The sequence below is a fragment of the Neltuma alba genome, unplaced genomic scaffold (assembly GCF_004799145.2).
Source record: "Neltuma alba isolate B1F8T4 unplaced genomic scaffold, ASM479914v2 tig00011593_pilon, whole genome shotgun sequence".
Lineage (NCBI taxonomy): Eukaryota > Viridiplantae > Streptophyta > Magnoliopsida > Fabales > Fabaceae > Neltuma > Neltuma alba.
The window spans coordinates 20,729-91,908 of NW_021636245.1; the positions used below are offsets into that span (position 1 = coordinate 20,729).

Sequence of the window (71,180 nt, forward strand, 5' to 3'; positions counted from 1 at the left end):
GGAGAATGGAGGGAGATAATATATTTATTTGAACTGAAATAACTTAATTGACGTCATGGGGATGCTGAGATAGTTTTACAATTCTAATTCAAGAAATGTAGTTCTCTTGCTTGAAAAGAAATTGCAAAACGTCCTGTATAAATTAAGAGTTTTCAATTTGAACTGTGTACCAGAACTATATTTCAAAAATTTAAAAAAAGGGCCGAGAGATTTGATCATTTGAGGGAGGACCGGTGCATCACAGATGAAGCCGCCTGATAATCTGCGTCACCACAGAAGAAAATAACGACCACAGCTGACAGCTCTTTATTTAATATATTTCCATATTTCGTTGGTAAAAAATATTTTCCATATTTCTCTCGCTAATTTCACAGTTTTTCTCACTTTATTTGTTTTCATATTTAATACCCTCATTAGAAAGAGGCATTTAAAAAGTGATAAGAAAATATTTATACCCAATATTTTATATTTATTATATTAAGTTCTCCGATTACATATGAACTCTGATTAGATAACTTGACATAAGAAAATGACGCATAATGTGATCAATTTTCAAGCTCCAAATATTTGAGAAGAAAAAACAAACAGCGGGAGGATGCCGTTACGTTGTCCCAGGCAAATAAGGATGACGTTTTGAATTAACGAGGAGCACAGGTTGTCGATGTCTCTCATTTTCATAATCTCTCAAATTCTCAAGTAATCGGAATTCAACCGTTTTAGTAATGTTTTGTCTTCTGGTCAATACCGCAGCTTCAGCAATTTCGTATTCACCACCGTACCGCAATGGCCGCCCCAGAAATTATTTTATTTTATAAGCTATGTATAGTTAATATAATATTAGATTATTACCCCCTATACTCTTCAGTACTATTTATAAGTTTCAAATTTAAAAATAAGTGTGATCCATTTTGTGAGCTTCACTTTGAATTTGTTTTAATATTTAATGCATTTTTTTATATTGCTTTTAATTATTTATCTCTTATTATATTTTTCATGCATTTTCTTTTATTTTTTTCTCATTTATGATAAGAGCATATTTGAAAGCAAAAATATTGTTAACCTGTTATCATTTTTAACTAATTTTAACTAATTATTTATTATTTGTAAATTACTTATTTGAAATTTTTAATAAAGACATAGAGAGAGTATATAGCTGTAAGAGTAATTCAGCTAGAAGCTTGTTCGGAAAATTCTTACATGCGCATGTGTGGACATACATGCTGGCAAAAAAAAGTGTGACCATATACATGTGTGAGCCTTTTTTTAATGGATTAAGGTACATCTAGTATCCTGAAGTATTTTTTCAGTTGCAACCAATACCCTAAAGTATTTTTAGGAGCGCTCAGCATCCTAAAGTATTTTTTAAGGGCGCCCGGCACTGTGAAATATTTTTTTTGCCTAGGTGCTGAATGCACCAAAAAATATTTTTGGATGCTGGACACACCTAAAAAAAATGCTTTGAGATGTTGGATGCACAAAAAAAATACTTTACGGTACTAAATGCACATAAAAAAATATTTCAGGATACTAGATGCACTACAAAATATTTTAGGGTGTTAGATACACCTGAAAAAATACTTCGAGTGCTGAATGCACCTTAACCTTTTTAATTTATAATTTACTTTTATCAATTCGTTATTCTTCTCACATTATCATTGTATATCATCCCCCCCCCCCAAAAAAAATCTGGTGGGAACAACAGCCTTCGTCCTGTTTATATTTATAGTCTGCAAATGAATTAACAAGGTTTGTGACGAATTAATTTTGTTTGTTTGTGGTGCTTCACTTGGACATTAAGGTTTTATTAATCTTGTTCTAACGGTGAGTAATAGAACATGTGCAGCACATTTTGTTTTAAAAAAATAATTCGCGATAATAAAAATTTTTGGGTATTCTAATTGGCTTAGACATAATGATCTAATATTTATAGGAAAAATTAAGTCAAGATATTTTCATTATAATGAAGGACTTATGCATCATTTACATTGGGATGTTCCCACTTAATTGTGGAATATAAGCCGCGGAGAAAAATAATGACTTTTCAGAAACACTCATTGAAAAATTAAAGTTGAATTAAGCTAGAGATCGCTATTCTTGGAATTCCTCTATATCTTCAGGACGTTCGATACTTAGACTATCTGTTTATTTAAAATACGGACTTTTGAATACTAAGCAAACACAATCAAAATAAAAATAAAAAGTTAACCAACTTTACAAAAATTAATAATGTCCTTGATTCTGAAAAATATAAGGCAGTGTTAGTGTATATGTATATTGCAGGATTTTTAGAGCAAGCAATCATCTATATATATATATATATATATATGGAGTGTGTGTGCGTGTGTCCGTATATATATACATCTGATAAAACTTAAAACAAACCGCAATCATTATATGATATGAATAGTACAATTTGTTCATCAAATTTTTTGTCCAATTATTCATCAACTTCATGCAATATACTATACAAAAGAAGAATGCGCTTAGTTGGACTTCCAAATGTTAGTGGCAGTATCACCCAAGAGGGGGTGAATTGGGTGAGTTAAAAAAAATTGCAGAATTAAAAGTAAATACTATTGAAAACAGAGAGTGTAAGTTTAGGAAGATTTCACCGTAGAGAGACAAACACAAGGTTTATACTGGTTCGGTCTTAATCACTTGACCTACGTCCAGTCCTCAGAACACCTCTAAGTATTTCATTATCTTCCAAGATTGATCGGGCTCTTAGCACCTCAGTAGAGTAATTGATTCACTCAATCACTCCCCTTTACTTTCCGTAAGGTTACAAGCCCACTCTTGAGTATCACTCAGATGTGATTAATGAAAGATAGATATTGACTCTCTTACAGAGTAGAATAAGTGATGAACACTGACGCTCAGTAATAACGAAGAAATAGAGTATTGAATGTAACAGTAAATGATTACAGACGGTAGCTCGGGTATTCAATTCTGTTCATTAATGCTTCTTCGCGCCTTTTATAGTTGAGGTTGTTAAGTAATCGTTGCGGAGGAGCTTCTAGCCGTTGTGACTCCGTTTGCGTGTTTTCCCAGTTACAACAGTTCTGCCATTAATGCTTCTGGGCTTCTGACACAGTCGATTACAGGCTACGTAATCAATCGTTGAAGAGCCGTTGTGATTTCTCTTTGTAATCTGCAACAATACTTTTAACTTCAATAAGTTAATCTTTGCAATGTAGACCTTAAGGTAGAACTGAACAGATGATAGAATAATTATTCATTGTATTCGGGTGGAATCAAAGGAGACTGTTAAATATGCAGAATAACAATCTGGACATTCTTGATCGAAGTGCTTATCGATCACTGGTTGATCGATCCGGTTATCGATAATCAGAGTGAAAGCTTTTTGAATCAGTTGAATAAGATTATTGATCAAGTGATGGATCATTGATTTATCGATCAAGTAATCGATAAAATGTAGCTGAGACACTTATGCTGATATATGAACTAGAGAAAGATCAGAGTCATTTTGATTATAAATCACTTAGTAAAATGGCCAAAATGATCATGCATGCTAAAAATAGTTTGGAAGAAAAAGGAGAGTTGAATTTGAGAACCATCATAGCTAATTGAGATAAAACTGGAAAAGTAACGTGATCGAACAGTTTATCGAATACTCATTGATCGATCAGATAATCGATAATTCAAGTGTTACTGAAATGAAACTTCAGTTAATGTTGATCGATCACATTATCGATAAATTTATTATCGATAATGTTATCGATAAATACCATGTGGAAATCGCTCAGTGAAGAGTAAGGATAAATTGGGTTTATCGAATAGGTGATCGATCAGTAAGTTTAATCAGGTTATCGATAAACTTTGAAATGAAGATTTTGTTCTAAGCTATTTATCGATCATGTTATATGAAAAGGTACTATTTAGAAAGATTAGATTATCGATAATGTTATCGATAACTTGGTTAGGTTATCGATCATGTGATCGATAACTTGGTGATCGATAATGTTATCAATCAGCTGCTATGATGAGTACCTGCATTCAGAGAGTCAGTGAGCAATGTTTGATCATATTATCGATAATGTAGTCGATAAATGGTGACAAAATCAATGTACAGAACGAGTATAGTGTATTACCATTTATCGGACTCTTCATCGATAACTGATTTATCGATCATGTAATCGATAAATGCACTCTGGCTTTGGTTCTGTTTATCTGTTACTTGTTCGATTATCTTATGTTATCGATCAAGTGATCAATAATTAACTGTAAACTTGTATAACTTCTTTGTTAGCGATAATCGATCATTTTATCGATCAACGGATTATTGAACAACTTTATCGATCAAAATCTTATTTAAGTTACTGGTTTGCACTGACATTTTATCTGATAGCTTATCGATAAATACTTGATCGATTAACATACTGAACTACTTAATTCTAACTTTGTTATCATCAAAACCATAATCCTAACACCAAAATACAATAATAATGACTGAAGGCACAAAGTCTTGTACTACCTCCAGTCTTTAATATGAGACCTTATTTGATTTTTATTTTGATCATAATTATAAGACCCCAATCTATTTTATCTCTTATATTTATATATATTTTTCCAAGATAACCCCTCTAATAATAGTAGTTCTAGCCAATAAATTTGATTAGTAAGGATATTTTAGAAAAAACAACACTTATTTATTACAAATAATTAACTTAATTTATTTTCTTAATCTCCTCAAATTAGTCAACTAATTCTTATAATTAGGACCGGAGGTAATAGGTAACAAACACATGGATAATTTTATAGGTTAAGTTGATTTCTTTTTATCCATTGACGGCAGTTTTCAATTTTTTTCTTTTGTATTTTTTTTCTTGGTATGAAGTGGATAGTAAATATCGTCTTTCATCCCCAGATTTTTTTTTTGCAAAACATTATAGTATATATAATTTTCAATCTCAATCTCTTTAAAATAATAGAATTCTAGCCACACCCACCACCAATAGGTTTGTGAAGTTCATAAATATTTGGCCTATAACCTATAGATTGTAAGTTCAAGTTGTGCTATGATCCATAAATATTTTTATAAATGCTTTTTGAGTCAGAGGCAAATCCTGATCTTAGTAAATATTTAGGATTCAACTTATCTAAACTATTTTTGTTTGAAAAAACAGAGAAATTCTGGATCCCCCCCTGTTTCTTTATATGAAGTGAAAAAAATGATGGCCAAGTCAAATTCATGAGGTCATTAACAAAATATATCTTCCAAAGGTTGCTTGAAGACAAAGTTTCTTGTCTAGAAGATCTCATGATGTGTTCATATGGATCGAGGAACAATGGCATAAACTACGATTTTTAAATTCGTGAATATATATATTAGTTCAAAACATTAATCTCTTCATTACCCATAATTGACCTAGTCTTTCTTGCCCATTCATCATTTAAATTATGAGGGGAAAATTGTGAATAATGTATATAGTACATACATTTGTTCACATGATTACTATTTCTTCACATTTTCTTAATTACTATTATTATGTTTTTTCTAGATGGTTAGTTGTTAATGAAATTGGTCTGAAGTTAAATTCTGACTTTGTTACTTGCCATTAACTTGACCAACATTACAACAATTCGTTTTCAGGCTACGCGCTCCCACCAGTTCCCTTGCAATTATAAACTTAATTAATAAATTTAAAAATGGATCAGATGATGAATACATTTAAAAGTCAAAATATGTTTTAATCGTGAGAATGAATTTTTCTTAAAAAAAAGTCCGTAAATTCAAATTATCTTTAAAAAAAAAAGTGGTACTAATGATGCTGCCTTCTCAGACCTCATTTACGTTCTTTACAATTAATATTTAGTAAACACTTTTCAAAAATACACTGAGATTTTCTTACACAAATCTGTATTATTGCTCTGTTAGTTAAGAACTTAAGATTCAAATTTTTTCTCTTCCCAAGGGACATGACTGATACAGTGAATCAAGCACCGCTCCTTAAAACAAATGATGAATCATTTTTTAATTGTGAAGTGGAAAGATATATTATTTTATTTGAATTTTTAATTAAAACAAAAAACAAAATAGGCAAGATGATTTTTCCAGGAAGCCGGAACCAAGTTGGTGCGGCCGTTCATGTTTGAACGAGTAACTCCAGAGACCCACAACACAGCACAACTTGACGGAAATACTCCTCCGGTCCTTATTATAAGACCTAATTTGACTTTTTATTTGGTCCTAATTATAAGACCCAATCCATTTTGTCTCTTATATTTATGCATTTTTTTCCAAGATAATCCTTCTAATAATGATAGTTTTAGCCAATATACTTAATTAGCAAGGATATTTTAGGAATGACAACACTTATTTATTATAAATAACCAACTTAACTTACTTCCTTAATCTCCTCAAATAAGTCAATTGGGTCTTATAATTAAGACCGGAGGAGTAGCTTTTTATTTTTTTAATTAATTTTTTAATATTATTTTTGTTCTTCACTTTTCATTAAAGCTTCATATTTTGAACCAAGTATTGTGACCATTTTGCCACCTAACCCAGTCCCCCGATTTTGGCGGCCCCTCTGTCCTCATCTTCGCTTGTATATATATAAACACCATTTCATAAACAAGGGACTAAACTCAGTTTCCTTTCTCTTCTTCTTCTTCTTCTTCATTTCCAAGTCTCTCTCAGTGGAAAATAGTACTACAACCAGAAGAAAATTCAGAGAGAGAGACAGAGACAGAGAACAAGTTTCTTTTTAGTTTCTGGGGTTGTTAAGCTCTTTTTTTCTGTTCTGCTAACCAAGAAAGCGACTGAGTTTGGTATAGGTTAAGATCAAGTAAGTATGCGCAGTCCACTTTGATTTGTCTGTTTGGTTGCATGGAAACCACAAACAACAGAGAACGACTTCTTCTTCTTCACTTCTTCTCCTGCTTAATTGTTTGTTTCATTGACGTCTGAAATATTGTGCAGAAGAAGGAGGTGAGTGACAATGGAGGGTAATAATTTAACGAGGAACATAAGTAAGAGCTTTAGCAGGTCGAGTTGGAGAATGGAAGAGGTGTTTACGAGTGGCCGGTATTCTCGCCGGAGCAGTCGGATCGACGAAGACGAAGAGGCTCTCAAGTGGGCCGCCATAGAGAAACTTCCCACCTACGACAGGCTAAGAACAAGCATCTTCCAAACTTATGGCGACCAAGATCAAGGTGGTGGTCAAGTGACACACAAGGAAGTCGATGTTCGAAAGCTCGACATGAACGAGAGACAACAAATCATCGACAGAATCTTCAGAGTCGCCGAGGAAGACAACGAGAAGTACCTCCGAAAGTTCAGAAACAGAATTGAGAAGTCAGTTCCATGTTCCTCCGAATCTCCACCTTCTTACATATCATCATATTATTATCAATGTTTCTGGTTTTAACTCAAAATTTGATCTTCCTAACGGTTTTGTTTTTCTGTGGAAAATTGCAGGGTGGGAATCAGACTTCCAACTGTGGAAGTGAGGTTTCAGAATCTGACAGTGGAGGCTGATTCATACGTTGGAAGCAGGGCTCTTCCAACGTTGCCAAATGTCGCAATGAATCTTCTTGAGTCTGCTCTTGGCGTGTGTGGGATTAGTACAGCTAAGAGGACAAAGCTGACCATTCTTAAAAACGCCTCTGGTATTATTAAACCTTCAAGGTATACTCAATCACGTGCAATCATCAAAGTTCTTGTCTTTCAAATGAAATTTAACTCATAAAAAAAGGGTCTCAAGGTGTAATCTCCAAGCAAGTTGACATTTTGATGCATGAACTTGCTTTATTTTAAATAACAAGTGATCTTGTTGGTTTGTGTAGGATGGTCCTTTTGTTAGGTCCCCCATCTTCCGGGAAAACGACTCTCTTGTTGGCTTTAGCTGGAAAATTGGACCCGAACTTGAAGGTAGCTAGATCAGATTCCATCGTAAATCCCAAGCGGGGGAAAAAAAAAATTTGAAATACAGAATTAAGTCACAGGAAACAGAGTACTAAGAAATTTTTGGATGAAACAGGTGAAAGGAGAAATTACTTACAATGGCTACAAGCTTAATGAGTTTGTCCCCAGAAAGACATCGGCTTACATTAGTCAAAATGATGTTCATGTTGGAGAAATGACTGTGAAAGAAACCTTGGATTTTTCTGCCAGATGTCAAGGAGTTGGGACTAGATATGGTAATTAAGCTAACAATTTTACCTTAAACAGGAATTAATATTCAGTCATATATATGAATCAGTAGTGATTAACAAAAAAAATTTTAATTTCCTTTAGACCTTTTGACTGAGCTTGCTAGAAGAGAAAAAGAAGGCGGCATATTACCTGAGGCTGAACTTGACCTTTTCATGAAGGTATTTTCACAGAATAATTAACTCTAAATATCTCAATTATTGTTCAAATCACTCAATTATTTTCTTTTTTAACTTTTCAGGCTACTGCAATGGAAGGAACAGAAAGCAGTCTCATTACTGATTATACTCTTAAGGTAATTTAATTTGAGGGCTTATTTACTTCAACATGCATGATAAAGAATCTGACAATACACCAACCCCATATCTCCAAGATTTTCTTGCCACATAACTTTACCGTCAAAAATTTCTCCTCACCTACTCTATCTCTCTCTAGTCATTTTCAGTTTTGGCAGCTAAATGGTCCTAGCACAGAAAAATAACCAAGAAACATGAATTTATTGGAGAACAACTTGTTCTGATTGCATTATTATTATATATATTATTGCCCTTTTAAGTTGCTGATATTTACCAAACTGCGCTAAGGCTATTGACTGATGATATTTACATATGAAACAGATATTAGGGTTGGACATATGTAAAGACACCATTGTGGGTGATGAAATGCATCGAGGTGTCTCAGGAGGCCAAAAGAAACGGGTAACGACAGGTTAGGAATTACAGACAATAATCTTGTACTTGGTCGTCTTTAATTACTTGGTCTTCTTTTTAAGAATTATTTGGTCATCTTCACTTGCATCATTACCCATGCTCTTGATCAACAACCTTTATTTTATCTGTTCTCTTATCTTATTTTTATTTTAAACTAAAGTGGCCAAAACATACCAAGTCAAAGTGTCTCGAAATATCAAAAATTAAAATAAAATGACCAGAACATGCGGTAGCCGGCCAAACTCTATTTACTTTGGACTTGGTCCTTCACCTTCACGGATTCACCAACCCACTATGACAAAATTCATAGTTTCACATGTTACTTTCTACACTAAGTCTATTCAGATACTTTCTCCGACACCTTTTTTTTTTTTTTTAATTTCATTATTTTTACTATTTTTAAATCAAAATAAACCCAACGCGCATGTTAGTGTTCATTAACAAAACTAGCTAGTGGTTATGTGGACTGTTATGTGAAGTTTGAATAAATGAAATGAACTCTTTTTTTTTTGGTGTACAGGGGAGATGATTGTGGGACCGACAAAGACACTGTTCATGGATGAGATATCGACGGGTCTTGATAGTTCAACGACATATCAAATAGTGAAGTGTTTGCAGCAGATTGTACACCTCACTGAAGCAACCATCTTCATGTCCCTCCTCCAACCTGCTCCTGAGACGTTCGATCTCTTTGATGACATCATTCTCATATCCGAGGGTCAGATTGTCTACCAGGGCCCACGAGAACACATCCTTGAGTTCTTTCAGTCAATGGGATTCCGCTGTCCTGAAAGAAAAGGAACCGCTGATTTCTTACAAGAGGTATATAACTATATATCGTCATTGTTTCACTGCATTGTTCCTCGTAATTTTTCTAGTATTGGAACTAAGTCTTATAAATAACAAGGGAGCTGAACATGGGTTGACTTGTAAAATGTGTTCAGGTGACCTCAAGGAAAGACCAAGAACAATATTGGGCAGACAGAAGCAAGCCGTACAGATATGTGACAGTGCCCGAGTTTGCAAACCGATTCAAGAGTTTCCACGTGGGAATGAGGCTTGAGAATGAGCTCTCAGTCCCATTTGACAGGTCCAGGGGACACAAAGCTGCTCTTGTTTTCAAGAGATACTCAGTGCCCAAAATGGAGCTTTTAAAAGTATGCTTTGACAAGGAATGGTTACTGATCAAGAGGAACTCTTTTGTCTACATATTTAAGACAGTCCAGATTAGTCTTATTGCCATAATTGCTGCTACTGTCTTCTTGAGGACCAAGATGCACCAGAACACTATAGATGATGGGGCACTTTATGTTGGGGCAATTCTGTTCTCCATGATCCAGAACATGTTCAATGGTTTTGCTGAGTTATCCCTCACAATTGCGAGGCTTCCTGTGTTTTACAAGCATAGAGACCTTTTGTTCCATCCCGCTTGGACTTACACACTCCCCAATTTCCTTCTTCGTATTCCAATTTCCATATTTGAGTCTGTTGTGTGGATGGTTGTCACCTACTACACAATAGGATTTGCACCTGAAGCTAGCAGGTTGGTTTAGTTCAATGTGTTTCACTTTGAAGAATACGTATATTTGTAATATAGACCAAATGAGAATATTTGCCTTTGATCTCATTTTCAGGTTCTTCAAACAGCTGTTGTTGGTCTTTCTGATTCAGCAAATGGCAGCTGGGATGTTTAGGTTCATTTCTGGAGTTTGCAGGACGATGATTATTGCCAACACTGGAGGATCCCTCATGCTCCTTCTTGTTTTCCTACTCGGAGGTTTCATCCTACCAAAACGTGAGTGAGGGATTTAAAGTTTGAAACATGTCTTCAAAATGATACCTTGTACCTATTAGAGGAATCAATGTCCTAACACAAATGCTTCATGATAACAGGTGACATTCCAAATTGGTGGGTATGGGGCTACTGGGTTTCACCACTGTCTTATTCCTTCAATGGCCTTGCTGTGAATGAAATGCTTGCACCAAGGTGGATGAACAAAAGGGTGAGTAATATAAGCTCCATTTGTTTAGCCTGTCTAAGGTGAATAATTCATCAGAATACTTAAACTTCAAAAGGAACATTCTGTTGAGTTGAACTTTACTTTTAAATGCAGGCTCCAGATGGACGTCAATTGGGTCTAGCTGTGTTGGAGACCTTCGATGTTTTCCCTGAGAAAAAATGGTATTGGATAGCTGCAGGAGCGCTTGTGGGCTTCACAATTCTTTACAACGTTCTATTTACCTTTGCACTTATGTACCTTAATCGTAAGGACTCATTGATCTCGATCAATCTTCCAAAAGCAGTTTATTACTTGTATCATTTGTCATTTGATCTTAACAAAATGTGTCTTTTATCTTGTTTGATGATCTAGCAATTGGAGGGAAGCAAGCGATTATAACTGAAGAATCAGCAAGTGAAATGGAAGGTTTAGGAGATTCAAGAGACGAACCTAGACTCAGAAGGCCTATGTCAACTAGAGATGGAAACAACACAAGAGAAGTGGCAATGCAGAGAATGGGCAGCAGAACAAACCCTACTCAAATGAGACATGTTAATTCAAACACAGAGTCAGCCAATGGAGTTGCTCCTAAGAAAGGAATGGTTTTACCATTTCAACCACTCGCAATGTCGTTTGATAGTGTCAATTACTTTGTGGACATGCCCCCTGTAAGAACTCCATCCTCTTGTTCTATCTTTGTTTTGCCATTAATACTTTATGGTACCTAAACATAATTGAATTTTGACAGGAAATGAAAGATCAAGGTGTGACAGAAAATAGGTTACAACTTCTTAAGGAAGTAACTGGTGCCTTCAGACCTGGTGTTCTAACTGCACTTATGGGAGTCAGTGGAGCTGGTAAGACAACTTTAATGGATGTTTTAGCAGGAAGAAAGACTGGTGGCTACATTGAAGGCGATATTAGAATTTCTGGATTCCCAAAGAAGCAAGAAACCTTTGCAAGAATTTCAGGATACTGTGAACAAACTGATATTCATTCACCACAAGTTACAATCAAGGAATCTTTGATTTACTCTGCCTTCCTTCGGTTACCTAAAGAAGTCAGCAAAGCAGAAAAGATGGTAAGCTAAAAACGCTATATTTTCTGTTTTTTTATCATAATATTTGGACGAAGGTGAAATTAATTTTTTTTAAATTGTTTGTCATCTCAGCAATTTGTGGATCAAGTAATGGAATTGGTGGAGCTAGATAATCTTAAGGATGCCATAGTAGGACTTCCAGGAGTGACAGGGTTATCAACAGAACAAAGAAAGAGATTGACAATTGCCGTTGAGCTTGTGGCTAATCCTTCAATCATTTTCATGGATGAACCCACTTCAGGTCTAGATGCTAGAGCAGCCGCTATTGTCATGAGGACTGTGAGAAACACTGTTGACACAGGAAGAACAGTTGTCTGCACAATTCACCAACCCAGCATTGACATTTTTGAAGCCTTCGATGAGGTAACCTATGATCTTGTCAACAATGTGTCTTTATGGGATTTTGTCTCATTGTTGCTTAATAAATTTCTCTTCTTTCTTGTAATAGCTTCTATTGATGAAAAGAGGAGGGCAAGTGATTTACGCAGGGCCACTGGGTCGGAATTCTCACAAGATTGTAGAATTCTTTGAGGTACTACAACTACTTGATATTATTTGGTAGTTTTTTTTTTTTTTTTTAAACAAGCTTCCAACATTTGACTCCATCTTTATTCCACTATAACAGGATATTCCAGGAGTCCCAAAAATTAAGGATAAGTACAACCCAGCGACATGGATGCTTGAAGTGAGCTCCATAGCAGCTGAAGTTCGTCTTGGAATTGACTTTGCTGAACACTACAAATCATCATCTCTGTTCCAGTAAGTCCATAAACAACACCATTGTCTAATGTTGTTAGTGTGCTTTTGTTAGTTGAACTTACACATGTTTCTATGAGCAGGAGAAACAAAGCTCTGGTAAAGGAATTAAGTACACCTCCACCTGGTGCAAAAGATCTGTATTTCCCAACTCAATACTCTCAGTCCACATGGGGACAGTTTAAATCTTGTCTATGGAAGCAGTGGTGGACTTACTGGAGGAGTCCAGATTATAACCTTGTCCGGTTTTTCTTCACCTTAGCTGCTGGTCTAATGGTGGGGACAATATTTTGGAAAATTGGAGAGAAAAGGTTAGGACTTTGAACTATTTTCTATTTTCTACTATGAAGTCCAGTCAAATTAACCTACCATTATTCAAGGATTCTAGCTAAACTCTCTCTGATTATCTCTTCTACAGAGATAACTCAACAGACCTGACCATGATCATAGGAGCAATGTACTCTTCTGTTCTGTTCATTGGAATCAACAATTGCTCAACTGTCCAACCTATTGTGGCCATTGAAAGAACAGTTTTCTATAGAGAAAGGGCTGCTGGAATGTACTCAGCATTGCCTTATGCCATTGGACAGGTTAGAGGATACAAATTTGAACCATTTTTTTCTGTGGGAATTTATCTATACTCTTATGATGCCGTAGCTTGAAAGTCACCTAATCCCTTTGCCACATAACTTTTGCAGGTTGTCACAGAGATTCCTTATGTCCTCTTTCAAGCTGTGTATTACTCATTGTTGGTGTATGCTATGGTGAGCTTCCAGTGGGCAGCGGACAAGTTCTTTTGGTTTTTGTTTGTCTGTTTCTTCTCCTTCCTATATTTCACGTACTATGGGATGATGACTGTGTCCATCACGCCAAACCACCAAGTGGCTGCAATTTTTGCAGCAGCATTCTATGGACTTTTCAACATCTTTTCTGGCTTCTTTATCCCCAGACCCGTAAGTATTATATACCCATTCTAGTTGCAATTTGGTTTTGAAAATGCGAGTTGTTCTTGCAGATTTATCATCTTCAACACTAACACAACATTTCTATGTGGAATTCATTTCAGAAAATTCCAAAGTGGTGGGTCTGGTATTACTGGATTTGCCCAGTTGCCTGGACAGTATATGGATTGATTGTCTCACAATATAGAGATGTAACCACGGCGATTTCTGCACCTGGGTATGGAGACAATGGTGCTCCAGGTCCAGTCGCCATCAACCAGTACATTCAAGACCATTTCGGCTATCAAACAGACTTCATGGGGCCAGTTGCAGGAGTTTTGATTGCTTTCACTGTGTTCTTTGCCTTCATGTTTGCCTACTGCATTAAGACACTAAACTTCCAGATGAGATAAGTCTATATAGAGCCATTGGTGAGGAACTTCTGTTCTGCTCCACAAAATATCTCCTGCAAGCCTTAAATGACTTTTGTATGTATATAATTACAGATAGCAAAACAGTAGATGATGGCGATAATTTCATCTCTGCAAGTTTTGAGGTCTGCTTAATCAGTAATTGTAAAGTAAATTATCATGTTTTGGTCACATCATTGTTGAATCCTTTGTCCCATAGGAGGAATTTAGTTTATACATATATATGAGGTCAAATTCTTGTACAATAGTACTTGTTTCGAAATGATATTGAATTACTTACGCCTTCCCAATCTTCCTTTCAGTATTCGTCAACTTGAAACAATGTTTATGGTTCAGTGATTAAAGTTAAACAGCAGTTTAATGGGGATAAAACAAGCGATTCATGGATTCAATCTCTCTCTCTCTTTTTTTTTTTTTTGGGCTTTACAATCTTGTTTGTGTGCTCTTTGGGGTTTCAGTATCTTTCAGAATGGCCTCTCACATTTGAAACAGTACATATACGACGTGAATAGAAGTAATTTAAGGGCGAATGGCTCTTACAAGCACATTAGTCAGACTCTTCTTTTCATTATCATGTTCATCTGTAGCGGCCTATAATGAAAGGCTTGGTTAAAATGCATAACTTCTAAGGATTATAACTACTAAAATTTTAGAGACTTGTTACTAAATTTTCAAAAAAGTTACAGATTAAGGGGTGTTTGGTTTACAATAAAAGCATCTTTTAAAAGTGTTTTCACACAAGATGAAACAGAACTCTTTTCACATACTTACTTCGTATACCGTAAAATTATTTTTAAAATTATAATTTGGTTTCCACCAAAACATCCTCTAAGTGCTGATTTTGGGTGAAAACAGTTAGTTATACTAACAAGAAAATATAGATGTTAGCATTTAGCAGTGAACTTTTTGGAAATCTAAGTTTATTAGAGCAAATATGGAAATTAAAATGCGAAAGGAAACTTTTTTGGAGTAGCAATTAGCAAATGCAAAAGAAATATCAATAACTAAAAATTACTCCTCTGGTTCTTAATATAAGACCCATTTAACTAATTTGATTAGATTAAGAAAGTTAGGTAAGTTAGTTTATTATAAGGAAAGTGACATATTTTTTCTAAAACACCAAAATCATCTTTCTTAATACTCCCTCTCCCTCTTCTATTTGATTATGGCTGAGGAAGTATCCATAAGGATAATTTAGAGAAAATTGATAAATATGAGAAACATATCTTATATTTAAGATTAAAACTAACTCAAAAATTAGATTCTGTATTAAGAACCCGACGAGTATTAGGATTTAGAATGAGAAATTAGATGAGATTAGCCGGGAAATACTCTTAAACAATGGGTTCTGGGCCGAACATGTTTTGGGCCGGACCAAGGCAAAGAATGATTTTGACAATAATACGCTGGAAAAGCAGATTTTTATTGATATGGAATGTCGTATATTTATGCCGATAAACAAGCTCCTAAGCGGGCGAGTAAGATTTTTAGCCCGCCTTCGGCAAAGGAATGAAGGGAATACTATGAATCATAGGAACTGTCCCACGTGGATGCACTCATCCGCTGTTGGAGTCTTTTTCCCTAGGATGATGCGAGGGTCTGGTTCTCTTTCTTCACTGGTAATAATGATAATTCCACTAATAATAATATTACATTTGTGATCATTTCTAATTAATAATTTCTTTGGGAACTCCGCAAAAAAAAATAAAGAAAGGGTATCATTATCTTTTCACCGAAAAAATTTAGTTTCATTTTAGTCCAATAGGTTGCAGTGAAATTTAAGAATTTTTTTGGCAGCTATTAGACATTACTCCTCTAATTCTATTTATAAAACACTTTCAGTATATTGCACAAAGACTAAGAAAAATTTTAAAATTAACTCTTCATTAAAACATGACAACTTTTTAACTTTACCTCTCTTTAATATATATACACTTTTTAAAAAAGGATAATTATCTATATTATAATAAGTGAATGACGAAATAGTACATTTATGTTAAAAAGTTAATGAAGTGAGTTATAAATAAGACTAAAGATTCTCTTCTCTCACTCTGTCCCATAAATAGGACCAGAGAAGTAAATTGCTACGATGGGGACTATTTGAAATTTTTCTTACAACTTATTTGGGGTAGTATTTGCGCCACTCCAAACTTGGTTTCAGCTCTTTCCCTTGTTTGGAACTTGGATGGAGGAAAAGGTCCAAACAAAAAAAAAACAAGAAGAAGAGGTGAAAGAATAGTGAAAAGGGAATATTTAAAAAAAAAATCGTAAAAAAATCTACTATTTTGGAATTTTTTCCATCTAATATATTTATTTTCTAATTTTTCCCCATCCAAACAAACAAGAGGTCACCCTCGGTTGTGAATGGCAATAATGGAGGTGATGTCATTGATTTATAAGGATGAGAGGTTGGGAGGAAGAGGACGAGGAGCTGAGAGCGCATTGAGTTTGGTGGGGTAACACAAATTATGAGGCGATTTGGAAATACGCGGTGAGAATGAATGAGGACGATGGTCGTGCTTTTTAAGATAATTGATCTCACAAAATGTTACTCCTCCGGTCCTTATTATAAGACCTCATTTGACTTTTTATTTGGTTCTAATTATAAGACCCTAATATATTTTATCTCTTATATTTATGCATTTTTCCAAGATAATCCTTCTAATAATGATAGTTTTAGTCAATATACTTAATTAGCAAGGATATTTTAGGAATGACAACACTTATTTATTATAAATAACCAACTTAACTTACTTCCTTAATCTCCTCAAATAAGTCAATTGGGTCTTATAATTAGGACCGGAGGAGTATAACCATTAGATGTGTTGGACCTGGGATTGGATTGTTCATTCAGGCTTGGCACATGAAAGCTGCCTCTTTGTTTTGGATCCACTCATTGTGACTTTTGGATGTTCAATTTCAACTTCCTTTACTTCCTAATTCTCGTTCATGTGCTTGTTATAAACTTAAAATAATTAATTCGCAATAATAAATAATTAGTTAAAATTATCTCAAAATAATAAATAGATTAGAAATATACTTTTGTTTCCAAACATGCCATTATAATAAATGAGGAAAAAAGATAAAAGAGAATATATAGAAAAATATGATAAGAGAAAAATAATTAAAGATAACATAAAAAAATGCATTAAATATTGAGACAAATCCAAATTGAAACTTATAAAATAAACTACAATCATTTTTAAATTTGAAACTTATAAATAGAATTAAGAAATACTTATTGGCTCCAAACCCACCTACCATCATGGCTCCTCTCTTTCATTTTGTTGTTCAAATGAAAAGTTAGATAACATTACTCAAAACAGCAAAAGATCACAACTAAACTCCCTCATCATTCTCCACCTAACACACATATAGAGGTTGATCAAGGATACAAAAGTTAATAACAATAATGTCACATGATTAAAACTTAAATGTATAATTTTACTCTTTATTTCTTATTGTAATGACTTTGTTTGTACAGAATATAATGTTTATTAAATATGGATAGTGAGAAAATTATTAAATTTTAAGGCAAGATTAATAAAATTTAATTTAACTTTTTTAACTTATGCGCACATACTAAGAATGGCTCATAGAACAAGACGAGTACATGCACTAGAATGATGACATCTAAAATCATGGTCTGGAAGGCAAAACTATAGTTTGGATAAGATGACATCATAAAAGCCTTAATTTCTTTTGAAACCTTGGTTACAGATGAAACCATGGTTTTGAAGGCTGAAACCATGGTTTGGTGAGAATTGAAAAATCGTTGCTTCTGGGGAGTGAAAGCTGAGTCATTGGAATGATAATGAGGAGTCAGATGGGAGCAACGGTCTATTTTGACCAAAAACACCCAAATTAATAATTTTCAAGGAAAATTAATAATTTTTTGTTCACAACAAAATAATTCACCTTCTCCAAAAATATTTTACTCTTATATTTTATAAATATATATACACATATTAATTATTTATTAATTACATTATCTTATATATTATTAATTATGTTGGTAAAAATATATTATTAACAATTTTATTCCTTCAAATTAAAATATATTATAAAATTTATCTTTTATGTAATTATCATATTAACTTATATCATTTTAGTAATTTATACATATAAAAATTGTTTCTGTTAAAAATTATTCAAACACTCTCATTTTATCAGAATCACTTTTTCGTAAAATTTATTTTTTATAAAATCTATTTTTCAGAAGTTATTTTCTAAATTATAGTTTGATTTTACGCGAACGCTCATTCAATATCCTTACATCTTTAATGACCCACCGAGGAAAAAATAGTTAGTTGGCTAACGCATATTGGGCCTCACCGGCCACAAACCCGGTGCACAACCGTCAACGCCTTTGGATAAGAACAATCCAACTTTGCGGTCCCTAATTAATACTCTCGCATTTTCTCTGAGATGTTATTACTATAGTATATTTCTCCAATGGGTTTTTTTAATAAACTTATTAGAATTTCACCTTATTTGTAGTCAGGCTTGCATAGTTTTTTTTTTTTCACTAGATGCTCATAGTTTCGACTTTCAATTGATTTTTAATCAGCTCCAAAATAAGGATTGCTAACAAAAATAATAGGAATCTGATTTAAAATCTAGTAATAGTATAAGAACTTGACATAAAAATATAAAAACCTGATTAACTAAAAATCATGGCAAGTTATAGAGATTTGCAAATTAATTTTTCTTAAAATAAGATCCTGTTAAGCATGTCGGCCCAATATCATGATGGCAGCAACCAGCAACTAGCGGCGGACCTTTTTTTTCAAAAAAAGAAAATAAATAAATAAAATCAGCGAGGTGGGGTCATTTGGTGGAACCCACAAAAGGAAAGGAAAAGGGCGTGTGGTGCGCACTTGCGATATTGACGTTGTTTCCTATGAAGCTGCCATTGTTTCAACGTGGTCGTTCTCCGCCCACTTCACACATAGAACCCCTGATTTTATTCATATTTTATATTGAAACCCCAACCATCAAACTAATATTCCACGTCAGATCAAAAAAAAAACTAATATTCCACTTTGATCCGCCTTCTTATTGTTCCCTTTTGTTTCTATCTTCTAAATTATTATTATTCAAATTAAATCTTGTCTCTAGCTTCTGATGCAGCCCAACTATAAGTTTTCTTTTCCTTTGCTTGCCAGTGTTTTTTATGCTAAAATTTGAGCTTGACGATCTTTTTCACAAGCTAAAGATTGTTACAATGTTTTTCTTTTCTCAGATTATTACAAGATTTTTATGCTCCATTATGGCTGTCCATATCTTTTAATATATATTTTTTTTGTCATGATGTAATATTTTTTCTTTTTTCTTAAGGGTTGATATATATAAAAGATAGTACTCCTCCGGTCCTAATTATAAGACCCAATTGACTTATTTGAGGAGATTAAGGAAGTAAGTTAAGTTGGTTATTTATAATAAATAAGTGTTGTTATTCCTAAAATATCCTTGCTAATTAAGTATATTGGCTAAAACTATCATTATTAGAAGGATTATCTTGGAAAAAAATACATAAATATAAGAGAGAAAATGGATTGGATCTTATAATTAGGACCAAATAAAAAGTCAAATTGGGTCTTATAATAAGGACCGGAGGAGTATTACATATCAAATACCAACTCGCTAAAAAAGTTAAGAAGGCAGAACTTACCAACTATAAAGACTAACATTGTAACTATTTGATGCCAAATTAAGATTACCAACAAACTAAAGCATAAAAGCATATCAAGGTCAACTTCTAGCAGCATGAGGAAGACCAAGGCTAACAACCAAAGCTAGGAGGTATGCTATAGGTGCAAATCCAAGGAGGACAAAGACTAGCATTTTGCTGAACAACTTTGACTGGATTTAAATGGAGCACTATAACAATAGTGACAATACTCTAAATGTAACATGTGCAAAGCTACCAACGGGAGTTGGATCTAACAAAAAGGACTAGTCTCTTATAACATGGCAAACCAAGATTTGAATCCCTACAGGGAAAGGTGTCCACATTTAATGTCTAACAGTGTCTCGAATAGGATTGCCTCGAATAGGAGGATACCTATACTTTAACAAAAAAACACGTGCAAAGTCAAATGCCATCTATGATATCCCATTACGCCCCAGTCCATATACTTGATGAAGAACCCTCAAAACGATTCAATAACATTACAAACATGGATCGTGAACTTCAAAGATGTTCATACTCTGCATAGCGAGACACAAATGTAAAAAATACAAGGTTTTGGATTGAATTGTGTTGATATGATTGTGATTTGTGACAAAATAAAATGTCATGTTTATTAAGAGTTTAGATTTTTAATTTGCACAGACATCTAACTTTCATTACAAAAAAATATCATAATAATTTCAGTCCTAATTATAAGACCTTATTTGTAGACTACAAACAAGATCTTATAATTAAGACCGGAGATAGTAATATAATTTTGGATGTTTATAACTCATTACAGCATACTTTATGAGCATTTTTACTCCTAAATTGAAACATGTATTTGTGCGTGCGTTACCTGTGTGTGATCACAGTTGAGATGGGTGATAAAATAACATTATACTGCATAACAAAGAATAAGATGATTTGATCCGGCCAAAGAAAAAGAAAGAGTAATATAAACTTTGAATATGAATTCATCACCCTTATGAAACCAATTGCATATTATACATTCAAAAATGGATAGAGAAAAGAGGATGTATGAGTATTATTAAGAAAATCACGGATAATTAAACTTTTATATTATTTTTTTGAAATGTTCAACAGATATATAGATTATTAAAGAAGATTGATACATGCCTAATTGGAAGGGACAAAGTGGCAAAGTGGGTTGTGGAAGGTAAGGAGAAGACGAAGTCAAATTCAAGGGGAGGGCCACATGCAATTACGAGCGTTTGGAACTTGGAATGCTGATGGCGAAATCACTATTTGAAACGGACCAAAATACTGAGACTAATAATACTAATAATATTCAAGGACTTCAAAATATTGACATGTCAATTAGAGACCATGGTCCTCCTCCGCATTAACAATTTTGGGTAAAAAAAATCAATTAGCATAAATGTCTCTAAATTGAAAACCTTATAATTTTCTTTTTCAAGAATAAAGGGGCATGTGAAAACGTCTAAAGACTAGTTTGGTTAGAAGAAGTCCACATATATAATATTTTAAGCGAGTAACTCTATTTCATAGGAAGAATATTAATGATAACACTTTCAATATCAATTTTAAAATTCAAAAATAAATATTACTCCTCCGGTCCTTAATATAGGACTCAATTATTGAGTTGGTTTTGGTTATAAATATAAGACCCGTTTATCATATTTATCAATTTTCTCTAAATTACCCTTATGGATACTCACTCAACTATAATCAAGTAGAAAAAAAAGATGGGTATTAAGAAAGATGACTATGATATTTTAGAAAAAACGTGTCATATTTCTTATAATTAACTAACTTACCTAACTTCTTTAATTTAATCAAATTAATTAAATAGGTATTATATTAAGGACAGGAAGAGTATCAAAAAATGTTTAAATGTAACCTGGAACTTGATTTCCAACCACTAGTATCAAAACAGCGCCTTTATAGTCAATTCACCCCTGAACCCCAAGACTGAAATGACATTTTAAGATGGTAGTAAGTTTTAAAGCGTGATTATTTATTTAATTTGGGTCAAAAGCGTCAATTTCGGCAGGATAATTTAATGAAGCCAGTTGTGAAGAACAGACACCGTTTGGGTAAAAAGGTGGGTGGGCTTTCCCAGGAATTAATTATTAAAGTGGGAATGACCTGCCACTGGAATTTTCAGTCTCACGCAGGCGATAAAGCAACCAGAAAGAGCCTTCCCCAGATACACACCGGAAAATAATAAAAATATCTTACTGAGCTCGTAGATTATCTAGCAGCGTAATTATGCATTAATTGTTAATTTAATTAAACTATGTAAAGGGCAAATTGGGCATTTGATGTGGAGATGATAATGAATGCGTCTTGACATTTGAGGCCCCTAAATGGCCTGTGGTTTTAGGTTGGGAGTTAAAGAGGTTTCTATCATTATGCGCCAAAATTAAGTTTGCAATTTAATGGCCTCCCATCTTCGTATCCATTTCACGTTGTGTGGTTCCCACTTTCTAGTCCTCCTCTCATACGAGTACTCTTCTCGTTTTATCCCATTTATAAAATATTTCTAATATATTTTACATAAATTAAAAAAAAACTTTAAAATATATTAATTCTCTATTAAAATATAATAATTTTTTAATTTTATCCATATTTAATATATAGACCTTTTAAAAGAGATAACTACTTACATTATAATAGATGAAGGACAAAATAGTATGTTCACACTGAAAATTTAATAAAGTGGCTTATAACTAGAAAAAAAAAATCTTCTCTCTCTGCTTTATACCGGTAAATAGGACCATAGGAGTATGTAACACATACCAATACTAAAAATGAAAGGAAAAAACAAAAATTGTCCTAATTTTTGTGCATGATTTCAATGTTGCTTCTTAATTGAAAACATACTAATATGATCGTACTCTTTCCTCTGGCCAAATATATAGGAGTACTCTTTCTGTTTTTAAAATATATAAGTTTATTTTTTTAAATTTAAACACGCATATCCAGTCTGACACTTTAGCCAATTTTTCAATTAGGATGGAATAATTATTAAGATGTTAATTATATTGTCAAATTTATCCCTAATTATTGTGTTGAATATGCCAAAATGGGCATTGCATTGCTAAGATTTTTGTTTTGTTTTTGCCAAGGAATAAAGATATTTATGTATAAGGGAGAATCTTACAAAAAGAAGTTAGAAATAACTAAATTTCAAATTTTAATAGGTTTTGACAACACTAAACTTGTAAACAATAATATATTTTTGTAAAAAAAATTTTATTTGTGATTTTTTTTTTAGATTTTCCTTGTGCATAAATATTACTAGGAACTAAATTTAAGCATATATTTAGTGAGAGAGAGAAATTGAACGTCTTCCAACTTCCGAAGCATGTGATAATTCAAAAATATAAGAAATATTTATACATAGATCCAAATAGACAAAATATTGGAGGCATATAAGAGCACTAACTCAATACGAAGAAGGGTTGCCATTATTAGTAATTTTTAATGTCTTAATCTTAATTTAAGGGTCAATGATGGTCGCACACACTATGTGCTTTGTCATATCTGACTATGCTCCCTTTTAATTTAATTGTGTTACAACTCAAATCCAGTCAATTACTTAGACCATCAAGAAACCACAACCCAAACTCCCTGAATTTTTAATTCATTTCTAATTACAATTAAAAAGAATAATAAAAATTATTCATAAGGTTCAAGTTGCTTTAGGTAAGAAAATTAAATAAAAATAAATCCTAAAATTTTCATATTTATGGGTTATATTTGCATATTTATAAGCAAACTGAATTGCCTCAATTCTGATTCCAATTCTATTTTTTGTGTTGGTTTCGGTAAACAATTCCAATTCCAAATCAATAAAATAGGAAAAGAGTGAGATGAAAGAAACTTATACGCATAAATCGAGGTGACCTAATTTAGCTAACCATTGTAATTACCCACACTCCAGGCCCTAGCTTTGTGCTTCTCTTCCATCCTTTTTTTTTAGATGCAATTTTTTTTTTAGATGCAATTCTCTTCCATCCTTCACCTACCCCTTCCCTCATTTTCTCAGTCCCTTCCCTAATTTTTTTCGTAAATTATGAACATTATAATTTATTCTAAATTTCATATTTTATATTAATACATTTATTATCTTATCTGTTTTTATGCAATTTCTCACTCGGTCTAAATAATATATAAATAAATTTTTCTTTGCTAAGCACAGGTTATTAAATTTGGGTATCTCTCCAAACGACGATTCAAATTTTAGTTCATCACATTGTAAGGGACTAACATGTTTTATTAGAGTAGACTAGACTCTTCCACACTGTTGTGAATAAATTACCTTGATCATGCCTAAGGCGTGCTTATTGTGAAACATTTTCTTGCTTCTACAATTCTTTTGTATAATAATTTAGTAAAAGAAAATGTAATTTAAAAAAAAATGGCATGCATCTATTTCGTTTTCTTTTTGGTTCATTCTCCGTTTTCTGTTCTAAAATACTTTACGTACTAAATATTGCCTTACGTTTTGTTGTAGTTGTAGTTAGTTGCATTTATAAATATAGTATGCTTTTTAATTTTTTTGCAAGATATGTAGCATGCAAGTTGAAATGCAGAATTTTTATTTTCCGGCCAACGAGTTGAAATGTAGATTGTAGATGATAAAAGAAATTTTTTAAACAGAATAACATATTATGTCGCTTTAGGAGATTTTAATTTACGTCTCTCTTAAATTTTCCCCACTAAATAGGGCCGCCGAAAGAAAATAGCCAGAAAAAGTGAAGAACATAAATCACACCTGCCTTCAAATTTTCTAAATTTTAATACATGTAATAAAAAGAGGTTTTTTTTGGGGCCAACAACAAAATCAAAATTGATTTAAGAAAACAAAAAAAGGGTAAAAATTTCTAATAAGATACTACTTCCGATCCTAATTATAAGAACTAGTTGACTAATTTAAAGAAATTAAGAAAAAAAATTAAGTTAGTTATTTGTAATAAATATCTGTTGTTTTTCCTAAAATATCCTTGCTAATCAAGTGTATTGGCTAAAACTACTATTGTTAGAAAGACTACTTTGAAAAAAAAAATATAAATATAAGAGACAAAATAGATTGGGATCTTATATTTAGGATTAAAATAAAATTTAAATAAGGTCTTATATTAAGTAACGGAGGTAGTATGTTTGATTGATTTTAACAAACAAAACGATGAAAGCTTCTTCACCATACTCAAATAATATAAAAATTGATTTGGCCATATATTAGGATTAAAGTTGAATTTTGTTCTTTGTGTCGTCAAACTTCTTCTTATTTTTGAAGTGCCCAAAAAATGGTCCCAAATATTCACATGAACTTTAAGATAATGTGTGTGTACATATATATAGTTCAGATATAAATGACAAAGGGTAATTTCCCAAAATGTTCAACAGAAATATTTACCCAAAATTAATAAAAAAATTTAAAATACTTTTTTTGTCAGGGCCTCTATATTGGAAAAAAATGAAATTATTCTGATAAAAAATAAATTTTAATTCATATATGTTGTTAAATTTTTAATGCTAAATTGTCAATTAATTATTTTTTAATAATTTATTAAATAATATAGGGATAATAGTTAGAGAAATGCCAGGAATGAAATGCAGGAAAATACAAAGACGGTGGACCGAGGATTACTTGTCAAGTGGATGCGAGTCTCTCCCAATAGTCAATACTCAGACTCATTAATTTCATGACACTTGGATCGGATCCAGACATCACCCTCTTTGTAAATCACGAAGCTACTGCCAAACATTGATCCAACGATCAAAAATACGGTCACACACATCTAACCATGAGCCTCCCAACATACTATCATTCCCTCCATTACGTTGGGCACATGTCAATATATAATGGTTACCACACTTGGCTGAACATCCCCGACGTAATGAATCATTGAATACAAAAAAAGAAAAACAAAAAACTTTTACGATAGGTGAATTCTTTGTTGGGAAAATGACAATAAAATACCACCTGAATTTCAAAAAGACAAATAAGGCACCTGAATAAGCAAAATGACATATAGGGGACTGGGTACCAATCTGGAATTCAGATTTTTGGCCAAAAGACCAAAATGCCCTGTCTGAAGTGAGAGGAAGGAGAGAGGAAGACACTGATGAAATACGGGAAGGAGAGAGAAGGAAGACACTGATGAAATCGGGAAGAGAGGAAGGAGAGAGGAAGACGCTGATTTTCGATGGGTTCCCACAGCTTAAAATTTGGTTCTGTCTCTGTTCTTCGCATAAAACCATTTTCAGAGAATGTGAAGCTGTGGAAAAGATGAACCTGTGGGAAAGATGAAGCGAAAATCAGAAAACAATGGCAAGCAATTACGTAACGTAACTGCTGTCATATGCCTGCTGGTTTTTGGTAAATCTCATTACGTGAATGGTAAATTTCACTATACATGTAGTTAATTATGAATTTTACAAAATACATATTGTGATTTACAACTTTTGTAGTGAAAGTGACTACTTTGTTAATGGGTTTTGCAACCTGTTTTCAAGAGATAAACAACTTGTTTGTAAAAACTAATAAAATTTCACGCTAAATTTGACAAAACGTATAGTGGGATTTACAACTTCCATAGTAAAAATGACCACTTATTCAATGGGTTTTGCAACTTGTTTTCAGGGGATGGGTAACTTGTTTCTAAAAAACTAATAAATTTCATACTAAATTTGACAAAACACATAGTGAGATTTACAACTTTCGTAGTGAAAATGATCACTTCTTCAATAGGTTTTGTAACATGTTTTCAAGGGATTGGCAACTTGTTTCTAAAAACCAATAAAATTCTATGCTGAATTTTACAAAACATAGAGTAATATTTACAACTTTTGTAATGAAAATTACCACTTCTTAAATGAATTTTGCAACTTCTTTTCAGGGGATGAGCAACTTGTTTATAAAAATCAATAAAATTTCACGCTGAATTTGACAAAACACATAGTGAGATTTACAACTTTCATAGTGAAAATGATCACTTCTTCAATGGGTTTTGCAACATGTTTTCAAGGGATTGGCAACTTGTTTATAAAAACCAATAAAATTATATGCTGAATTTTACAAAACATGTAGTGAGATTTACAACTTTCTTAGTGAAAATGATCACTTCTTAAATGGGTTTTGCAACCTCTTTTCAGGGGATGAGCAACTTGTTTCTAAAAACCAATAAAATTTCACACTGAATTTTACAAAACACACAGTGAGATTTACAACTTTTATAGTGAAAGTGACCACTTCTTCAATGGGTTTTGTAAACCTGTTTTCACCGGAAGAGCAACTTGTAAGCATAAATAAATCATTCAGTGAACGTGCACCTGAAGTACATCACAATAAACATTGAACTATTAAGTTTCATAATTAACTACATGTATATTAAAATTTACCATTCACGGAATGGGATTTACCATTCACGGAATGGGATTTACCAAAAACCAGCAAACATATGACAGCAATTACATTACGTAATTGCTTGCGACTATTTTCTGATTTCTGCTTCATCATTCACCAAATACTGAATACGAACCCTCAAATGCAATAATCCTGTTCCTATTTCACCATGAAACAGCCACAAAAATGAATAATCCAAATCCCGCCATCAACTTCTACTCACTCATGAATAATTCAAATACTTCAGCGACCTCTTCGACGACGACAATTTCAGGGGGTACAAGTTATTTCAGACAGGGCAATGTATTTCAGCGATGGTAACCAAATTCAACGATGGCAATCTACTCCTACGACGACGGCAACGTGATTTCGAAAAATCCTTTTTGGTGACTGCAGGAACTTGGATTTAGTTTCGTAGAAGGAAATCAGTTTCTCCCTTTCTCTATCGCACGAATACACTGCTCAATGTTCAGAGACAATCAGAGCAATTTGGTCTTTTGGCCGAAAATCTATATTCCAAATTGGTACCCAGTACCCTATTTGTCATTTTGCTTATTCAGGTCCCTTATTTGTCTTTTTGGAATTCAGGTGGTATTTTATTGTCATTTTCCCTTCTTTGTTTGTGTTGCCTGTTACTTCACTTATACGAGGGAAATCATTTAGTATTTATGGTTTTTCATCATTTTTAATTTGGTATATGTATATTTTTTTAATTAAATATTGTAATTTTAACTTTTACACATGATTAACAATATTAACAAAATAAAATTACAGTATTTAATTAAAAATAAAATGTATATAATTATCAAACTAAAAATTAAGAAAAAATTATAGATACTTGTAAAATGATTTTTCTGACTATTTATTATCTTTGATTTTCTATATATAATTTATTTTTATACTATAAATTGTATTACATTTATATTAAAAATAAGATGCAATATAAGTTCTGAATAAGATGACTTTCAAGTCTTATCATCTACTTTTTATGTCAATTTTTTAAAATCTGTTTCTAAAAGATTAATGTATATCATATTTTGACTCATATATTTAATAATGATTCCAACGTTTAAAATGAAATGGATTTGTTCATATTTACTTCTCAATTTTCTATTCGATTGCTTAATGTTAAAAAATTGCCCAGGGAAAAAAGTAAGAAAACGGCGTAATTTTTTTAATTAATTATTAGGAATAAATAAATAAATTATCTTGCAACTGTATTAAAGAGGGCCCCACAGATTTTGACGTCCATGGCACTTTGGTAATAAGAGGGGGAAAGGACGCAAACTGGCACCCTTTTTATTGTTGGGAGAGAGGCGAGAAGGAACCACCATTCTCATCTTTTCCCATTTCTGATCTCTCCTGTCTCTCCAGGAAGCTTCAATCACAAAGCAAGGCAAAGAAGGAGAGAGAGGAAGGGAGAGACAGAAAAACAAAGGGTGAAGAGAATTCTGCGAGCTTATAAAGGCCCTGTCTTTGCTCATTCTCTTGTATTTTAGTCTCCTCTCGGTTCTTCTTTCTCTCTGTACTATAGCAGCGTTCATAAGTACGACTCACATTTCTTCAGCGGCCATCATGATCTCTTCTAATAGCAGCAGCTTCCTGGTAAGTTGAACTGAGGATTTTGAAACATATTTCGTCTCTTTGATCTGAAGCTCAAGACTATTTGCTATCTTGCATTTCTGGGATTTGGCATTTCCTGTTGATTAATCAGAAATTGATTGTCTTCTCTTCTACTTTTAATATAACAAGAACCTAAAGTCGGTAAATGAAACCAATGTTTCTGGGTCCTCTCTTCAGCGATCAAGAACTAATTTTTGTCCTTTTTTATTTATATTAAGTGATTTGTCTATCTGTGTACTGAGAATTTGTCCTGTCACTGAGCAATTTCGATGCAGAGCAACACAGGAGTAGGTGGGTCTTGCAGTAACTTCTCTGATGCCCAGAGAAGATGTTCAGGTGCTCCGAGGATAGTATGTATGGCTCAAAGCAGCCGGTCAAATGACCGAAATGCCAGCGTGGCTGTGGAGACCAAGTTGAATGGAATTAAAGATGATTCTGTGGTGGTCGACGTGAACGGCAAACCTACCGTTGGCGGCGGCGTTCAGGACACGTATGGCGAAGATAGAGCCACAGAGGACCAGTTCGTTACGCCTTGGAGTCTCTCTGTTGCTAGGTCTCATATTGACTCATTTTGATAAATACCTATTATAGAACTCAATATATATGAATTTAGATAAAATCTAGACGAGTATGTGGTCGCTTCTGAATTCGGGTAATGGGTATTTGATTGAAAGGTCTTGATCTAACGAAAAGGGGGAAAAAACGATTTCTTTTTGGGTATAATTTTCTAGCAACTTGATTATTTTAATTTCTTCGAACTCAGTGATCTGTATATTCTGCTTTTTGTTTTGTCCATTATCTTATTTACATTTCGGGGTTCTGTTTCATGTTCTTTGATTGAAAGGTTTCATTGTTTTTTTATTTTAGTTCATTTGACAGGCATGCATCTCTACTGTACGACTTTATATCAAGCAGTTTTCTTATTTGGCCCCTCCTTTTCTGTTTGAGTGTTTGGATTGGTTTCTTTCTTTTGAGGCTGTTTCCTGTGATTTGTGTTGGTTGAACATGATGTCCTAGATATGATACCCTATGCTTAGTAGTGTCTTTTTTTTATTGGGCAGTGGATATACTTTGTTGCGAGATCCACACCACAACAAAGGGCTTGCCTTTACCGAGAAAGAGAGGGATGCCCACTACTTGCGTGGTCTTCTGCCTCCAACAACTATTTCTCAAGATACGCAGGTGATCAATGCATGGAAATACTTCTGAATGACTTCTGTTTATGTTTTCTTTATGACATCAGTTCAAACTGACTGTCATTTTATTGTTCAGGTGAAGAAAATGATCCGACATATACGTCAATATCAGGTTCCGTTGCAGAAGTACATGGCAATGATGGATCTTCAGGTGCACTTGTAAAAATAATTTAATAAAGCAATATTTTTGTCTGCTTCTGCACGTAAAAGTTTGTTCTTGTATCATCAGAAGGATTTTAATTTTTCTGTGAACTGCAATCTGACAAAATATGTAATTATGGATTTTGATGATAACTCCTGAAATCTCGCACTGAAACTTTAAATGGCTTTTGGCTGCGAGGACTGTTTTGCATATTGTGAGGAAAGTGTCTGCACATTAGATTTGTTATGGAATTGCGATCAAAGCTTCATATTTTATATTTGTTTCAGGAGCGAAATGAAAGGCTGTTTTACAAACTTCTTATTGACCATGTTGAGGAGTTACTTCCAGTTGTCTATACTCCAACTGTAGGAGAAGCTTGCCAGAAGTATGGTAGCATCTTTATGCGTCCTCAAGGCCTTTATATCAGTCTCAAAGAAAAGTAAGTTTGACTTAGATTACTTTTTTCCTGCTTAAGCGCTCTTTGTCAGCAATGTCCTGAGGAAAGTGTTTGCATAGTTAGAATACTTTCTCATTTGTTCCTGACGATAACTATTCCTTCTTTTGGGCCGTTAAAGGGGGAGGGTTCTTGAAGTTCTAAGGAATTGGCCTCAGAGGGACATTCAAGTGATTGTTGTAACTGATGGAGAGCGGATCTTGGGTCTCGGAGATCTTGGTTGTCAGGTAACTTCTACGATAGTAATTTACATATATAATTTATGATATAGGGAAGCATAAAATCTAATAACGTAACCTCTCTCAGGGAATGGGAATACCAGTGGGGAAACTTTCTTTATATACGGCACTTGGAGGAGTCCGTCCCTCCGCTGTAAGTATTTCATGTCCACTTGACTTGTTCGGTATTGATGAGGAATATATTGGTGAACTTGATTTGTCACGATTTATATTATTTGCTTGGGCAGCTTAAATTCGCGAGTGTTTATTATGATCCCAAGAGTGTCAGCATTTAATTGAGCTTTTCTTCTTGAGCTTATTTATACACACATATATATTTGTTATACATTTATTTTAATAACTATGATACCATCTTGTGTTCTGTTTGCCTCAGTGCCTGCCCATTACCATTGATGTGGGTACGAACAATGAAACCTTGTTAAATGACGAGTTATATATTGGGCTTAAGCAAAGACGAGCAACTGGACAGGTTCGTGATTCATTTATTCATTTTTAATCCAGAGCATTTAGGTTATCCATTTTTTTTCTTAGTATTCATATTGCTTCAACTTTTCTGCTTGCAGGAATATGCTGAACTTATCCATGAATTTATGACAGCTGTCAAGCAAAATTATGGGGAAAAGGTCCTCATCCAGGTACTAGGCCATGACCGAAGACATTATTTCTGTGGTCTCTTGGACTTCAAAACTTACTAAAAATTTCCTGAAACTGTTGTGCCTTTTGTTTCAGTTTGAAGACTTTGCAAACCACAATGCATTTGATCTACTTGAAAAATACAGTTCAACTCATCTTGTATTTAATGACGATATTCAGGTAAGAAATTCTTGTCTTGAGTAATGAATTTGGGCACTTCGATGATAATATCTCTTAATATATGATCTTTAATTCACTCCAGGGGACAGCATCAGTGGTCCTTGCTGGATTAGTTGCTTCTCTGAAAGTAGTTGGAGGAAATTTAGCTGACCACAGATTCTTATTCCTTGGTGCTGGAGAGGTATGTCCACATGATTATAAGATCATTTTTCTTTCTTATTTGGTTCTCAGAGATGGAAAGACAAGTTTAATAATTTTCCTGATCTCGAGGAGAAATTAAAGAGTATCATGTCTTCATGGCTGAGTTATATTGGCTGGTGATTGCAGGCTGGCACTGGAATAGCTGAACTCATAGCACTTGAAATTTCTAAACAGGTTGATGGTCACTTTTAGAATGCTGCCGTGGTTTGAGCATTGCATGTATTAATTTAGATTTGTTGAGCAATTGCCATTGATTATGCAGACAAATGCCCCACTTGAGGAAGTGCGCAAGAACATTTGGTTGGTTGACTCAAAGGTTGTTTATAACCCTCTCTGCAGCTTTGCCCCGTAAAGCTTAATTTTCATCTTCCGGCTGAATAATGTTCTGTTATACTGTTTCAGGGATTGATTGTTAGTTCCAGAAAAGATTCGCTCCAACATTTTAAGAAACCGTGGGCTCATGACCATGAGCCTGTTAAAAATCTATTAGATGCTGTGAATGTACGCCCAGCAATTCTTTCTCTACTCTTTCACTTGCTCACGCACGTGCTTGTGCACGCCTGAAAATGTACAGGAAGAAGGTTTGAATTCTTACATTTCCAATCTTATTGTCTCAGCAAATTAAGCCAACAGTGTTGATTGGAACATCTGGACGAGGGAAAACCTTCACGAAAGAGGTTGTTGAAGCTATGGCCACCATTAATAAGGTGTAGTTTCTTAATCAGTCCATTAATCTATTTTTTAGGGGTTTTTATTTCCGCTTAAGCTGGCTAACAATGTGCTTTGTATGATAATGATTGCAGAGACCCATTATATTTTCTCTTTCCAATCCAACATCTCAGTCAGAATGTACTGCTGAAGAAGCATATAAATGGAGCAAGGTAATTTGAAGATGCAGTTAGTATCTTTTCAGAAGAACCTTTTCTTCTTCTTATCAATTCGTATAATTAAAGGGAAAGACTTGAGTGAATTTCCTCGAACGTTTATTATTTGGTTCTCCTGTAAACAAAAAAGGTGGATGACGTCTCTTCAGCAATGCAATCATGTTATACTGTACAGTAAAAAAGATAACGACATTTGTCTATTAAAGATCTAAAACAAACACCATACTTCACCTTAAGTTTTTTTCTCATAATGACCATTATTGACTGCTCTTTTTTGGGTTCCTTATCCATGTGCTGTCAGGGGCGTGCTGTATTTGCTAGCGGGAGCCCATTTCCTCCTGTTGAGTACGAGGGAAAAGTGTTTGTGCCTGGCCAGGTCCTAAACTCTAGCCCTATCCTCTAGAGTATTTATTCGTGTACTACGTACTAAACATTGGCACAAGAAATTAGGACTAATTTGTGATCCTCCCTCCTCCATGTGTATCAGGCCAATAACGCTTACATCTTTCCTGGATTTGGTCTGGGCTTAATAATGTCTGGGACAATCCGAGTGCATGAAGACCTGCTCCTGGCAGCCTGTAAGTGCACAGGAAACTTGAACTGCCACAACTGATCCATAGCTTTAAGCATTCTAATTTTGAAACTCACAAGAATTCTTCCTCTATTTTAATCTCTCCTAGTCCTCGTTATGACTTTTGATTGTTTTCTGAAATGTAATATTTGCACCAACATTTTAATTGAAGAAACTCCATGAAAGTCTAAGTCAAATTCGAAAGCTGCTGACAGCTTTTTTCTCTTGCTTTTTGACAATTAAACTTGATTCTTTGGAATTCTCCTTAATTTTAGTTTGTTTGGTGAAACAAATTTAATGATTTACAATTTGCATTTGTTTCAACAGCGGAAGCCTTAGCTGCGCAAGTGACCCAAGAGAACTTTGACAAAGGGCTCATATTCCCACCCTTCTCTGACATCAGAAAGATTTCAGCACACATAGCTGCTAATGTTGCTGCCAAGGCTTATGAGCTCGGTGAGCCTCTTTTTTCTTCCCCAATTTTTCATTGCTAATTTGGAACTAACATCTCATGGCTCATGAAGCCTTCCTGTATTTAGATAATTAGATAATCGGTAATTGAATTTTCGTTTGTGTCAGGCCTGGCCACCCGCCTTCCTCAACCCAAAGATTTGGTGAAGCATGCTGAGAGCTGTATGTATTCCCCGCTATATCGTGGCTATCGGTAAAGCCACAACACATTAGGACTTCCTCATTTCTTGGTTTGATCATGAAATCATTATACTGTCATTTTTTGGTTTTTTTTTTTTTTTTTCCTTTTTTGACTCAGAAAATGCCCTAATTCATGTTCTGTTGGTACAAGTAATTGGGTGAGTCTTGGGTAAGTAACTAGTTGGGTGCTGGTAGTTGTAATTGGACTACAGTGAATTAGTCATAGCCTAAAAAATGTTGTGTAGTTGTACCATTACGTGTTCAAATTTGCAAAAATGAAGCACATCTCAAAGAGCCTTTTTAAGTATTTGTGTGATCATCCATTTGCAAGCCAGTCTGGTGTATAGCTTGATGGAGAAAACACCAAAGCCTGAATTTGGTTTGTATGAATAGTGAAGAGAAAGGGAGGAATACTAAAATCAGGAAGATTGTCATTTTGCGTTTTAATCGGAAGGCTAAGAACGCTAACAAGTCTTGTAACAGACTATCGATGACAAAGACTTGAGCATAAGCTGCATCTCTGTCTGCAAGATGCTACCTTGGGGGCCTGGGGGCTTCACGTTAATAATCAGCGGAAATATTTATATGATAAAAGAAGGATAATGGACAATACTGATAGTTATGTTAAGTTCCCAGTGTTTATTATGTCAAGGCTTTGAAGGACATGTTTTATTTTTAAGATATTATTAAATTATAAACTCATAAAAAAAAAAACTACACATGACGTAATAAATGTGAATGCGGGAATTGAGCTAAGTATTTTCCTTTATCAATTTCTTCTATCTTATTGAATGATTTTGAAGGAACCAAGCCTGAAATTTCTAAATAACTGAGTGTAAATTTAACCAGCATTGTTTATGAGAAGCTCCGCTCCATATCTGTTAGTTTTAACATTATTCCTCAGTTTTTATAGTTTTCAAAGAGAATTTTCTGAATCAAGCCAAAGAAGTACTAACTCCAGTTCTAATTATAAGGTCTTGATTATATCTTATAATTAGGACTGGAGGTAGTATTTTTTATATAAAAAGAAGTCTACTTAGTTCACTTACTGACTCATCTTCACTTGTAATTTTTAATCATGCTTCGAGAAAGGCTTTTAGAGGCTTTTTTTTTTTTTTTTTACCTAAATGCTACATATAGTTAAAAAAAAAACCAAAATGCTATAATTTCAAAAGTATTTACTGTTGTGCTATATTTAAAATTGTTCTTTAGGTGAACAGTTTTCAAAGTCGGTTTTCTGGTAAACGATTTTTTTTAGAATCAAGCATTAATGTATGTGAAGTAATCGTCCTTCTGGTGAATAATTTCAAAATTTCACCTGAAGAATGACTTATCACCTTCTCTCCAAATAAATAAAAATAGAATGATTAGTATAATGATTTAACAATCATTTGAAAGAAAAATCATGACTAAATAATTAAAGGAAAGTATTGATAATTACATAATAATATTAAAAATATTTGCTCTGGGTCCAGGTTCTCCAATGAAAATATGGAAGAGAGAGAAGCATGGGGGATCAATTAGTAGTGAAAAAATCAGACTCAACAGTGTGGAAGGAAATGGGCAAGATGTGGGAGCAGTTTACAGAAAACATAGAGATAGGAAGAACACGAAGTCAATGAGTAGAGGAGGAATACAGATGGAAAGTTACGAGTAATGGGAAATTTTCGACAACAAGTGCTTATAAATGGTTAAAAGGCATAAGGTCGAGTGGAGGAAGAAACCAATGGAGCCAGATATGGAAACTAAAAATACCAGAGAGGGTAAGAGTATTTATGTGGCGAGTCCTACATAAAAGAATACAAATGAAAGAGCTTACGGCCAAGTGGGACAGAGATCAAGGGTGGTGTCCAATTTGCAATAGGGGGATATAGACTACATTGCATACATTGAGAGACTGTCCTTATACAACCTTTATTTGGAAGCTATTAGTGCCTATTCAAGAAAGAATCAACTTCTTTGGAAATAATTGGACGAGATGGGTGCAGAAAAACATCCACCGTAAGGAGAACTTCACTGAGAAGATATTATGGGCTGCGTTATTCGCAGTGGGATGTTGGCAAATTTGGAAATGGAGAAACCAATGGGTACACAGTCAAAACTTCGAGCTACCCATCAAGCCGGAGAAGGTGATCAAAGGCTACCTGGAGAACTACCTTCACATATGGGGGGATGGTTTATGGGGAAAAAACGAGGCAAAGGACAAGGGAGTTAAATGGAGTTAACCAAAATTGGATGATGTAAACTTAACGCAGATGGTACTGGAACTACAAATGGCGACAATGGATATGGAGGAGAAATAAGGGAAGACTGCGGTGAATGGCTAGGAGGCTTCTCCTTACGACCAGAATGTAGTGCATTGAGGGACAAGCGAGAGGTATATTGGAAGGATTGGAAGTTTGCCGGCAAATGGGATTCAAGAAAATCGAAGTGGAATGTGATGCAGAAATGTTTGTGGAGGCAATCAAGAATAATAGAAATATTGAGGGAAACTACCACACCTTTTCTAGAATCCAGCAAATGCTATGCTTAGAGTGGCAAGTATAAATAACCCATGTTTACCGAGAAGGTAATCACTGCGCTGATAAAATGGCCTTGATGAGTTTGAATCAGAATGAAATAAAGATGAAATGGCAGTCACCTCCAGATGGAATGCTCCAGACACTGAAAGAAGACCTTGATGGTTTAGTAAGTTTTACAGTTAAGTTGTTCTAGTCGGTAGTAGTTTGTTTATTTTCTTTGTTCACCAAGAAAGAAAAAAACAAAAGAACAATGAAAGTGGATCAAATAAACCACAGAGAGGAAGAAGAAGAAAAGTGAACTTCTTCTCATTTTATGGCCACATCCATCCATGCAAATCAACAACGATTGCTCCCCGCGGACACATTTTCCTCCGTTCGTCCACTTTCAGCCAGCAATTTGCGGGTGCAGTGACCTGCGAGGTTGAGTTGAGGGGTCTGGCCATCCCCAAAGCTCGAAAGGAAGCTAAATAGTACGCAAGAGTATCTTCCAGTTGCACATGTCTCCGTAAGATTGCCTTCGTCAATAGTCTGCCCCCAGGAAACGGCAATGTCATCGGATGTGGAAGAGGAAATTAGGATGAGAAGTAGGAAAGGAAGGAGTAGAAGAAAAATCATGGTCATCTTGCTCGGGTCACTGGCCATAAGAGGAAGCAAAAAACTAAAGTTGAAGAAGTAGAATATATAAAAACAAGTACCTTTACTGTAGCTTCACGGGTTTGCATGGGGAGGATGAGTTGAGTTGACAAATAAGAGAAGTGAATATTTGCATTGGGAAGGAAATCGTAAAGGGATTCATATGTGGGAATATTGCACTCAAAAAATGAAATCATTCAGGTAAAGAATGATTTCACTTTTTATCAGATAACATATAAATCGTTCTTGACAAAAACAACTGTATGCAATTTGAAAATCGTTCTTATCAAGAACAATTTTAAGTATAACATACTGATAAATATTTTAAAATTATAGTATTTTGGTTTTTTTTATTGTGTATAACACATCAATTAAAAAAAAAAAAACCCCCTTTTAGATCTTGTAGTTGTAGGATCCAAAGTCGGACATGTGCGAGACATAAATTCCCATGATCCAAAGCTCTCTTCCTCTCTTGTTAGGATGGAGGAGAGGATATTATTGATTTGCTTCGGTTCTGTTATTCTTTAGTGAAAGAATATAAAATTAAAAACTAAAAATGAAGTGAATACAAATATTTTGTCCCAATGTGATGCCTGTGTAAAAACTTATTTACATCGATAATATATGTTAAAAAAAGTTAAAGTGTAAATTTATTTTAAAAGTTTTCACCCAAAAGTATAGAGTTTTTTTCAGAGCAAAATTTACACTAAAAACTTGTACCAAATTTTTTTTTAAATACCCAACACTCTTAAATGAAAACTTTTAAAGTAAATTTATACTTTAACCCTCTTCAAAAACTGATGTACAAATTCGAATGAAAAACAGTCCAAAAATAAGGGTAAATCACCATAAGATATTGACTTTAAAAACCTTTACAAATTTTCCTTAATTTTCTGTATTTGTCTACCTTATTTCTCGGTTTACTTTATGGGATTGTTAGGTACACACAATCATTTTCCGACAAGGCATTTATGTGTTGTCGTGGGCATTGACTAATGCTATTCCAAACACAAGATCGCCATTCTCTACATTCAGACAAAAGACCACAAACATCTGAAAAGAGTTTTAAAATGAGAAATCCATTTTTTCCTATACAAAAATGAGGCAGATTCTACAGTAGTTGAATATATATATATATATATATATATTTCAAGACAACCTCGGATGAAGCGACAATTACATTATGGAGCCTCCAGCAAACAGGTGCGTGAGAAGCACTGAATTTGCACGAGGGAGAACTTGAGACCGAATGAAAACACAGTAGTAGTCTTCCGAAGCAAAGATATAGAATGAAGCTCTAATTGCCATCTAGTGTTGTTAGGGCCTCATTAAGAAGTCTCCGTGCTTCCTCTCTCCGTCTGAAATAAATAGATACGATACATTTAAAAATTGTATTAGCAAAGATTAATGACATTAGTATACTTAGAAAACCGCTATAAGCAAGTACCTGCCAAGGTAAAACAAAGTTACTAGTCTATTAACCAACCCGTCTGCCTCCCCAGTAACAACAACAAAACCAAAAACCAGTTCTCTTAACTATAACGTGTTATTGACACACCCCCGCTCACCCCAAAAAAAAAAAAAAGAAGCTAATAATAACATGCTAGTGTACATCTTACGAGAATTGGACTAGGCCATGGGCCTCATATAGTTGAACCATATTCTGATAGCTAGAATAAGTTGACGACTATATATCTAGATGTATCAGTTCAGTTTAATCTCTAGTGAATATTCAGATCAGTCCGATATTTCGTATGCGCACGCACAGCATTTAAGGTGATCTATTTGCGAGTCAAGTCACAAGGGAGAGTAGCCTGCTTTTGGAAGAGCTTCCTCACATAGGAGAACGAAACAGATTATCCAGAATCCAGAATAAGCACCACAAGAACTACTGTTACGGGCTATCATTCTAATGCTAGCTTTAGTTGTCTCCTTAAGAAACGAAAAAAAAAAAAGTGTTGTTTTGGGACAGGAACAAGGAAATAAGCAGATGTCAAGACGCTTGTTTTAAAAATAATTCAAATCAAACTTACAGACTAAACAAATATCAATCTGCTATAGCACAATATTAAATATGATAAAACAAGAAAGCAAACTTCCTTAGGTTCATATGCAATTAAAAGCTTATAGAACATATATACCTCTTTATGTCCTCCACTGCTTGTTTACGGCGTTGTATTTGAAGTTCTAAAATGTGAATCAATGTTGCTCTTGCCTATAGATTGAAATACAAAAATATAATTAACAATATTCCCAAAATATCAGTAAACCATCAACAGCATGTCTGGAGGCAACTATATGTACATATGTAGAAAATTATATTTAGAACCTGATGGGGGCGCAGTGAATTTAGAAGGTGATGCAAGTTCTTGAATACGAGAGATATTTCTTCTACTCTTCTCGCATATTGTGATGGTCTCTCAATGAGAATATCAGCAAGCTCCAAAATGTGAAGCTGCAAGTCTCCGTTAAGTGATCTCAGCTCCTTCTTATAATCTACAGAATGTGATTAACTTCTATTAGGTAGAAAACTACAGTTTCTAACAAGTAAACAGCAAAACAGGAACCATAAAAGCCCATCAAAACCAATCTCTTTCTCATACTGGTTCAAATCTCACATCATTTCCTAATCTAAAATTAGTACTCCCTCCGGTCCTTAATATAAAAGTTAAATAACTAATTTACAAATATTAAAAAAATTAGTTAAATTAGTTATTTGTAATAAATAGATATTATCTTTTCTAAAATACCCTTATTAACATATGCGTTTGAATTATTCTTTGATAGTAACTGCTTAATATGTGCAGTCACTATAGAGATTATTAGAGTGCAAAATGGATAAATATTGAAGACAAAGTGAATTGGGGTTTTATATTTAGGACCAAATTGAATTTCCAATTAACTCTTATATTATGAACCGGAGGTAGTAGTAATTTTTGGAGAAGATCAATTCACTTAAGTTAGTACCATAGAATTACTCATGACACTTGGACATCATAAATTCTTGACAATTGATGACTGTCCCATACAAACATACTATATGGTGGGTAAGGTAAACATATTATTATACAACTGAATCTATTTCTAATAATCTCTATGGTGGTTTGGTAACATAGTCAAACTGAATAAAAGTGAGGCAGAATATAGCCTACCAACATGAGGGCCCTTAGGATAGAGTTGGCGCACTCCCTGCTCTTCCAAACTTGGTAGAGTGTCATCAGTCTACAAAAATTATTGAAGAAATTAATGTGAGATGTTACCATTCCAATAAGATTCACGCACAGAAATGCAAAAGAAAACAAATGGAATATATCAAAAACTGTATTCCAACTGTAGCAAAAGCTTTAGATCCCCCAAAAAAAATCGTAGTGAAAGCAAGTAGAAATAAGGAAGGTTTCCAAGAATGCAGTTCAACTTTAAAAGCCTTCAAAATAAGCAGATAAATACTCCCTCCATTAACAAATATAAGGAACAAGCATACTGATACAAACATATCAATAAACATGATTAAAAGCAGTTGGGTGCCTGAAATATTTTTCTCCCTTGTTTTGCCCACCATTAAAGCAGCTGAGTTGTAGTCTACAGTTACATGGGAAAATAAAGAGTATTCCAGGGCATTTTTGGAAAAAGAGCATTAAATATTCATTGACCTCTGCAATATTCCTTTTATTTGATAAGAAGGAATATTAGCAAATTATTTCTTATATTTGGTAGCAGCGGGAGTATAAGACAATTTAACATCCCACCACAACTTGAAGAGTTAAAATGCCAACTATATTTGTGGAGGCAGAAAAAGACTTTCCAAGAATCAAAATCGCACAAAGAGCAGGAATTCTTACAGTGTAATTGCCTCCGAAACAAACATAAGTCCCTTCTATAGGAGGGGGAGGTTCTGGAGCTGATTTAGGGTCTCGTAAATAATCTTTGTAGAGTCTGTAATAGGGTGGCGGTGGCGGGTATGTTGCTGTTGCCATAGCAAGGTCTTCCTAATAGAACCCTGAGCACTGAAAATGTAAATATAACCAAATTTAGTCAAGCATAATAACAGTTTTGCTCTCTGAATCAAATCATGGAAGAGACAGAGGAGTGAAATGGCAACAAGAAATTCACAGCCCAAAGCGGGAGCTTGAGGGTAGGAGCAAACTCCCATGAGCATTATTATCAGAATCACCAGTCTGATAGGTTGTGTAACCGAAATAAGATGTTCAGACAAGCAAACCAGAAAGCAACAGACTATTCTAAAACAAATACATTATACTCAGATTATAATCAGATACTCATATTGCTCTAAAACAATTACTCAGATTATTCACAGCAAACTAGCAAACCAGTAGTAGTCACAGAGCGCGAAAATTAAACACCCAGAGCTCATGGATGCCAGTCAAGGGCCAAATCTCAAGCACCAATCACAAAACAAATATCAGAAAGTGAAATCAAACTTAGAGGAGAGGCGAACCTGGGGGCTGGAGCCAAAATAACACGAACTCACGAACTCAGGTTGAGATCTGAGATGCTCGACGGCGAACCCGGAGCCCAGGAGAAGGACGGAGAACAACGAGAGGCAGAGATGCAGACCCAGTCACACGGGCGCCAATTTGTTCCTTTTTGTAGTGGGCCCTGATAGGCCCAATTTCATCTGATACGGTCCTTGGGATCCATAAGAGCTGTTACCTCTGTTCCATTTATACAAGTGAGGCCCTTTAGTCAAACAGACTCCCCTATTTTTATATTCCGCCGAATATGGTCCACCTCTATTAGCCCAAACTTGATCCTGTGTTTTTACTCATAATTTCCATTTTAAAATTTGTTTGATTTTTTTGTTTTGACCCTTTAATTGATAAAATTAAATAAATTACCTTAAATTATTTATATTTATCATGTTTCTCTAAGCTAATTTGTAGAGTTATAAATTGATATATAATTTAATAATATACATAAATTCCGGGAGATTTATAGCAAATTCCATAGTGACTTTGTCAAGTTAGAACTGGATAGTTCGGTCTTATCTAATAGAGACAGTGGATGTGGGGAGACTGTTAGGGACAAAAATGACAATTGGATAAGTGGCTTCAAATGCAAACTTACTAAGGTTCCACCAGCTGTAACAAAATTAATTGGAATCATACATAACCTAAATCTTTGTTGGGCCAAAGTGTATAGGAACATTATTTTGTTTTCCAACTATATAGAGGCTTTGAACATATTTACCAGAGGCTGTGTTAGTTTTCATCCTTTTAGAGACATAGTCGAAGATGCTAGATTATTGTTATATAGAGATTGGCATGTTTTGATTAATCATACCTCTAGAGAGCATTTAGGTTTTGCTAATTTTCTAACCAAGTCTTCACACATGATAGCAGGAAATTTTTGTACCCTCAATCAACCTCTACCTCTAGAACAAGGGGAGGAGATTGATGAAAGGGTTTAGGATTCTATTTTATTGTGCTATCTTCCTTTCTTGAATACAATTTTCTATTTAAAAAATTAATTTATTTAATATTTATAAATTAGTTAAATGAATCTTATATATTAAGAATAAAATATTAAAATATAGTACTATATATTAAAAAATAAGACGAGATCTCACAACTCTAACAAATTCCTTGGATGTACTTCAAATGCTTTAGACCCCATTTTTCAACTAAGCAGTTCGTCCTCATTTTCAAAATGAACAGATAATTTTGTCTCATTAGTTCCATTCTGGCCTTCTTTTTCCTGCCGGCTAAAAAACGTTTAGGCTCAATTGATAATTAGTATATTGACTTTTTATGGTGTTTGATTAATAGAGGACTTGATAATATTCTAGCCTCGTTATAATTCACTTCCCATAAATTCTTTTTGCCATGTTCGTAGGATTGATGCAAAACATCAAGTCATAGGGCAACAAATCTAAACAATCATCCTATTTTTTCAAACAAGATCATATTGAAATATATATATATATATATAAACTTTGACACTTGTCATGGCATAAATAAAATTATCACCCCCAGTGGGGAAAAAAAAAACTCTTTCAATTTTTGTTCGTTGTGCCCGGGATATCTATCGCCAGTAACAGTGACTAATCCCTCACACAATAACTTTTTAGAAGGACTTTTGGTGCTGACCACGAGACTTTCTTCATAAATACTCTCAGGAATCAAAACCCTGACCAGATGCTCAAGAAATTTAACTAAATATCAACTGTGCTAGGCCTCATGGTTATACTCTTAAGAAATAAATAATTAATTAATTTAAGTAGATTAGGAAACTTAAATAAATTACTTGTTCCAAAAAAATGTAACATGATCTTTTAAAAATATTTCTATGTAACACATGATATATGAGTTCATAAACTAAACACTAATTTGCAAAAGATGATAAATATGACAGATAAAATAAATTAAAATATTATATTTAAGAATAAAATTAACTCTATAAGTAATATTTTATATCTAAGATTGGACGAGTAAAATAAAATTATTGTCATAATCATGAAAAAGCAAATTGACAATGGAAGCAATCAAAGGAGGCCAAACAAGTGTAAAGATTGTGAGACGTGAGGCATGTGCTATGCATTTTACAAATCTCTTATCCTTTTCTTTAGCCCCTTCGCTTTCATCTCAACCACAATATTCTTAATTATTACATAAAATAATACTCACAAGCAACCCCTCGCAAAGTTACAAATCATATTCAAATTATATATACAGTGTATCATAAGGTCAAGGGTCCAAATATGCATTAAACAAATAATATGATATTAGATATTTCTTATTTTTAATAAATTTATATAATATAGAGAAGTGCAGATTTCGCTGTCTTCCTTCCTCATATTAATAATAAACAATATTGTGATGAAGGTAATCTCAGAGATCCTTGGAAGCTACTCACCAAGATAACTTACTTTAAAACATGTTTGCCTCCCCATTAAATATTTCAATAGTAAAACTGCCTTATATATAAATATATATATATAAAATCATCATACATTATAAAGTCTTCTAACCCTGACTTTCGTTCTCTATTAAGACTTCATCGTTGCCCCCAGAAAAAAAACTTCATTGAATATAATGACGGAAATTAACGGTAATTTCTTTTGTAATATTTACTATATTTTTTTATGATTTATATAAAACAAATACTACCTTCAGTCCTAATTATAAGAGCTAGTTAACTAATTTGAGGAGATTAAGGAAAGAAGTTAAGTTAGTTATTTGTAATAAATAGATGTTATTTTTCCTAAAATATCCTTACTAATTAAGTGTCTTAGTTAGAACTACTATTGTTAGAAGGACTACTTTAAAAAATGTATAAATATGATAGACAAAGTAGATTAAGGTCTTATATTTAGAACCAAAATAAAAATCAAACAAGGTCATATATTAAGGACCAGAGTTAGTATTAAAAAATTATCTATTTTTCATTCTTTGTATTTGTCAAATAATTTAATTTTTTTAAAAAGAATAACACTATTGGCGTTCACGTGTTCGTACAGATGTTTTCTTTGGAGATAATATAGTTTATAGTTGAACACTTCCCCCCCACCCCTTTTTTTTGGTTGAAATCATGGGGGACCTTTGAACGGGATATCTTATTTTGAAATGATTCAAGTTCACATTAATTACTTAATTTGTCAAAATTATTTGCGGACAATACGCTAGTTAAAATTCCGTTCTTCTGATTTTTCATTTATATAGGTGGTAATTACCTGATGTTACTGGTTTCACATCAAAATCCATCAAAACTATTGATTGATACGCCGAGAGTTTGATACTAATGGTACTTTTTAGGGAGAATTTCACCACAATTCACATGCAGCTAATGAATTTCATTTATCCCAAAAAATTTTGGAAATTTACTGCACTCTAAAAATAAATTAAAATTATATTTTATAAGTAAAAAGACATTAATACCCTTACCTTTTTTTTTCTTTTTTCTATTTGGACTTGGATTTTCAATCTGTCCGTCAAAATTGGATCTGAAAATTTGATGTTGAAATCTGGAGCCGTGGGAGGAATGACACTACTATTGCTAAAAGTGGTCAAGACAGCACCAATCAGAGCGAAGTTCTGACTAAACAGAAGTAGTCAGAGTTTCAACAATTATCTAAAATTGAAATCATTAAGAAAAAAAACAATCACAAAATTTAATTTAATTTTGAGTTTTAGGATGCAGGTAAATTTTCAGAACTTCTTAGAAGCAAATGAAGATTAATTAACTTTCAGGTAAAAAAAAAAAGATTAATTAGCTATAAAATGGGTGCATTGAAATTGTCCCTACTTTCTATACCATGCAAGCAATGGATCCATAAAAACATTTTAACCAGAATAAATGTAATGATATTTTTTTTTTACATTTTAAAGTGAAAAGTGTAAATTATATATTACCTTATGTACTTAATATAAAAATTAGTTGACAAATTAAAATAAATAAAAAAATTAGTTAAATTAATTATTTGTAATAAATAAGTAGTTTTTTCTCAAATACTTTTGTTAATTATGTGTATTAGTTAGAGCTACTATTTAATGAAACTTTTAATATATGCAAGTGTTACAATGACTATTTAAGAAAAAATAAATAAATATGAGAAATAATATTAATTAACTTAACTAATATTTTTAATATACTCAAACTATTTCATTACTTTAAGCACCGGAGGAGTATTCTGATTTTGGGTTGAAATTATGCGTTAATTACGTAATTAGAAATAGAGGAGAGCTGGTTGGAAAGACAGGTGATCAGACAAGATTTGACAAAAAAAATATAGTGACCAGACAAAATTTGACAAAAAAATGGAACTGATAAGAAAGAGACAGAGAATATGGAACACGAGGAAGATATTCTCTCCGGCACGAAGATTAGATTAGGTGAGGGTGAAAGAAACAAACAAACAAAGACTGACCTGAATTTGATTTATCCCCACACACAAAGTATATGTGGGCCCCCACCTTGTCCACGTGGCCTATTCTTGATCACTACTCTTTAGCTCCCCAGAATTCGTCTCATTGGAGCCCCTCCACGTCACCCTCCCCCCGCCGGCCACCATGATCCCACTCCATTCACCGCCGCTGATAGCGTTACAACCTTCCAAACTAATTTTCCCTTTTTTTCCCTCCCGACATTCAAAATTAATTTTATATTAAATTAAAAAAATAACACTATAACCTAATCATGAATTTCATCTTCGTAAGATAATAAAATTATCTCTTTTTTTCCAAGTCAAAATTTAAGCCAGCTACATTTGACCCTTTTCCAAACTCAAAATGGCTCTAAATATATGTACAGATAATTTAGCAACTAATTTTTCACATAAATAACAAAATTTAAAATCAGAATCTGATTTACAATTAAAGTTAATTTTTTTATTGGCAAAAAAATTTATTTTTCCATGAGAAGTAAATTAAAAATATCTATAAAATTGATTTTTCTCTTATAACATAATACAGTGACTTACTTTATACTCTTTTTTCCCCCCCCCCAACTATGTTGTGAGGTGAGAATAGTCTATCTGTCTCCTAAATTTTTGTTACATAAAACATGTAATTTAATTCATAGAGGTCAGTCATTTTGATCAATGGTAGTGCTTATAAATATCTGTGGAGAAAATTAAAATAAGTATGGAGACAAAATTTGATTCTTTTGTGAGGACAAACTTTGCATCCGTGCTTACTCTCCGAACATCCATTACTTAAATAATGAGACACAAATCCAATCCTTATTAATAGTATAGCCATACCATTAAATGACCAAATCATCCCAACAATATCACTAATCCTCGTATAACCATATCCCAATGTTTTGTATTATAATATATTTTATTTAAAATATTAATTTTTTTCAACTTACACATAAGCTTCCTAATTAATTATAAAACATTTTAATTAATTAATCAATATTTTTTAAGCAATAACTGATAATTTTGATATTTTACAATAAATAATTAATTTTACTAATTCACAGAACATTTTTATTAGTTACTTCTGATAATTATATATTCAAAAAAAAAATCATGGATTACAATTCCATTGTATTCATATTTTTTTCAACATAAACTCCCATTTAATATCTATGCTGGTACCTTGAATAATGCGATTTTATATTTTTAGTATAACTTATGGGCTTATTATATTTTGTACAGAGGCTTTGAAATCACAATATCATATTTCACAGATGTATTTGGTGTCATTATGTTATAAGATTGGATTATCATATTATATATTGATTGATGTTATTTTTTATTTTTTTGGTTCATATATTGAAATTGGATGTTTGATTGCTAAACTATTATTAGCTCCATTGAATTCGTTTGGTATTCGCTAATTGAAGACTCTAGTGACAAGAAAGCAGGACGTAATCCTCATTCCGTGTAGAGAGCAAACAGGGGCAAAATGGCCACTGCAACGAAACCCAACGAGAGAACCACCGCGTTCCGCTAATCCTCTGTTTCGTGCCTTAAAGCTACTTGCCATATATACCCCTCTCCTATAGCTTAAATCCCTATTTGTCCGTCCTTGCCTCTCTTTTCTATTTCTTACCCACATGCACCGTCATTTTTCTGGATATTCGTCATCCCATTTTCGTCTCTGATCGTTCTTTGCTCGGAACTGATCCTGCGGTGACTCGACGGTTTCCAAAGTCGGAGAATCGGCATGACGAGGCGGTGCTCTCACTGTAGCAATAACGGGCACAACTCCCGAACCTGCCCGTCCCGTGGTGGAGGTGCCGGCGGTGGAAGCGCTGGAGGTGTCAAGCTTTTCGGTGTTAGACTTACCGATGGATCAATCATTAAAAAGAGCGCGAGCATGGGGAATCTCTCCGCCCATTACTATTCTTCGTCCTCCGCTGCTGGGTCACCGAATCCCGGGTCGCCTTGCTCGGACCCGCTCCGAGACCTGGGTCATGAGCAAGACGGGTGCTTGTCTGATGACCCCTCTCATGCCACCAGTTCTGCCAACAGTCGGGGAGAAAGAAAGAAAGGTATTATTGCTATTATTTTGGAAGTATGTATTGCTATATTTTATTTGGCCAACGTTATGAATTATTTTAAGAATTGAATTTGTGAAATTTTGCAAGTTAATTGCCCTGTATTCTTTCTGGTAAAACTCATTTAATTGGCTGGTTGCAAGCCTATTGCCTTCCCTTATCATTTTTGGCTTGGGTTGTTTACTCTTATTTTCAATTTCATATCATTAAAGACCATTAAAATGCTTAAGAAATTACAACCGGGCATTTTTTGTGGTTGGTGAAATCAAAAAGTCTTTTTGATTGCTCATTACTGTTTATTTCAAATTGGCTTCCTTTTTTATTTTTATTCCTTTTTCTGCACACTTGTTTGTTTTCTAGTGCACATTTTATAGGCTTGCATCCAGCCTAATTTGTTTGAGACTCTCAGCACTTGACAATAACGACTCTTAGGCCATATCAATCCATTGTTATTATTGTTTTGATAAGGTAACAGTTGGTGCTTGTATGGAAGTGGTCTTGGGGGATGTCAGTTGAATACTCTGTGCTTCCCAGCATCTTTTAAACTCACTTCTGGATAACCTTAAAGAGGCATCTGCAAAGGATTGTGTTTGACTAGAAAATTGAATTTTTGGTTCAAAAATTACCGCAGAATCTCTAGTTCTGTTCATATCACTTTTCGGGATCACATGTTTTAATAAGTGTCTGGTTATTCCACCCCGATCATAGTTTCATGCAATTGTTCATCCAAAAGTACTGTTGGTTTCTGGTATCAGTTTTCAGTAATTTCTTTCTTTTTCTCAAGTGGCTTCATCCTTCAGTTTTAAGCCGGAAGCATGTCTCCCTAGCTAGCTCAAATAAAGTTGTGGGAATAGCTACTTGACTGTTCAAGGTCAAAATTGAAGTCTTGGTAGATTTGGCAAGCGATTCAGTGAGCTCATATAAATTTTATTCAGCAAAATACATCAAATGGTTAGAATAAGTGCAGTGATTATTGTGTTTGGTTTTAATACTGAAGATTTTTCCTTCCCTGAAAAGAAGTCATATTTTCATACTTGATTCATTACTTCCTGGAATATGCATTAGACCCAGTATTTTTAATGTAATATCATGTTTCTTATGTTTTGGGTTATTCAGATCTGTTGCAATTCTATTGTGTTCTTTATCCTCCTGGTTCTGTTCAAGAATTCTCTGTCAGCAGTTATTGGTCAAATTTGGCTCGTTTTTGGACTAATTTTCCTTCAGCAACTTGCTTTTTTACGATTGAACCTGAGGCTTCATCTATTGACATTAAAACATCTATGGAAAGTCTTTTGACAGTGTGATTTAATTCCTTTGCAGTTTTTCCAAGAAACATTTGGCAGACCTGAGTCCCTGAAGAATTGTGTTTATTAGTTTGCCAAAAATTTAAGATATAATGCTATTGTATTAGCAAATTGTTTTTCTAGAACAAAGGCCAAATGCTATACAAAGTTTTGGAGTTTTGGGGGAGGGCATTGGCCAGTATTCATATTTTAGTCTTGGAATAGGTTAATCCTAGTAAGCAGAGTTGAACTTGTTCATCAACTTCAATTGATATACATACAAAATATTTTAGCTCAAGGTAGACGATGTATGAGCTCTGATCTTTTACAGTGGACCGAAGCCCAAAGTGTAAGTTGGTGGACATTGAAGTGAATTCTAGACCAACAATTTGATTCTTTCAGGAAAATATCTGCCTCAAATCCCAATAAATGATACTTATCATACACAGCCATCATGTTTGTTATCTTTTTAACATTTTTGCACTTTATGTGATGACCAGACTAATATAATTGGTTGAATAAACCTTTTGACATGTATTGCTCATAATAATTTTTGTCTCTAATGATTAGTTCGTTGGATTATTGGGTTATCATATATCAATGATGTGGTTATCTCATTGGGTATGTTGAATGCCTTCTGTAAATAAATATTGGGTACTTTTACTCACTTTGCACTGGGTTTTTTAGGGGTTCCATGGACTGAAGAAGAACACAAGATGTTTTTAGTTGGCCTCCAGAAGCTGGGCAAAGGAGATTGGCGAGGCATATCTCGCAATTTTGTTGTGTCAAGGACTCCTACTCAAGTAGCAAGTCATGCCCAAAAGTATTTCATCCGGCAAAGTAATGCTACCCGGAGAAAGAGGCGTGCCAGTCTTTTTGACATGGCTCCAGATGTGGTTGGTCTTCATTAATCTATTTTATTTGAGTCGTCTTTTTTGGTACAAAATACTTATCTACCATTTCCAGCAGTGTTAATCTTTTGATTGTGAAAACTGATTCACCTGAAAACAAAGAGTACAAAAAATTGCTAGTGTTCTCTGAGTTTTATTTTTAACTTGAAGACCACTGTATAAGGATAAGCATTCTGAATGACTATGACATGCTTGTTGACCTTGTGCTGCAAGTTTCTTGTGAAAAGTTTGCTTGAATGATAATGTGAAAGAAAATATTGATATATTCTTCCACATTTAAAAGGACAGAATCGTTGCACCTCTCAGTCTGTTGGCTGCATGATGCATGTTCTTGCTTTAGACAATCTAAGTAGCAATGTTGCATTGCTGATTTCTAAACAAGCTAATTAAAGCAAGGGTGTTCATCCTATGCGTAGCTGGTCATTGATTATGAGTTACAGCTGATGATTATCTTATATTTTGTCACATTTTTTAGCTACTAACCGGTTTCTTAACATATATTAGTCTTCAGATCCACCTTCAGTCCTGGAAGAACAAGTATTACTGCCACCTTCTGAGAACTCACAACCTGGGAGTGCAAATTTACAACCATCATTAGATCTCTCCCTCAAGTCAGAATTTGAACCCATGGAAACTAATCACGAAGAAAATCTGGAAGAACCCGATGAAACTATGGTAAGATCAAGTGGAGTGACACCAGTGGCTAACGGATTCATGCCGTCATATGTACCTGTTGCATTTTCCTTATGGCCATCAAATGCAGCTCCCCTTGAAGAAGTTAAGGAAGCTGAGACAGCTCATCATCAGGTCCTTAAGCCAATCCCAGTCATTCCCAAGGAACCAGTCAATGTTGATGAACTTGTTGGCATGTCTCAGCTGAGTTTGGGGGAAACTCAAAATGGTGGTAGAGAGCCTTCCCCACTTTCTTTGAAGTTGCTGGGGGAGCCCTCTAGGCAATCAGCATTCCATGCAAATGCTCCAGTTGGTGGTTCAGATCTAAACAATGGCAAGAACAGTGCAATTCAAGCAGCTTAAGCTTTTAAATTCTCTTGATGACAGCAGTAATTAAGCCTTCTTTTGGTCATCGTTCCATTTGTATTTTGTACTATTATATACTTATCTTTTTTCCATTTGGATCCGTCATGTTATCATTAAGTAGCAAGTCACATGTTATGTAGCTCAGGGTAGATAAATTCTTGAAATTTTTATTCTTCGTTACTGTAAACAACTGAAAGCTTAAATAATCAAATGACCACGAGGCTCGGTTCCTCAAGATTTGGTTGTATTAGTTCACTTGCCAGGGCCGTTTATTATGCAAGCTTTTGAACTGCTGCAATATCCAAGAGGTGCCCTGTGTCCTTGTGAGCTCAGAATCCACCTTGTGCTTGATAGAGGGAAGTGGTAAAGGTCGATGAGTTGAATCATTTTGACATTACACTGTCCTATTTGAACCAAGTGCAAGGTAGCTCCTTTTCACAAATACTGTAATAAGTTGGCCCTTTTCATCCAATAATTAAGATTATTTCTTTGCAAATTGTTTTTGGAGAGAGCCATAAGCAGAATTTCTTTGGCTGCTGCAATCACATTAAACAATAATAGATGCAAGCATTACTAGGGTATTACAGTCATTGCAGAGTGAATATCGATAACCTAGTCCTTCGGTTCATCTTGGTAAATTTGGTGTAATTTGTCACTTAGCATTAACAGGGTGAACTGTATTAATTGAAATAAGGAGGATGGCCTTCATATTTGACCTTCTTTAAGGAAATGTTGCCGTTGATTCTTCTGCAATGGATAAGTAATTACTTAAACTCTGTACTATCTATTACTATGGTTGCATAATTTGATTCTTTGAAGATGCTTCATTTTGATAATACTTGAATAGCTGGGTTCACATAGTTATTCGGGAAACACGGCAACTTGGATCTAATTTCTTGAAAGCTGACTTAAAGCAACATAATTTGTTACCTCTCTAGTATTCAGAAAACATTACTCTTCTTGAGCTCAATCAGCCTCTATTTTGGTGGCCCAAAACTTATTTCTATGTGGTCCTTGCTTTTTCAGGTTTGCGCTTACGAGGATCATGTCTTGTTCATCTTATTTGGATAAAATTTAGGGAGATAGCAAAAGTTGGCTTTAGTGGGTAATGGTATGCAGCTTTCAATAATGTTTTCCCAGCAAATGGATTCTGAAAATGAGCAGAATTTGATGCTGCCACTGAAGAATACCTCCTTAAAGTCATTAAGAAAGCAACCTCGGTTAACACCTCCATCAATGCATCAATACTCACTGGCTTGGGATTATCCGTGTCAGAACATTCTTGATGAGGAAAAGAAGGAATAGGGATATGTTTTTGCTAGGCCCTAAAGCTGCTAATGCTTCTACGTGGCAGCCCATTAAGAAAGGTCCTATGAGCAGCTAATTCTCTGACGCGGCAACCCATCATGGACACTAACGTTGTATTCATGCCTCCTTTTATTGTAATTGGATCTTACTAAATGTGCTCTGGTAAAAACCTTCACATTTTCGGATTTTAATCTTGCTTTGATGGCGTGGAGATTCATTCATCTTTAAGTCTATTATCTGGATTATTTTACGGCCACTATGTCATTTTCTATTTTTCTGTCATATGAATGGCATAGTATCTTTACGTTGGCTCCTGCAGACAACTGTAGATGAAATGGCATTACATATGACTGGAAAGTAATGATGATTCTGCATGATTTGGAAGCGAGGAATTGTTTGACAGGCTATGATTAGAAAAGATAAAACAAATCAAACTGGTAAGAGAAATGTCCGGTGTGTAGCTTAGTATGCTGATGCAGTATTTTTCAATGGATCTAGCAATAAAATCCATGGACATGCAGAGGATTGATGATTGTCATCAACATAGGAGATAGTGATGCAAGAAAAGAAGGGCGATCAGCCAAGCTTGAGAAAAAAGACAGAGAAACCAGATTCTGATCCACTTCTTCCACCCACGCAAACCATTCAGCCTATTTTCATTATTGTATTTTAAAAAACTCTTTTTATAAAAGAGCAGATGTGACCAATCACGCAAAAGAAACCATCTTATGGGACGTGGGAAGGAGGAATGTGTGTGCGCGTGGAAAGAGAAGGCAGGCAGAGGGGGTAGACCTGTAAATCACACAGGAATAGGAGGCCCCTGTCCTTTCACTCCAGTGTGGCAGAGGAATAAAGAGAGAATTTCTTCTCCAACACTTGATTTCTCCTTTTCAACATTTTGCTGGAATTATAGGCAGAGATGAACAGAGAAAGAAGTGACAAGGGCCACTCAGGTGCATCCCCAAAATTCTTATGTCAATCATTGGCATTTCATCCCTCTTAATGTTTCTTCTTTTTTTCTATTTTGGTCGCTTGATGATTGTCCTTCCTTATTCTCTGTCCATCATATCTTCCCACATTAACTTGGCTTTTTTTGAGGGGAAAAACGGATATATTAGACATGCATTTTCATGCATTACTTAAGAGTCTATACTGAGGCCTTTTTCTCTTAAAAAAATTATATTTTATGTTGATGATAATTCATGCACAAAATTCTGAAGATCCCAGAGCTTATCACTTGGATTGTAAGTGGAAATAAATTCTTTTATGTATTTGGCTTGGCCTTTCTTCTTCCTTTTTTTTTTTGTAAATCTTGGAGTCTTTATTCTAATTAGGAAGCTCATAACGTCTATTATTGTGCATGATCCCTGGGATAAGGGGACATTGGTGGAGACAAGAAAGGACAAGCAGGACACAAAATAAAGATAACAGGAAGAAGAGGATGCTGTAAATTTATGAGTACCACAGAGCAAGCAGCACGTGTCCTGTAAAAGTAATCTTCTGTGATTGACTTTGTTTGATATCGATGAGTGTGAAGGAATGGGCTATCATGTTTCAGAATCACCTGATACCACTCTCCCAAGCAGTCCCCTACTGGCCTAGTCTATTCCTACAACGTCTGTTTTCTTCATTTCAATCCTGTAATACTAGTGAACATCAACTGCTTCCATTATTTCAGGCTGTTTGGACTAAAGAAATCACAGTTTATGGGTTTGGATTCACGTCTTGGGGTGCTGCATCAGATAGTCATGACAGTGAAACAGTTCCTTAGTATTATACTATTTTAGAACCCACGAACACTTCTCCTGATCATGGTCCACATAGAAATTAGGAAGTATTATTGTGTTATAGAATATGTAAATGCTAGTACAGATTGAAATCATATGGAAGCTTGTATTCATAGATAACACTTGTAACAATGATATTTTCACAAGGTATTCCATAATTGACGTGACATGGAATATTTGAGAGAAATTCCAAGTTTAATATCAAGCAAAACGTCTTTTCACAGAAACATATGGTTTTTGCAACTTTTGCTCATTTGTTGATATGTTCCTTCTTCCTGCAGTAAGAACCTAAGATCTTGCTTGAAAGGTGACGCGTTCATATATTATTGTTATTGTTGTTATTATGTCTCTAATCCTAAATGTACGATTTAATTTATAAAATAACTTAAATTATAGAATAGATTTTACATTTAGAACCGAATGATAATTATTTAGTGGCCATAAACAAACTTTTTAGCTCTCCTTTTAGGATAAATTCTTTGTCTCATGCGATGCCCGTTTTGGTATTCCTTTAAATTAGTTTTCTTTTGTTACCATTTGCTTTGAATCAACTAACTTGAAAACGCAGAGCATATGCTATGTTGGTATATGTCTCCTCATATGGAAATAGAAAAGAACTTCTCCACCAACTCATGATGATGTTAACGATAAATGATAAATGTTCGTTCGGTCTTTAAACAAATGGTTAGGGATTTGATTCTCAAACTGTATGTATGGAATAAACTTAATTAAAAAGAATTTATTTTATACTCTCTGTATCTTGAAAATAGAAAATATCCTTAATTTCAGAAAGAAAAAAAAAAGGAACAACTTTTCCTTTTAAATGCTTAAAAGAAGAATATGTTCATGCATGTTAACTTATATGTGATATGCGGATGAAGTTTTAAGATACTCCTTCAGTTCTTAATATAAGACCCATTTAACTAATTTGATTAAATTAAGAAAGTTAGGTAAGTTAGTTAATTATAAGAAAAGTGACATATTTTTCCTAAAATACCATAATCATCTTTCTTAATACCCCCTCCCTCTTCTACTTGTTTATAGTTGAGGGAGTATCTATAGGGTTAATTTAGAGAAAATTGATAAATATGATAAATGAGTCTTATATTTAGAACCGGAGGAGTACATATCTTGAAAACTTATTCATACTTGAATTTAGATGCATTGTTATGGGTATAAGTTAAAGCAAAGAAGATAAAGCATCACAATAGATTAGTTAATTGTATAAGAAATATATATGATTAAGTATCAATAATTGGTATCGCTTGATTATATATTCGATTCTAATTAAATTAAATAAATAATGATATCTTATGTCAATTCATCTTTTTTCCTGGAATTTATTAATGATTTCTGTCTAGAGATAAAGCGATGCTTAAATGATGGACCCACGTTCCGTACAGGTACTATTTTTTTTGGAAATTACAGAGTGGTTAAAAGTATCAACCCTTTTTCAAGTTATATGGATATTGATGATTGCATGATGAAAATAATTTGAGATCATGTGACGCTCAAACTCAATTGAATTGTGTGTATCACCAGAAAAGGTTCCGGTGAATATTTAACTTTTAAAAGATAAAATAGATTAAAATTTTATATTTAAGATTTAATTTAATCCCAATTAATGACCGGAAGTAGTATTTAAAAAAATAATATATAATAAAATAGTATGACATTGCCCACTATATAGTAGAATATCATAATCAAGAGGAAAAATTGGGATAAAGAATGAAGAATCTACTGGCAAACATCATTAGAAAAAATAACCTGAATCACAGAACATGAAAGAGAATATGTCGATCGGTCGAAGAACATAAAAAGGCCATAGAAGATAAATTGCATATTTTTGCCTAATTTTTTTTACTAAATATATATATTTTGCCAAATTTTCCTATATATGTGTTCTTGTACTTTGTCAATAGGTTCTTAATCCCAATTATTATTATATAATAAAATACTATGACATTAATCGTCCTATTTAGTAGAATACCCATTGACAAACATTTTGGGAAAAAAGAAATGAATAATAGAAGAAAATATGCAGAATATAGAAAATAATTATCATATTTTTATCACAGTTCTTAGGTAGAATTACAATGAGATCCTAAGAAAAAAATAATTACAGAATAAGTCTTAGAAATTGTCATTGTTTACTGTGAAATTTGTCATCACATGTTGTTTAATTGTTATTGGGACTTTTTAGTAATTATGTTTTTTTTAACTTGATGGTAATTCTCCCAAGTTTTATCCCAAATATGCTTTTTCATAGGTTCTTAATTCCAATTTTTTAACTAATATAGGCTTAATGCATTGCATGGAGTTTGAAATGGGTAATATTGTTGTTATTATTATATGATACTATCTTCAGTCCTAAATATAAGAACCAGTTAATTAATTTAAAAAGATTAAGAAAATAAGTTAAACTAGTTATTTGTAATAAATAGATGCTGTCTTTCATAAAATATCCTTGCTAATTAAGTATATTGGTTATAACTATCATCATTAAAAAGACTACATTAGGAAAAAATATATTAATATGAGAGATAAAATAAATTGAGATTATATATTTAAAACTAAAATAAAATTAAAAGAAGTCTTATATTAAGGATCGAAAGTAGTAAATAGTACAAATTGTTACATATGGTTTTAAATTTTGCGAACGCTGTACAAGATACTCTCCCCACCAATGCTTATGAAGGGTCGTTTTTTCTTGGTTATAGTATCTGTTCCTTTTCCTTCAATCAACGTTTAATGAAAAAATCACCTCAAGGTTTGTAGTATTTTTATCTCTTCAATTATATGGATAGTTGTTAAAAAAAAAAAAGGGAAATTTTAAGGGGAAAAACTTTCTTCAAAAAAGTTGCTTTTTAGTTTCTGGTTTCTTTTTACAAAAGTAATTAAAAAAAAGAATTATGAGATTATTTTCTTAGCACACCGTTTCTTACATATCACTTTTCAGCACCTTTTTCTCAGCTATAAAATCCACCATTCCCCACCTCCAAATCCAGCATCCCCCACCAAAGCCTTCTAAATCATATATCTGTCTCTTTTAAGCCCACCTTCCTCCTGCTTCTCAACTCTCTCTGATGGCATCTCGCAGACAGATTGCTGCCATGAAACAATCCCTCTTTGATCAGGTTTTTCTTCTTCTTCTTCTTCCCTCCTCATTTTATAATCTTAACTCCCACTTCCTGAATGAACACATTTAATATTGGATTCCATAGTCACATAATCTTAACACCATAAAGATTGTATTTTGCATCATGGGTAACAAAGATAATGGGAGTTTTATAATGGTGACATTCTTGCGTTTATTTACAAATACTGCTTCTGTTCCGTGCAGGGATATCTGGATGAACAGTTCATTCAACTCGAGGAGCTGCAGGATGATGCCAATCCCAACTTCGTTGAAGAAATTGTCACTCTTTTTTACCGCGATTCCTCAAGACTTATGTCAAACCTAGAGCAAGCATTGTAAGTCATATTATCATGCTCGTACTTCCTTTTATATCTGTGCCTTTTTCTTCTTTCTCTTTAGTCTAATGATTCTGTCATTTTCGTTCTTGTTCCAGGGAGAGGAACCCACTGGAATTTAACAGGCTAGACTCTATGATGCATCAGTTCAAAGGAAGCAGCTCAAGGTAATGATAGAAAATCTCAGAAGGATAGGATATTATACTATACTGTGTTATTATGCCTTGGCTTACGATAAAAGGGATCTAATGATTTGGACTTTGTTAATGGGCTGCAGCATCGGAGCCAAAAAGGTGAAAGCAGAGTGCACTCTGTTTAGGGAATATTGCAGGGCTGGAAATGCTGAGGGGTAATCTATCTTTCACTTTTGGTTCCTTCTCTTCACAGTCCCTCACCAAAAGCTGTTTCCAGTACTTGTGAGAGGGCCTTCTAGCTAATCCTAGTCCTAGCATTTCATGAAGAGCCCAATCCTACAAGAAGCTTTTTCTGAGTCATTATTCTGTAGGTTCAGTGTATCAGTATATGCAAGCTCACTGATTAGCATTTACCGCAACCCCACCAGTTGAAGTTGTATTATTTTTCCCCCCCTTTTAAGTAAAACAATAAAGAATATGGCAAGTTGAGCTTACGTAAGAAACACCAAGATTGTGTTTAACAAATAGATGCTGCTGTGTGAATATGCAGATGCAAGAGGAGCTTCCAACAGCTGAAGAGGGAATATGCCACACTGAGAAAGAAGCTTGAAGCTTATTTTCAGGTGAGCCTATGTTTGATGCGTATTTTTTTTGTCTTCTGTTATGAGGAAACAAAAAATTGGAGAGTTTCTGATGATCATGTTTTCATGCAGCAAGCAAGGCAAGCTGGGCCCTTTGAGGCAGCATGTCGTCCCAAGTAAAGGCTGATTAGATAAATATGCAAACTTTGAGACACAAAAAAATGTAATTGGTGAATCTTGAGACTTTGAGAGTACATATTCACCTCAGAAGAAGAAAAAGAAGGACAGGCTCTTAATGGGTTTGGGGATACTTTGCTTCTAAATATCAGTTTTGTTTTTCCAAGTTGAATGTAATTTTGCTTTTCATAGTATGACTAGTCTAATCTAATGGAACTGCATTGATCCAATTGAAGTATCATCAGGATACAAAACGATGAGTATTGAAGTCGTTGTAGTATAACAGTGGAGGGTATGGATAGCTGAAGCTTCACAAAGAGATTTTAATAAAATAGATTAGATTCCTACCCTTGTGTTGTCACATATAGAGAGAATATAAAATAATCAGACAGTATAATGTTGTCAGCTTTTTTCCTAGATATTCTCATCTTCTTCTTCTTCTTTTTTTATTGGCTAAGTCGTTCATTTTTCTTTAACTACTAGATTCGAAATTTAAGGCCTACGTGCGACCAAACATTGAAAAGAAGAAAATAAATTGCGGTATTTACTGCTACATGTGGGCTTCAATAGGCTCAAATTAACAAAAAGGCCAAGTTTGATTTTGGGTGGCAGGAAAGCCCAATAAATTTGATTAGAACATGAACAAAAAAGTTTCAAGTTGAGGTCGTTGTTGTTGATGTCTCTGAAAATTGGATATATGGGGTGATTAATCTAGCAAAGAAGATAACTTGAAAAAAATAACACCATTAATCTTTCTCACATTCAGTATTAAAATTAACATGATGGCATTATAAAATAAAAAGCATAACTAATTTTTTTTTTAAAAGAAACAATCTTGGTTATGATGTTCATGTTGAAAACTAAACCCTCAAAACCAGGGGCCAAGAATAACTCGGAATTTTTGAATATGGGGCTTGTGATGAGTGCGCTAGACAGAATGAGGAGGGGCTATATCTATGTGATAAGTTTTTGATAGTTTATGATCAGTATTTTTCTTGTAGCCCAACTTACGATAAGTTATGGTTCAATGAGGGAAAAGCAGTACACCAAAAAATAAATAAATAAAAGAGAGAAGAGCATGCACGTTTTTCACTTTATTATAATTTTTTTATATTTAAGGACAATTTCTTTTTTACTACGCATATGTATCTTCTTATCTTCTTATTTGAAATAATTTTATTTGAGATATTGTCAAATACTAACTATGAACATCTTTTTTGGTAAAAATTTCAAATTCAATTTGTTATGTTACGAGGGATTAGCCTCATTTAATCTCCATTAGTTATTAAATGATGGTTTTATTCAAACTAAATAAAAAATTATACATAAAAGTGTTAATTTGAGCAACGCCCAAATAAATGAAAAGAGAAAGCTCGGCCATCATTAAAACAAAAAAAACACCATATTACCAAAAAAAAAAAACATAAGGATCAACACTTCGATGGCTGGTCAAAGCTTAAGGGCCCGTTTGGATTAAGGGTGAATAACTGTGATTTTAGATAATTGTGAATTTTATAAGTGATACTGGCTAATCGTGATTTCTGTTTGGATTTTTTTTTAATAAGTGATTTTAAGAATTGTGATTATGTTTGATTTTCATTTATTAAAATCACTTATAGATGTGTAATTACTAAAAGGGATATGAAATTAATAAAGTTGTTTACATTTTCATAATTATTATATTTAATAATAAATTGTATTAAATATAATTTAATAAATGACATGAATATTTAAATATTATTTTTATTTTCTTAATTTAACGATGCTCCTCAAATTAGAATCAGATCAGAATATTATCTGAATATTTGTATCGAATTGTTTCAATCATATGTATTCATCCATTCAAGTTTTTTCTGATTTTTTTTTAAAAAAAGTCTTTTAGATAAAATTAAAAAAAGTTTCATATCGTATGTTTTTTTTAAAAAAAAACCAAATAATTAAAATAATTACCATTAGAATGATTATAAGTATGGTTGTTTCCGGAAAGGATGTTTCTCAGGAATGGATGGAATAGAAAGAGGCACCGAATGAGCAAAGGGTATATTGGAGAAAATTTAATTGTTGAAGATTGATCGGGATTTTTCAAACGTATAAGCTACTTTTTGTTGCTTGTCCTAAAAGTGCGATAGAAGGTTAAAATCACGATTTATCGGGATTTTATAAAAATTATCCAAACAACTCAAACGTACTTTATAATCACTTATTTGGATTTAAACAGGTTTATTTGAAATTCTACCACTTAACCAAACAGGCACTAAGTCTCATATGAATTAATTGCAATGCCACCAAACCGGGCATTGTTCAAAGTCGTGAAGAGCATAAGCAGATATTATAAATTTTTTTAAAAAAATAATTTAAAAACAATGTTTTATGTACGAATATGTTTTCCTAATAAAAATCCCTCCTTATTCATTTATTATTACAAGAAATAGTGCATTTTCAATTTAAATACATCTTCGGAAACATTGAATAATAACCTATTTTATTATCTTCTTTTAGGGCTCATTGATGATTGGCGTGGGGGAATAAAGATATCCACAACAAAGTATCATAATCGAGGAAGGTTTCTATTTTTGCTGAATGCTTATATTCATATATAATATAAAAGATCTATCAACTTACACTATAATTAACTTTCCAAACTGTGTGAAACAAATCATACAATTTTTTAATTAAAAAAAAGAATAGAAAAAATCACCAAAAAACCCTAAAAATTGAAAAATTACATATAAGGACTCACTCGCAAAAATTACTTATTATTATCAAAACCCATACTAATATTTTTATAGGTCTCTATTTGTAATTTTTTATTTAAACTTTTTTTTTTACGATTTTTTTTAAAAATGTCATGTCACAAACAAAATATATAAGGGAAAATGACATTAAGGTCCCACACAAGAAAATATACTAGAAAACAGACCCTTGAAATCTGATAATGAATCACAAGTCCCATAGGGACTTAATTGCAATAATAAGAATGTTAAACAGACATTATTGCCCAGCAATGTAGAAGGAAAGGGCACTCATATTTTCTGCACGATCTAAAGCTGCTACTAATGGGAGAGAAGAGCTGGAGAAAGAAGGAAATAGCCATTGATAAAGCATCTTTCTCATCACTATTAGTGAACTCCAAAGAGTTTCCATTTCAATCTCTCCAAACTTTCAGGTTTTGAAACTTTCTTCCCCTACTCTTCTCTGCATTTTGCTTGACAGATTGTGTTTGGATATTAGAATTTAGAAATTCGTTTTTGCCTTTAGGTATTGCAAAGCTTTTGTTTTTTGTCTAATATGAACAAGATACTCAATAAAAAAAGTTGTGCTTTTGTTTGGTGTGGGTTGGTGATTTAAGTTGGGGTTTCATTGTGGGTGGGTAGAATGATGATGGATGCTCTGTTTTTTGTTACATTATGGGTGGTTTTGCTCTGTTTTAGCATGGTTTAGTATGAAAAGTTGAAGAAGATGAAGGTTGGTGTGGGTGAAAACCTTTCCTACGAAATGGGATATTATGTTGTCAATATAAGCTGTGAAAGTTGTCAATGGATGCCGCGACAGTTGTCAATTGTGCTGCTTCACTTGTCAATAACAGCTGGATGATTGTTGATGCAGGTTTACATTAATAACGGCCAGTATGTCTAGGAAGCATCACGCCGTCAAACCATGCAAGAATCCAAATACCAACTGAGAATGTATTGAAATCAGTTATTTTTTGTATATGGATATGAAAAGAATATTTTGTAAATGAGTGTGAAGGGATTTTTTTGTAAATGGGTACACACCAACAATTAGTTTGGTAATTACATGCAACCCTATGTTTTTTTTAATGGGTTGTGAAATATGTGTAATTCCATGTATATAAAGATGTAAATGAAAGTTGGCTATAAACTGATATGTTAGATTCTACAGTCATTTGAGTTGTAATTATTGCATCTTGCATTGTCAATAGACTATTTTGACTTGTCACTGATTGCAGTATGACTTGTCAATTAATCTGCTGATGTGAGTTATCTAAAATATGAATTCAAGTTACATAATATTGACATATCATATGATATTTTCAATTACCTAAACATATTACGTTTTGGTTATAATGTCGTATATAATCATTATTAAAAGCCTAGTATTACTTATATAAAATTATAAAATAAATTATCAATAACTACATCATCATTTGTCAATGTGGCACTGTGACTTGTCAACAGTGGAATCAAGAACATAGAATTTCATCCAGGCATCACAGCGCTTATTACAGAATGCCTCTCTGTCTTTTTTGCTTCAAAGGTAGTGGTGGATTGCTCTAGGCATCCTGGTGAATTGAGATTATTAGACTTGTCAACAAATGCACTATGACTTGTCAAATTTTGAAAAATTGTCATCCAATTAACATAACTTCTGATTGATATTTATATGGTAGGTTACATATAACTTACTTGAATATTTTAAATAAACAACACCTTCAATTTTGAAAATTTCCACATCATTACAAAAAAAAAAGATTAGTTTTAAGGAATTGGTGATATTGTATGATTTTGTATAGCATTATGTAATGTAAAGTCATATTTTTTTGAAATTTATATTAGTACGTAAATTAACAACTGATAGTGCAATGAGTAACAAGTGATGAAAGGTGTATTGATAATAAAAGGTGTAGATAATGACAACTAATTATGCATCAAAATGTAATATAGAACCAACTTTCATTTACAACTTCATACACATATAATTACATTGATTTCACAACACATTAAAAAAAATACAATTTCATATATCTAATATCAAACTAATTATTTGTATGCATTGTGATATTTACAAAAAAAAAGTCACTTTTATTTACAAAAAATTCTTTTGCCATCATTTGTCTGTGTTTAGAGTAGCTTTTCTTTTTATCATGTTTCTTCTTTTGCTTCATGTGGTGCCCACCCTTCTTCATTGCCTCTTCTTTCCTTTTTTATAACCTCTACCAATGAGTTAAGGGCACAGAAGGTTATGAATTTTGTGTCAAGAATTTAACAATATCATTTAATGTAAATTTGCACAACACAGGTATCATTGACAAGTCAAGGAGCTATATTAACAATTATCGCAGCCCATATTGACAACATATTTTCCTGTTTCGTAGTAAGAATTTTTAGCCACATCAACTTTTGTCTTCCTCATCAATTCCCACCAAATCATGCCCAGATAGAGCAAGCTCACCTTCAATCCCCCACAATATACCCAAAAATAGAACATCCATCATCACCCTACCCACTTATAATAAAACCCCAACTTAAATGACCAAGCACACACCAAACTAAAAACACAAGAGAATTTTGCCAATGGCTGACATGGGTGGAGTGGATGAGATTTTCAAATGGGAATAGAGAAAAAGCAAAATGAAGTTTGGATTTTTTTTCTTTTTTACTTTCAGCATATAGAGTGGTGACTCTCAGACTGAAAAATAGGACAACTTTCATTTACTTTGGGTGCATCTCACTAGGGACATAGAAGTCTTTTTACACTTTACTAAATTGCACTCCAGTCCCTTTGAGACTTCATATTCATTACCAAGTTTTCTGGATGAAATTCTATGCTGTTGATTCCCTCATTGACAAGTCACAATGCTACCATCGACAAATCACAGTGCCATCGTCAACAAGTCACATTGCCATTGTTGACAAGTGATGAGATAATTATTGATAGTTCATTTTATAATTTTATATCAGTAATAATAGGCTTTTAATAATGATTATATACGACATTATAACCAAAACGTAATATGTCAAGGTAATTGAAAATATCATATGATATGTCAATATTATGTAACTTGAATTTATATTTTAGATAACTCACATCAGCAGATTAATTGACAAGTCATACTGCAATCAGTGACAAGTCAAAACAGGTCTATTGACAATGCAAGGTGTAATAATTACAACTCAAATGACTGTAGAATCTAACATATCAGTTTATAGCCAACTTTCATTTACATCTTTATATACATGGAATTACACATATTTCACAACCCATTAAAAAAAACATAGGGTTGCATGTAATTACCAAACTAATTGTTGGTGTGTATCCATTTATAAAAAAAATCCCTTCACATTCATTTACAAAATATTCCTTTCACATCCATATACAAAAAATAACTGATTTCAATACATTCTCAGTTGGTATTTGGATTTTTGCATGGTTTGACGGCGTGATGCTTCCTAGACATACTGGCCGTTATTAATGTAAACCTGCATCAACAATCATCCAGCTGTTATTGACAAGTGAAGCAGCACAATTGACAACTGTCGCGGCATCCATTGACAACTTTCACAGCTTATATTGACAACATAATATCCCATTTCGCAGGAAAGGTTTTCACCCACACCAACCTTCATCTTCTTCAACCTTTCATACTAAACCATGCTAAAACAGAGCAAAACCACCCATAATGTAACAAAAAACAGAGCATCCATCATCATTCTACCCACCCACAATGAAACCCCAACTTAAATCACCAACCCACACCAAACAAAAGCACAACTTTTTTTATTGAGTATCTTGATCATATTAGACAAAAAACAAAAGCTTTGCAATACCTAAAGGTAAAAACGAATTTCTAAATTCTAATATCCAAACACAATCTGTCAAGCAAAATGCAGAGAAGAGTAGGGGAAGAAAGTTTCAAAACCTGAAAGTTTGGAGATATTGAAATGGAAACTCTTTGGAGTTCACTAATAGTGATGAGAAAGATGCTTTATCAATGGCTATTTCCTTCTTTCTCCAGCTCTTCTCTCCCATTAGTAGCAGCTTTAGATCGTGCAGAAAATATGAGTGCCCTTTCCTTCTACATTGCTGGGCAATAATGTCTTTTTAACATTCTTATTATTGCAGTTAAGTCCCTATGGGACTTGTGATTCATTATCAAATTTCAGGGGACTGTTTTGTAGTATAATTCCTTGTGTGGGACCTTAGTGTCATTTTCCCAAATATATAAACTGTAAAGGGGCGTGACTTTCCGGTCAAAAAAAAAAAAAGGGGGCGTGACTTAAATGCAAACCGACCCGAATTCCGCCCCGCCCGCATGGGGGGCCACTGTCCGGCCCGTTTGAACCACAGTTTTCCCGTTCGAAGTTAAAAAATAAAATCATGTCGAATTGCCCGAAGAGAAGCTTCCTCCTCTCCGCTTCAGATCACTCCCTTCAGTTAGACCTCTGTGATCGTCGTCGACTGTGACCGGTCTGCGTGCTTGGTTACGAAATCCATCTCTTCTTCTTCGTGAACATCAACTTAGCAATTTAGGGCGTGGAATTCGAAGAAGAGGAGGAGTCCACCTCCCCCAGATTTCATATTTCGCTCCTGCCTTTGGTTTTGGTTGATTGTCACTGCCCAGCCTCTACTGTTCCATAATTCACCTCTTTTTGATCGCCAGAAACCAGTACCAGAGGGTAATCTTCACCACCAGCCTTTTCCACTGCCACTGGACCGCTGGTAAGTGCCCTGTTGTTTTGATTCTGTCTGTGGTGTTATGATGTAGCGTGTGTTTTGAGTATGGAATGAGAAAAAGGCATAGAGAGACGGGGTCAATGCTTTTCTTTAGAAATTGTCAGTTTTTTCGATTGCTTGCCGTCTGCTGCTTTGATTTTGTGGGGAATGGATGGATTTATTCCCCTCTTTTCTGTTTTTTCCTTACTTCTTTGGGGTTTTATGATAGATGGTCTCAAATTAATAACTTTGAAAGGAAATGTCATTCCCGATGCTTTCATCCCTGCCGCGATTTGCTGCTGTTGTTTGTGGATCGCAAAGTGGGGCATGATAAGAACATTTTCACCAACCAATCTGCTAGATAATTTTGATTCAAATGCGTCTGAGTTTAATCTGAAAGACATATGAACACAAAATGAACTTTGAAGGTAGTGATTGAAGCACATGTTGGCTTGGTAACATGTGAAGCTCCTGAGGAAAGAGATCAGTGAGTAATGTTTCGGTGCTTGAAGTTAGTGTGATTTTAAGTTTTCAGCCGTGCTTGCTCAACAGATTTAAGCTTATTTGACTATCACTTCCCTTCTGGCATTCTCTCACAGAACAGAATGACGTTTTGTAGAAGGTCCAATTTAAAGTCACAAATGATGATTTTGAGCTAGTCCTTTTCTTTTTCTTTTTTGGGGTTAAATTTTGTATTTTAACCCAACCACCAGGATGTAACTTCCATTTTTTTAAATCCGCGATGCTATTCAGAGACAAGTAAAACATTTGAAGATGTTCTGTGTCTTATTTTCTTCCAATAAGAGACATGGGAATTGCATTTGCGACAGCTCTGAATTTTTGCCTTGCCGTTGGCTATGTGATTTATTCTCACAGGTACTTGTGCACTGACTCAGAAGAAGATTGATCTGCTGACAGCATGGTGGGTGATGTTGCTTTTCCTATGTTTCAGTTCTTTACTGTTTATTCATTTTAACCTTGGCTGGTATGATCTCATAATGATTGTGCACCTCTTTTCCCACTCTTCTGAAATATGAAAATAGAATTACCTTCTTGGAGCTTTCAAGCCAGCGTGTAACATCTTAATCACATTCAATGATGGGAAAAGTCGAAAGCAGGTTAGCCGCTCTTTAAATTGCTTAGGGTGTTACCTTAAATTATTTTATTAGAATTATCAAAACTTTATTGTACAATGTTACATCTTATCACTATTTGAATGGCGTGACAAAACTTCCCATTCCTTATATTTTAGTGACCCATTTGCTTCTTGTGCGGTTGATAAATGTCTGTATCTACACATTTATATGATTTTCCTTTTCTATTTTTGTGATTTTTCTTTTGGGTTTGAAGGTTCCCTTTAAAAAAGAGAATGGTCAAACAGTCACTGCCCCACTTTTCCAAAGTCAAGAAAACATTGCTGGGAAGGTATTTTATTTGTTGGAGTCTTTAAATCAACAACTTTATGTTTGCTGTTTAATAACTCTGGTTTTTGTGTCATGTTAACCGTACTACTTGAACTTTTGTCCATGGTGCGTGTTTAGATTATAATCGAGCCCATGCAAGGAAAGAAGATTGACCACAATGGCATAAAAGTCGAACTTCTCGGACAGATAGGTTAGTCTTCAGTGAGGAATGTGTTTCTATTGTTTAAATAGATAAAGAAAAGTATGTAGAGTGTGGCATTACTTGTTCATGTACTTTATTGATCCCTGTGCTCTTCACTTCATCTATTGCTAGGCATGGGATGATAGCTTTAATCTAGTGTATGACAAGCTATGGTCATTTAGAGTTGTCAGCGGATTATTATTTGACAAACGTTTGTTTTCAGCATAAAGCTTTAACTGATGTCCTTTTTATTCAAATAACTTTACTATTTGAATCTGTATATAGATTTGACGAGAGTATTTATTTTGTGAATTATGTTAATAAAATTTGATTTAACTGTTAACACAGCTTAAATTTTGTTGTGCTGGAAATAAATCATTCATTCATAATTTAATTGAACATATGCAAATCATTCACTTGTGAAACGCAGTATGGAATCTTTCATTCTTTGTTTTTCTTGACCAGCAGTATGAAGCTGACCATAAACTTTGCTTGATTATGCAGAGATGTATTTTGACAGAGGAAACTTTTATGACTTTACTTCCCTTGGTGAGTGATTTAGTATTCTCTATCTTTGGGTGAAAAATATTTTACATGGTTTTACGCAGCTAGTTTCAGTTAGGAAGGAGGACTTTATTCTAGTTAGTATTTCATCTGTTATTCATCTTGAAGGTGAATGAATTGAGCGAAATGTCTTATAAATTTGCCTCCAATTATTTGTTATTTTCCTTGCTTCCTTTTTGCAGTACGAGAACTAGATGTTCCTGGAGATATTTATGAGAAGAAAACTTACCCATTTGAGTTTTCCACGGTTGAAATGCCATATGAGACATATAATGGGGTAAATGTCAGGCTTAGGTATAATTCCTTGAACCTCGCCTCCTTAAAATTTTATACACGTGCTTTCATATTTTGGTTATAATGGAGGTCTAAAGAGCATGTGCATCTGCTTTTTCTTTTTTTTTGACAATCTGGTACATCTCTGGTGGCCTGATGTGTTATGCTGGATAAAATTTTGTTGTACATCAGGCTAAAAGCAATGTTGAAGGAATCTAATTTCACCATGCATAATAAGTAATTATGGTATGGTACCATTGTATACCACCGGGTGTCAATTTTCAACATGTATTCTGGTTTACTTTTACCTTAGTGTCATGGCTTTGAAATTGAGTTGTTGCATCAATGTTAGTTTTTTTTTCATTTCTCAAAGTTTTGCCTTAACATTAATAGGCATTCCATTAATTAGCTGCTTGCATGCCTTTTGTGGGCCCATAAATGTTTCTGAATGTCAAAGGTTGGATGCAATTTAATGTCCCTCCTGCTTAGTAAGGAAAAAGAACAAGTTTGTGCAAATACGATTGGTGATTGAAACATATATAAAGAGAATGATGAGATGAAACTTGAATATGAGATGCTGTGACCCATTTGTACATTTACATTTTTCAGGTATGTTTTGAAAGTGACCATCAGTCGTGGTTATGCAGGAAGCATAATGGAGTACCAGGATTTTGTGGTAGGACGTCTTTTTGTAAAATAAAACTTTTCCATGATCCCATTTCATCTACTCAAGTTGAGATTGATTTTCGTTGATTAGGTCCGCAACTATTCTCCACCTCCGGCAATTAACAATAGCATCAAGGTGAGATCATGACGTTTGAATTTCCAAATTGTTTTGCTTAATTAGATCTGATGGAGGAAATCCATCAGAACCCCTTCATTGTTGGCATGTTTACTGAGTGAATAGCAGCAAGTGCTACCAATTCATTCTCCAAACTCTTCTTTATTCAAACAGAATAATAATCCTAACCCATTGGAATTCATTTGAAGTAAAGTTGGTCATTGGTCTGTTGTCTTAAATCTTGCTAAAATTGCCGGTCTTTTATTTTCAAATCTTATTGAGGTTATGCATGGTGCTTTTGCTATCATGTGAACTTTCTTTTCCTTTATTCTCTGAAAATTTGATGGCTGCGTTTGTTTCTTCAGTATATTTTGCTTAAAATTAACGCATTATACCTGGGTACAGATGGAAGTTGGAATTGAAGATTGCCTACACATTGAATTTGAATACAACAAAAGCAAGTAAGTTAAATGCTTTCATCTGTGATACAAAAAGCAGACTAGATAGGTCAGTTTGACAAGTTAAACTGGGAACTTCAAAATAAGCTGTTTGGTCCAAATTTATAAGCATTGTCAGATTGTTAAATTCAACTGAATATATACTGGATGAATTCATCTTGAACTTGGTGAAATGTGTGTACGGGCTGGGGTTCTTACGACCAGTCCTGTAGTGGTAGCATTAACGTTGCGTATTCACCATTGTGTCACAACTTGTGGAAGAACAGGGGAAAAGTGGTTCGAAGCATGCAAGACATCTGCCAACTGGTTCAATTGGTTTGGGTGTTAATAATCATAAATTAGTTATAAAAGAGTATAAATGATAAAATGACTCTTCTGAATTTTGTTAGTTTATTGGGTATGAAAAAGTTAAGTTACATAAAAGTTAAAATTGTGAATTTTTTGTCATTGTATTTATACTTGAGAGGCTGCCTTTTGTGGCTACTTTTCCATCTTCAGTACTGGCTGTTGTTTTTATAGATGGAGAGTAGTTACAGCTTACATAAACCCATCTTATTTGGTTGGTAGCCATTTAAAAGATATTTTTCTCAGAGATAAAAAGCCTCCTCTGGGATGATATTCACGTTCTGGAAAAGAATCTTGAACTCATTTGCTTATACCTGAAAGTTAAAAGGAATTGTAAACACGGATTCATCTTGTAAATTCAGGTATCATCTGAAAGATGTCATCATTGGCAAGATATATTTTCTCCTGGTAAGAATCAAGATAAAAAATATGGACCTTGAGATTAGGCGTCGGGAATCAACAGGTTCAGGGGCCAACACCCATGTTGAGACAGAAACATTGGCGAAATTTGAGTTGATGGATGGTGCTCCTGTCCGAGGTATGTTGAGGAGAATACTACTGGCTTCTGCTCACATTTTCCTGTGATTAGTTCTCCATTGTATTTAAGAGAAATTTTTTACCCCAGATATTGATTAGACCCTCACAAAAGACATTTATTTTCTTAATAGATGCACAAATTAGTTATACACAACATCTGTTGATAATAACTGTTATACCTGGAGAAACACACACTGGAGTGGATTATAATGAATAACCAATTTGAAAAATTGATTACAGCTAGAAGACCATGTAATATCCTAGAGCAACCATTAGTTTCCGAAATAAATTACTGTTAGTTTTTTCTTTTTAAATACTGCTTAGTACAGGCCAATTTAAGCAGTGGCTCTGATTTTTATTTTTGCAGGTGAGTCAATACCGAT

At 33.8% G+C, this 71,180-nt stretch overlaps 6 protein-coding genes and 1 long non-coding RNA gene across 7 annotated transcripts in view; 6 read left to right on the plus strand and 1 right to left on the minus strand.

Moving 5' to 3' along the window:
- The first annotated feature begins 6,946 nt into the window (after positions 1-6,946).
- On the plus strand, positions 6,947-14,354 carry LOC114715503 (ABC transporter G family member 36). Its single transcript, XM_028900372.1, has 21 exons — positions 6,947-7,321; positions 7,445-7,654; positions 7,813-7,897; positions 8,007-8,166; positions 8,264-8,340; positions 8,421-8,474; positions 8,797-8,887; positions 9,410-9,711; positions 9,834-10,432; positions 10,524-10,684; positions 10,783-10,892; positions 11,004-11,154; positions 11,262-11,557; positions 11,638-11,970; positions 12,061-12,351; positions 12,437-12,520; positions 12,614-12,747; positions 12,828-13,055; positions 13,163-13,334; positions 13,443-13,697; positions 13,811-14,354. Exons 1-21 carry the CDS (start codon positions 6,966-6,968, stop codon positions 14,096-14,098), a joined length of 4,437 nt encoding a protein of 1,478 aa, XP_028756205.1. The 5' UTR covers positions 6,947-6,965; the 3' UTR covers positions 14,099-14,354.
- Positions 14,355-28,506: 14,152 nt separating this feature from the next.
- On the plus strand, positions 28,507-34,283 carry LOC114715504 (NADP-dependent malic enzyme). The gene is made up of 20 exons (XM_028900373.1): positions 28,507-28,797; positions 29,091-29,368; positions 29,877-29,997; positions 30,088-30,162; positions 30,441-30,592; positions 30,729-30,834; positions 30,914-30,979; positions 31,220-31,315; positions 31,410-31,481; positions 31,576-31,659; positions 31,742-31,840; positions 31,987-32,034; positions 32,123-32,176; positions 32,263-32,361; positions 32,478-32,567; positions 32,664-32,741; positions 33,046-33,120; positions 33,232-33,322; positions 33,643-33,771; positions 33,895-34,283. Exons 1-20 carry the CDS (start codon positions 28,768-28,770, stop codon positions 33,981-33,983), a joined length of 1,932 nt encoding a protein of 643 aa, XP_028756206.1. The 5' UTR covers positions 28,507-28,767; the 3' UTR covers positions 33,984-34,283.
- Positions 34,284-38,085: 3,802 nt separating this feature from the next.
- Positions 38,086-41,692, minus strand: LOC114715492 (mediator of RNA polymerase II transcription subunit 7a). Its single transcript, XM_028900361.1, has 6 exons — positions 41,578-41,692; positions 40,961-41,125; positions 40,274-40,343; positions 39,451-39,617; positions 39,263-39,336; positions 38,086-38,479 (listed from the first exon to the last, which is right to left on the minus strand). The coding sequence occupies exons 2-6, from the start codon at positions 41,093-41,095 to the stop codon at positions 38,419-38,421; spliced, it is 507 nt and encodes a 168-aa protein (XP_028756194.1). The 5' UTR covers positions 41,096-41,125; positions 41,578-41,692; the 3' UTR covers positions 38,086-38,418.
- A 5,921-nt stretch (positions 41,693-47,613) lies between these two features.
- LOC114715493 (transcription factor MYBS3) lies at positions 47,614-51,573 on the plus strand. The gene is made up of 3 exons (XM_028900362.1): positions 47,614-48,080; positions 50,057-50,265; positions 50,785-51,573. Exons 1-3 carry the CDS (start codon positions 47,753-47,755, stop codon positions 51,313-51,315), a joined length of 1,068 nt encoding a protein of 355 aa, XP_028756195.1. The 5' UTR covers positions 47,614-47,752; the 3' UTR covers positions 51,316-51,573.
- Positions 51,574-53,425: 1,852 nt separating this feature from the next.
- Positions 53,426-54,640, plus strand: LOC114715496 (uncharacterized). The gene is made up of 2 exons (XR_003737556.1): positions 53,426-53,579; positions 53,961-54,640. It is a non-coding gene; the product is annotated as an uncharacterized LOC114715496 (long non-coding RNA).
- A 2,781-nt stretch (positions 54,641-57,421) lies between these two features.
- On the plus strand, positions 57,422-59,198 carry LOC114715495 (histidine-containing phosphotransfer protein 4). Its single transcript, XM_028900364.1, has 6 exons — positions 57,422-57,550; positions 57,757-57,887; positions 57,986-58,054; positions 58,165-58,236; positions 58,572-58,644; positions 58,735-59,198. The coding sequence occupies exons 1-6, from the start codon at positions 57,500-57,502 to the stop codon at positions 58,780-58,782; spliced, it is 444 nt and encodes a 147-aa protein (XP_028756197.1). The 5' UTR covers positions 57,422-57,499; the 3' UTR covers positions 58,783-59,198.
- Positions 59,199-65,928: 6,730 nt separating this feature from the next.
- Positions 65,929-71,180, plus strand: part of LOC114715494 (vacuolar protein sorting-associated protein 26A) — a 5,895-nt gene continuing 643 nt past the window's right edge. The window contains exons 1-12 of the mRNA XM_028900363.1: positions 65,929-66,240; positions 67,111-67,156; positions 67,278-67,352; positions 67,585-67,659; positions 67,776-67,848; positions 68,344-68,388; positions 68,586-68,697; positions 69,286-69,352; positions 69,434-69,478; positions 69,863-69,918; positions 70,623-70,798; positions 71,165-71,180. The exon at positions 71,165-71,180 is cut by the window's right edge and continues 643 nt beyond it. Of these exons, the coding sequence (XP_028756196.1) occupies positions 67,154-67,156; positions 67,278-67,352; positions 67,585-67,659; positions 67,776-67,848; positions 68,344-68,388; positions 68,586-68,697; positions 69,286-69,352; positions 69,434-69,478; positions 69,863-69,918; positions 70,623-70,798; positions 71,165-71,180 (743 nt within the window). The 5' untranslated portion in view covers positions 65,929-66,240; positions 67,111-67,153. The remainder of the gene's footprint in view (positions 66,241-67,110; positions 67,157-67,277; positions 67,353-67,584; positions 67,660-67,775; positions 67,849-68,343; positions 68,389-68,585; positions 68,698-69,285; positions 69,353-69,433; positions 69,479-69,862; positions 69,919-70,622; positions 70,799-71,164) is intronic.

Coding starts and splice junctions, on each gene's coding strand:
- LOC114715503 (XM_028900372.1), top strand. CDS start 6,966: ATGGAGGGTAATAATTTAACGAGGAACATAAGTAAGAGCTTTAGCAGG. Junction 7,898..8,006: donor AATTGGACCCGAACTTGAAG/GTAGCTAGATCA, acceptor TGGATGAAACAG/GTGAAAGGAGAAATTACTTA. Junction 11,155..11,261: donor TGCACTTATGTACCTTAATC/GTAAGGACTCAT, acceptor TTGATGATCTAG/CAATTGGAGGGAAGCAAGCG.
- LOC114715504 (XM_028900373.1), top strand. CDS start 28,768: ATGATCTCTTCTAATAGCAGCAGCTTCCTG. Junction 31,660..31,741: donor TATTTAATGACGATATTCAG/GTAAGAAATTCT, acceptor AATTCACTCCAG/GGGACAGCATCAGTGGTCCT. Junction 32,568..32,663: donor CTATGGCCACCATTAATAAG/GTGTAGTTTCTT, acceptor TAATGATTGCAG/AGACCCATTATATTTTCTCT.
- LOC114715492 (XM_028900361.1), bottom strand. CDS start 41,095: ATGGCAACAGCAACATACCCGCCACCGCCACCCTATTACAGACTCTAC. Junction 39,618..40,273: donor TCCTAAGGGCCCTCATGTTG/GTAGGCTATATT, acceptor CACATTCTGTAG/ATTATAAGAAGGAGCTGAGA. Junction 39,337..39,450: donor ATTCACTGCGCCCCCATCAG/GTTCTAAATATA, acceptor TTCAATCTATAG/GCAAGAGCAACATTGATTCA.
- LOC114715493 (XM_028900362.1), top strand. CDS start 47,753: ATGACGAGGCGGTGCTCTCACTGTAGCAATAACGGGCACAACTCCCGA. Junction 48,081..50,056: donor TCGGGGAGAAAGAAAGAAAG/GTATTATTGCTA, acceptor TGGGTTTTTTAG/GGGTTCCATGGACTGAAGAA. Junction 50,266..50,784: donor TTGACATGGCTCCAGATGTG/GTTGGTCTTCAT, acceptor AACATATATTAG/TCTTCAGATCCACCTTCAGT.
- LOC114715495 (XM_028900364.1), top strand. CDS start 57,500: ATGGCATCTCGCAGACAGATTGCTGCCATGAAACAATCCCTCTTTGAT. Junction 57,551..57,756: donor AACAATCCCTCTTTGATCAG/GTTTTTCTTCTT, acceptor TGTTCCGTGCAG/GGATATCTGGATGAACAGTT. Junction 58,645..58,734: donor AGCTTGAAGCTTATTTTCAG/GTGAGCCTATGT, acceptor GTTTTCATGCAG/CAAGCAAGGCAAGCTGGGCC.